The sequence below is a fragment of the Oryza brachyantha genome, chromosome 12, assembly GCF_000231095.2.
Source record: "Oryza brachyantha chromosome 12, ObraRS2, whole genome shotgun sequence".
Taxonomy (NCBI): Eukaryota; Viridiplantae; Streptophyta; class Magnoliopsida; order Poales; family Poaceae; genus Oryza; species Oryza brachyantha.
In genome coordinates, this window is record NC_023174.2 from 6,862,573 (window position 1) to 6,934,661 (window position 72,089).

Below are 72,089 nucleotides of genomic sequence, written 5' to 3' on the forward strand. Positions count from 1 at the left end.
ACCTCCGGGCTCTGGGAGTCCTTTAAGCCTGGCATTCTCCTTCTTCAAGCGGTCGACCTCATCTTGCAGACGAACGATCTGAGTGAGCTTGGCGTCGTTCAAGGCCTTGGACGCTTCGTGGAGGTCATGATGCATCTGGTCGAGACCCTGCAGCACCGTGCACATCCTACCGAAGGTAGGGTCTTGCTCACTTCGGGCAGACCGAAACCTACTGACCATGGAGTTGGGTCCACGACCAGGGTGATACCGGTAAGCCGAATGTCGAAACGTCAGGTCATGCCTGGCCCTGAGCGTTGTCATCAGACTGTAGGCAGCTTCCTGGCAGGCATGCTCATGCGAACCTCCAGCTCCTTCTGCTTCCAAGTTAGGGAGGAAACCGGGGATTCCATGTAGCTCCAATCTGACTCGGTGGGGGAACTCGCCTTCGAGAGGGTGGATCGTGGTGTACTCCGGCTCATAGGGGTATCCTGCTGTGAACGAGACTCTTGCCAACTCTGCCACGAATCCAGCCATCCCGTTTCCACGATGATACAAAGGGTGGTCAGCCATCTAAAGAACACAAGGATCTGGAATTAATAGATGCAAAATTTTATTTCAAGATAAATAAATCATAAAAGAAAGAAAATAAATAAAGTTTTACCCATAAATCGATTTACTCATGCTTTTCAATCAAAGGGGTTTTGTCTTTTTAAAACACTCACGCTTTTGAAAAGCACTAACCCATTTTTAAAACACTCCCACTTTCGCAAACTATGCACAAACATGAAAAGCAGAGGGCTCTTAGGGTTTTCATTGGGCTGATCCTACGGTCAAAGGTGGCTCTGATACCAACTTGTCACGCCCAGAAATTCCTCACACGAATTTCTGAACTTAATTGTATATTAAATCCCTGTCCAGGACCAGCCAGGGTACACAAAAAGACAATGTTGATTACATAACCATCGTTCTTAGAAACAACTGAAAATTACACTTATTCTAGCGGAAATGCAACGGAAAGAACGGCTCCAGTCCACAGGCAACACTTCGACGGCGGAACAGCTCACTCCTGAGAGACACCTCCATCGGACTCTGCTTCTAGCTCTGGGTTGGGAAAGTTAAGCAAGGCTGAGTACAAACCACCGTACTCAACAAGTAACACGGACAAGGGGAAAATAAATGATGCAACGGGATTTACAAGGACAGGCTAGGGTTAGTTGCAATAAAGCAGCAGTTTAAATAAATAACAGAGCTTAAAGAATAAAGGTAATTAAGAACAGTAGAGCATAAATAAAATAAGCAGTTGTAAAGTACCACAACACTGTCCAACGTTACACCACGTTGCAACAGGCCCAACCACTACTCAACGTTACACCACGTTGTAGTAGTCCCGAGAGATAACTAATTTACTCAAGTTATTAGGGTTCACTAATCACAGTGAAGCTGGGAGTTCGCCCGTAACCGTGGGCACGGCTATTCGAATAGTTTGTACTCTGATCAGAGGTGTACTACTGTACCCACAAGACACGACTCCACTACACTTGAACGTGCGCCGACATACCACCACGGCATACCGGAAAGGAGACTGTGATAGGACCCGTTACACAACCCTCCCTATTTAATCGTACCACACTTCAGGTTTCACCCCCTCCTTTACACCAAGTCGGGTAGTCCCCTCTTGTGCCTTGGTAGATCCGGAAGCAGGAGAAGCTTTCGTTACACCACGATTCCCCGTCCATACTCCATCACGCCTACCCTTGCCTGGGTACGTCAAATAGTTCGAAGTCATGCTCCAAATCCCACCTTACCCATTTCGGCATGTGGTTAGCACTTAATGACTTCCAGGGTTTCCCGTGAACCGGTCCTTAATCGTCATGGGTGCGACTCTCAAAACCATGCACCCACAGCCCACCATTATCAATATTTTAGTTGACATTAACCCGAACCGGGTAGTGAATCATTATCTCAGCTATTCAGAACTAAGCATAATTATATGTGATCCCATGAGCTATTTGTTCTAAGCATGGCTAAGCATTAACCTAGGCCTGACTCTAATCAAGTTACCCCTGGTCCAGCAATGAATAAAGTTGGATAAACAACGGCATAATAATAAGGTTTACCCGAAAATAGCATAAAGTAAGTACTTTAATTAAAACAATGCATATTTGAAATAAATAAGCGCGGAATTTGCAATAATGGGTTCAATATGTTCAAGGATGAGTGTCACTTGCCTTGCTCTGGCCCAAGGGGAACTTCGGCGACGATCTCGAAGTAAACCGGCTCTTCGGCGGGGTCTGAATCTAAGCGACAAAGCACAAAAATAACTAAAACAGGCACAAACTCTACTGAAACAGCAAAAGAAACTATTTTTAATGGATTCTTGACAATTTTATGAATTTAATGAAATTTGAATGGACCTAAACGGAGACTAGATGAATTACTTATGAATTTTAGAAGTTTTCTGGGTTTTTTAGCTAAACAGAAAAGTCCTAAATCAATTATTGCGCAATTAATGGGGCTGCTGATGTCAGCGAGGAGAGAGGAAGCTGACGGCTGACAGGTGGGGACCACCTGTCGGTGAGAGAAGGGGAGAGGGAGAGACTGACACGCGGGCCCGGGGAGGAGAGAGAGAGGAGGCGGGCGCGGGGACGACTGACGGGTGGGACCCACTCGTCAGCGAGAGAGGAACAGAGAGGAGGTGACAGAACGCGCGGTCGGGCGGACGGCGGCGACCGGCGGGAGCGGCGGGCGACGCGGCGGCGGCGGCGCACGGCGACGGTGGCGCGACGGCGACGGCGGCGCGACGGCGACGGCGCGACGGCGACGACCGGCGAGCGGCGACGGCGCGACGGCGACGATGGCCGGGGCGGCGACGCACGGGCGCAACCCGGCAGAACAGCGGCGACGGCGACTGGCGAGCGGCGACGGCACGGCACGCGCGGGCGCAAGCAACGGCGGCCAGACGTCGGCGACGCGGAGGCGACGACGACCACGGCGGCCGGCGGGAGCAGCGAGCTTCGGTCTCGTCCGGCGATGGCACGCCACTCGACGGCGGTGGCCGGAAAGGGGGAGAGAGAGGGGAGGAGGGTGCGGGTGCTCACCGGTGGCGGCGAGGGCGCAGACGGGTCGGCGAGACCGAGGCGGAGGTGACGACGCGGGCGGGAGCGGGAGATCGGTGGTGGCGACGGAGATCGACGGGTGACGGCGACGGGGCGAGACGCGGCGGCGGAGAGGTTGGTGGAGCTGCGGCGGGCGCGAGGCGACCACCGGCGACGACGAGAGCCCGGGAAAGGTTGGCGACACCGAGGCGGAGACGATGACGCGGCTAGGCAGCGACGACCAGCGTCCGGTGGCGAGATTGCGCGGCGGCGGCGAACGGTGGCAGCGCGGCGGCGACTCGAGCGACGGTGGAAAGTGAGCGACGGCGCGCGGCGACTCGGGATTTATAGGGTGGCGGCACCGGCTAGGGCGGGCGGAGGTTGGAGACCGAGTCGGCGACGACGCGGTTTCGGCGGCGGCGGTTGCGGCGCGGCGGCGGACTCGGACTCGGCCGGCGCGGCGCGGGCGCGGGCGGGCGAAACGGTCACTGACAGGTGGGCCCCACCTGTCAGTGGCGCGAGAGAGAGGAGGGAGGCGGCGCGGACTCGCGGGCGCGGGCGACGCGGCGAGCTGGGCCGAGCGGCGGCCCAGGCGGGGCGCGCGCGGGCGGAGGGGAGCGGCCGGCGCGGCTGGGCTGGCCGAGGAGGAGTGGGCCGGCTCGGCTGGGCCGGCCCGGGAAGAAAAAAAAGAAAAAGAAAAAGAAAAAGAAAAGGAAAAAGGGAGAGGGAGGAAAATTGGACTTCGGCCCAATTTGAGAAGGAAGGGAAAAAGAAAGGAAAAAGGAGAGAAAAAGGAAAACCCCACTTTTGCCGAGTTTTAAATTAATTTGTTTGGCCAAATTTTATACTTCTGCAATTTGAATTTAAATCCAGTTAGTCGATTTGCGAGCCTCGATTTAATTGAATTAATTCCTTTTAGAGGGATTTTTCCTGAGTTAATTAAGCCAATTGTTGCTTACGAATTTCTTTTTACGATTTAGGCTTAGGACGAAACTCCGGGTGTGACACCGCCTCACGGGGAGACAAGCACGATGAGAAAGGACAGCCATCTGGCAAAGGAAAGGAGAAGGAGCACAAGAAGGACTCGGACTCACGGAAACGCAGTGCCGAGGAGTTGGTCGCCTTCGCAGACCAACAGCCGATCCAGCGTCCCAAGATGTCTGATTATGACAAAGTCATGAATAGCAAGTGCCCTTACCACCTGAAGTCCTCCCACTTGGCCAAAGATTGCTTTGTCATGCGTCACTACGCAGAGTAGTTAGCAAAAGACCAGTCGGGGACCGCTGAGCCAAGCAAGACGAAGCCCATCGACAAGAAAGACGACGTCTTCCAGGATCTGCAAGCCGAGCTAAACCACATCTTTGGTGGCCCGCTCACGTACAAGTCTAAAGGGAAGCAAAAGCTCACATCAAGGGAGATAAACACCACAGCGGTGGACGTCCCTCAGTAGTTACGTTGGTTGGAAGTTCCGATCACGTTTGACCTCTTGGATCACCCTGACCAAGTGGCTCACCCAGAGCGGTACCCACTGGTGCTAGCCCCAGTCGTCAAAAGCGTCAAGTTGAAGCGTGTGCTCATCGATGAAGGAAGCTCTCTCAACATCCTCTTTAGCAAGACGCTCGACGACATGAAAATCCCGATGTCAGAGCTACGCCCAAGCAATGCGCCTATCCACGGGGTCATTCCTGGGCTATCGGCCACACCACTCGGACAGATTACTCTTCCGGTAACCTTCGGAACAAAGGATAACTACCGGATGGAGAATATTTGCTTTGAAGTCGCTGACTTCAAGACGGCGTACCATGCCATCATCAGCAGGCCCACGCTAGCGAAGTTCATGGCGGTCCCGCACTACACCTACCTCATGGTCAAGATGCCTGGACCACATGGCGTCATCACTCTCCGGAGCGACATCAAGCAGGCCTTCAACTGCGAGGCGGAGAGCTATGAAATCGCGCAGCAGGCTAAAGCGCAAGCCGACCAAGAGCAGATACGTGAAGCTTCGACTCCCGAGACGGGGGACAACGACCTACCATCCCAAAAGACGGCAAAGATCACCTCCAACGAGAAGAAGCAGATCTGATATGACGGCAAAGACCCTGCCGACTCATCTAAATTTACATTCATAGGATCTCAGTTAGACTCTAAATAGGAACTCGCGCTCATTATTTTTCTCCGAAATAATAAAGATATTTTTGCTTGAAAACCGTCTGATATGCCGGGAGTCCCTAGGAAAGTGATTGAGCACTCTTTGAATGTAAAAGATGACGCTAGGCCAGTTAAGCAGCGCCTTCGCCGCTTCGCACAAGATAGGAAAGACACGATTAAGGAGGAGTTGACCAAACTGCTCACGGCTAGCTTCATCAAAGAAGCCAAATACCCCAACTGGTTGGCCAACCCCGTCTTGGTCAAGAAGAAGAACAACAAATAGTGAATGTGTGTGGACCTTAACAAGGCAAGCCCTAAGGATCCGTTTGGTCTACCGTGCATCGACCAAGTCGTAGACTCGACGGCTTTCTGTGCACTACTTAGCTTCCTCGATTGCTACTCAGGCTATCATCAGATCAGCCTAAGCCAGGCCGATCAGATGAAGACCGCCTTCATCACACCATTCGGGGCGTACTGCTACATCACGATGTGGTTCGGTCTAAAAAACGTAGGGGCAACCTATCACCGAATGATCCAAGGTTGCCTCCACGACCAGATCGAGCAAAACGTGGAAGCATACGTCGACGACGTGGTTGTTAAGTCGAGGAAGAAGGATGACCTACTAGACGATCTAGAGGAAACCTTCAACAACCTTCGACGATACAGGATGAAACTCAATCATGAGGTGTGTTGGGCATCCCATCTGGCATGCTCCTTGGTTTCGTCGTATCCCGACGAGGCATCGAGCCAAACACAGAGAAAGTCCAGGCCATACTCAACATGAAGCGTCCCAGCGAACTCCGACACATCCAGAAGCTGGCCGGATGTATGGCGGCCCTTAGCCGATTCGTATCACGACTCAGCCTATGAGGGATGCCCTTCTTCAAGCTACTGAAGAAGAGCGACCACTCCACATGGACCCCGAAAGCGCAAGAAGACTTCGTGGATTTTAAGAAATACTTGACCTTTCCCCCCGTGCTGGCTTCGCCTAGCCCAAGCGAGCCGCTCCTACTCTATGTCTCGACCATAGAACAAGTCGTCAGCACGGTCCTCGTGGTCGAGCGGGAAGAAGATGGACATGCTCAATTGGTCCAGCGACCAGTCTACTTCATCAGCGAAGTACTCGGGGAGTCCAAGTTAAAGTATCCCCAAGTCCAGAAATTGCGCTACGGCGTCCTGATCACGGTAAGGAAACTCGTTCATTACTTCCAAGCCCACCAGGTTTCAGTCGTCACATCCTATCCACTCGGCGATATCATACACAACAAGAAAGTGCAAGGCTGCATCGCGAAGTGGGCACTGGATGTGATGCCGTACGACATCACCTTCAAGCCCCGCACAGCGATAAAGTCACAGGCACTCACTGACTTTGTGGCCAAGTGGACCGACGTACAACTGGAAACCACGCCAGAAGAGCTGCCCCACTGGACAATGTACTTCGATGGTTCCTTACGAATGTCGGTGGCTGGGGCTAGAGTGGTGCTTATATCGCCCAACGGCGAAAAATTCAAGTACGTACTCCAAATTCACTTCCCGGCCTTGCATAACGTAGCCGAGTACGACGCACTCCTCCATGGGCTGCGGTTGGCTATATCCCTTGGGATTAGGCGGCTGCTCGTTCATGGGGATTCTCAGCTAGTAGTCAACCAGGTCATGAACGACTGGACCTGCGCTGACGAAAACATGCAAGCCTACCGACAGGAGATGCGCAAGCTTGAAAATAAGTTCGAAGGACTCAAGCTGGTCCATGTTCTACGGCACAACAATGAAGCCACGAACAAATTAGCTAACCTCGGCTCGAAGCGACTGCAGGTGCCAACCAACATATTTGTCGAACACCTCACGAAGTCAACAGTCGAGAAGAAGGGCGAACCCAAGCCAACCCCGAGTGAAGCTGAAGACGAAGGAAACAATGGCGAACCGCCAAACTCCGACGACCGCACGGTCGCTGTCATCGATGACGACTGGAGAACCCCGTTCAACAAGTCCTCACAGAGGAAGTCCTCCCGACCGATAAAGCAGAAGCCGAACACGTCAGCCGACGAAGCTACTGCTACATCATGTCAGACAGAGAACTCCTTCGACGAAGCGCTTCGGGCATTCTTATGCGCTGCGTGCTCCCTGACGAGGGCGGACAAATCCTCCACCCGATCCACTCGGGCCTCTGCGGCAACTACGCCTCAGCCAAGACGCTAGTCGTAAAGGTATATAGGCAACGGTTCTTCTGGCCAACCACCGTAACAGACGTGCAAGAATTGGTTAGAAGGTGCGAAGGGTGTCAATTCTTCGCAAGGCAGGCACACGTGCTGGCACAGGAACTGCAGACTATCCCGATCTCCCTGCCGCTCACTGTCAGGGGACTCGATATTGTCGGGCCCTTTAAGCGGGCACCAGGAAGGTTCACCCACCTGTTCATGCCATCGACAAGTTCACCAAGTGGATAGAAGCGAAACTGGTTGTCACAATCGACTCGGTGCATGCGAGGGATTTCATACAGAACATTATCTACCGCTTCGGCATTCCGGACCGTATCATTACGGACAATGGTAGGCAGTTCATCTGTGGAGTCTTTCAGGATTTTTGCGAGGAGCATGGGATCAAGATTTGCTACGCCTCCGTGGCACACCCAAAGAGCAACGAGCAGGTTGAGAGAGCTAACGGCATGATCCTTCAAGGAATCAAAACCAGAGTCTTCGACCAACTACATCCCTACGCCAGACGATGGGTGCAAGAGCTGCCACCAGTACTCTAAGCGCTCCACACATCCGTCAGTCGCGCTACGAGACAGTCCCCCTTCTTCCTCGTGTACGGAGCAGAAGAAGTCCTACCCACCAAAATTGACAATGAATCCTTTCGCATACTCAACTACAACGAGTCCACGGCGGACATGGCTAGGGAAGACGACCTCAACAGGCTGGAAGAAGCCAGGGATATCGCGACCATCTAGTCGACATGTTACCTGTAGGGACTCCACCGATACCACAACAGGAATGTTCACGGGTGGGCATTCCTAGTCGGCGACCTGGTCTTATGCAAAGTAAAGACCACCAAGGATCGACACAAGCTCTCCCCGATCTGGGAAGGGTTATACGTCATAGCCGAGGTCACTCGACCCAGCTCATACCGGCTAAGGATGGAAGACGGAAGGCTGCTAGAGAATTCATGGAACATCGAACAGCTACGTCCCTTCCACACATAGTCGATTTTTTGTATTTTTTCTTGTTTACCTTCGACTGCCCTCGCCGAGTGGTCCCCACTCAGAAGATCAGTCGGGGACTACAATGTACTCTACCATCGGGTTCTTTTTAATAAAGTCTGCTGCGAACGAGTTCTTTAATTGTCGATGAAATCGAAGTCTGGATGCGGTTGTACATTCACTTGGCTACACCTCACTCTCCACCGAACCGGGTAATACTACGCTAATCTCCGTGCTGGCTAAGTCCGCTTGGGGGCTGTTGGGACAAGCACACACCGAGAGGATAACTTTTCACATGACGATGAGACAAACCACAACATAAGACTCGAAAGCAAATAGATTAAATAAAATCACATCACAACGGTTCGGCTAGAACATGTTAACTACTAAGTTTTCCTACTTCTTTACAAGCCAAGGTCTCGTGCGACCGACTTGGTAGTCTTTTACGCCTCGTTGACGTACTTTATTGCCGTCGCCTCGTCGCAGTCGGCAGCGAACCCGTCGCAGATGGCATTAACCTCCACTTGGGGGTACAGCGACTTTACGATGGCGAGAGCATGGCAAGACGCCAGCTTCATCGTCTCCTGCAATTCGGTGCCATGGGCTACGGGCATCTTCTCCAGCTGCTGGACCACACCGTCTATGCTGACCAACGAAGAGCCCTCCACCACCAGCGGCGTCGCCCAAAGCACATTAAGGGCTACCGTGACGAGCCAATCCCGAGCCAGCTCAACTTCCTGAGTCCTGGCCTCAACGGCCTCCACCATGGATTTTGCCCAGGATTGTGCCTCTGCTAGTAGCATACAGGTCAGGAAATGTCCAGAAGGGCGGAACGAAGGACAAGGTAAAAAAACTTACCCACGAGCTCAGGAACGGCAGCATCCTTGGCCTTCTTGAGCCGAGTGCATTCGGCTTCCAGCATAGCCCTCGAGGCTGTCACACCCGGAGTTTTGACCTAAGCCTTAAATCGTAAAAAGAAATCTGTAAATAACAATTGGCTTAATTAACTCAGGAAGAATCCCTCTAAAAGAACCTAATTTAATTAAATCGAGGCTCGCAAATCGACTAACTGGATTTAAATTCAAATTGCAGAAGTAAAATTTGGCCAAACAAATTAATTTAAAACTCGGCAAAAGTGGGGTTTTCCTTTTTCCCTCCTTTTTTCCTTTCTTTTTCCCTTCCTTCTCAAATTGGGCCGAAGTCCAATTTTCCTCCCTCCTTTTTCTTTTTCTTTTTCTCTTTTTTTTCTTCCTTCCCGGGCCGGCCCAGTCGAGCCGGCCCATTTTCCCTCGGCCGGCCCAGCTGACCGGCCTCCTCCGCCCGCGCGCGCTCCTCCCTCCGCCTGGGCCACCGCTCGGCCCAGCTCGCCGCGCCGCGCTTGCCCGCGAGTCCGCGCCGCCTCCCTCCCCCCTCGCGCCACAGACAGGTGGGGCCCACCTGTCAGCGACCGCCTCCCCGCCAGCACACGCGCCGCGCCGCGCCAAGTCCGAGTCCGTGCCGCCGCCGCAACCGCCGCCACCGCCGAGACCGCGTCGTACCCGACTCGGTCTCCAACCTCCGCCCGCCCTAGCCGGCGCCGCTGCCCTTTAAATCCCGAGCCGCCGCGCGTCGTCGCCCACTTTCCCTCTTCGCTCGAGTCGCCGCCGCGCTGTCGCCGTTCGCCGCCACCGTTCAATCTCGCCGCCAGCCGCTGGTCGTCGCCGTCCAGCTGCGTCACCGCCTCCGCGCCGCCGCCGCCGTCGGATTGCCGCCCCCGTCGTCGCCCGTGGACATCCCCAGCGCCGTGCGCTCCCTCTCCGCCCGGTCGCCGCAGCGCCTCGTCGCCTCGCCGTCGTTCGCCGATCTCCGTCGCCACCGCTGATCTCCCGCTCCTACCCGCGTCGCCACCTCCGCCTCGATCTCGCCGACCCGCCCGCGCGTTCGCCGCCGCCGGTGAGCGTCTCCATCCTCCTCCCCTCTCTCTCCCCCTTCCCGGCCGACCGCCGCCGAGCCGCACGCCGTCGCCGGACGGGTGCGAAGCTTGTCGCCACGCCGCTCGCTGCGGTCGTCGTCGCCTTCGCGACGCCGTCGTCAAGCCGCCGCCACCCGCGCTCGTGCGTGCCCGCGCCCGCCGCTCGCCCGCCGTCGTCGCGCCAGCTCGCTGCCACCGCCTTGCTCGGTTGCGACGAGTGCGCCGCAGTCTCGGTTGTCCGCCGCGCGTCGTCGCCGGTCGCCGGTCGTCGCCGTCGCGCCGTCGTCGCCGTGCCGTGCGCCACCGCCGTGCGCCGCCACCGCGCCGCCCGCAGCTCCCGTCACCGGCCGCGCTCTCTGCTCCCCTCTCTGTTCTCCTCTCGCCGACCGACGGGGCCCACCCGTCAGTCACCCCGCGCTCTCCCTTCCTCTCTCTCCTCCCCGGGCCCGCGTGTCAGTCTCTCCCTCCCCCTTTCTCTCACCGACAGGTGGTCCCCACCTGTCAGCCGTCAGCCTCCTCTCTCCTCGCTGACGTCAGCAGCCCCATTAATTGCGCAATAATTGATTTAGGACTTTTCTGTTTAGCTAAAAACCCAGAAAACTTCTAAAATTCATAAGTAATTCATCTAGTCTCCGTTTAGGTCCATTCAAATTTCATTAAATTCATAAAATTGTCAAGAATCCATTAAAAATAGTTTCTTTTGCTGTTTCAGTAGAGTTTGTGCCTGTTTTATTTATTTTTGTGCTTTGTCACTTAGATTTGGACCAAAGCAAGGCAAGTGATCGTCGCCGGTTTACTTCGAGATCGTCGCCGAAGTTCCCCACGGGCTAGAGCAAGGCAAGTGACACTCATCTTTGATCATATTGAACCCATTATTGCAAATTTCCCGCTTTATTAATTCAAATATGCATTGTTTTAATTAAGGTATTTACTGTATTTATTTTCTCCGGGTAAACCTTATTTTTATGCCGTTGTTTATCCAACTTGATTCATTGGTGGACCAGGGGTAACTTGATTAGAGTTAGGCTTAGGTTAATGCTTAGCCGTGCTTAGAACAAATAGCTCATGGGATCACATTTAATCATGCTTAGTTCTGAATAGCGGTTATAATGATTCATTACCCAGCTCGGGTTAATGTCAACTAAAATATTGATAATGGTGGGTTGTGGGTGCATGGTTTTGAGAGTCGCACCCATGGCAATTAAGGACCGGTTCACGGGAAACCCTGGAAGTACTTAAGTGCTAACCACATGCCGAAATGGGTAAGGTGGGATCTGAAGCATGACTTCGAACTATTTGACGTACCGTGGCAAGGGTAGGCGTGATGGAGTATGGACGGGCAATCGTGGTGTAATGAAAAACTCTGCTGCTTCCGGATCTGCCAAGGCACAAGAGGGGACTGCCCGACTTGGTGTAAAGGAGGGGGTGAAACCTGAAGTGTGGTACGATTAAATAGGGAGGGTTATGTGACGGGTCCTATCACGGTCTCCTTTCCGGTATGCTGTGGTGGTATGTCGGCGCACGTTCAAGTGTAGTGTAGTCGTGTCTTGTGGGTACAGTAGTACACCTCTGATCAGAGTATAAACTATTCGAATAGCCGTGCCCACGGTTACGGGCGAGCTCCCAGCCTCACTGTGATTAGTGAACCTTTAATAACTTGAGTAATTGGTTTTTCACTCGGGACTACTGCAACGTGGTGTAACGTTGAGTAGCGGTTGGGCCTGTTGCAACGTGGTGTAACGTTGGACAGTGTTGTGGTACTTTACAACTGTTATTTACTTATGCTTTATTGTATTCAATTACCTTTGTTCTTTTAACCTCTGTTATTTGTTTAACTGCTGCTTTATTGCAACTAACCCTAGCCTGTCCTTGTTAATCCCTATGCATCATTTATTTCCCCCTTGTTCGTGTTACTTGTTGAGTACGGTGGTTTGTACTCAGCCTTGCTTAACTTTCCCCACCAGAGCTAGAAGTTGAGTCCGATGGAGGGCCTCTCAGGAGTGAGCTGATTTGCCGTCGAAGCTTTGCCTGTGGATTGGAGCCGTACCCGCTGGAGCTAGCCTACCTTTTTCTTTCCGCTGCATTTCCGCTAGAATAAGTGTAATTTTCAGTTGTTTCTAAGAACGATGGTTATGTAATCAACATTGTCTTTTTGTGTACCCTGGCTGGTCCTGGACAGGGATTTAATACACAATTAAGTTCAGAAATTCGTGTGAGGAATTTCTGGGCGTGACAGAGGCCAACAGCTAAGAGCGCTCGGCTTCAAGCTTGGCCTTCACCGCCAGCAGCTTGGAACACTCGACCTACAGCCAAGTGTTCGCCTTCTTCAATTCCCTCAAGGCTGCATCTTGATCTGGCAAAAGAAGATAACCTTCAGCCACAAAAAAGAAACAATGACCAGACACAAATCGTTGCACCTTTGATCCGAGCGGTACTCGATACCAGCTCTACGTGGAGGTCGGCTACCTCACCTTGCAGGTGGCTCTCCAAAGCCTTCGCGCGCTCTAAGATTTCGTCACGATCCTGGCGCAGGGTATTCATGTTCCCCAGCTACGGGTCCAGCGATCGAAGAGCCTCCGACTTTGCCTTGGAGCGTGCCTCGATTTGCTAAACAGCTGACATGAGCTAATGGGATCGCACACTTAGGGCAACGGTTGAAGAGCATACCTTCATAAGCTTGACCGATTTCTTGATATACCGCTCGATCTTGGTGATGTCCCCCGAGTCGTCCGATAGGTCAACCTTAGCCTGCTCGGTGTGGCCCTCTCGGGCCCTTGGGGAAGGCACTACCGAGGTCGTCGCTACGACCGACAAAATAGACGCCCCAGCATTCGGTTCCGGGGTGTCTGCGGCCGGGGGAACTACGACGACGTCCGGCTCCGCAGTCGGCGTTGGGGTAGCGACCGGGACGATTGCCAGGGTCGCTTAAGCAGATGGCTCGGTAACATGGTCAGCTGGCAAAGCACGGACCAGACTCGGGATGACCAGGACAATAGCCTTTCGTGGGCCCAGGGGCTGAACGTCCCTAGAGCCGGCTGGCGCGGTGGGGTCAATGTCACTGGATTTCCTGAAGAGGCGAAGTGATATGATTTTAGCAAGCGTGAAAATCCCAATCGGATCATGGCGTAAAAGCTGAGTCGTGTTACCTTGACCCTATCTTGAAGGCAGGTCTCCTCAAGCGCCTCAAAGGAGGCGGCTTGCAGAGCGAGTATCACGCCCCAACCCTAGGAACCCCCCTAGGTCAGGCCTGTGCTCTAAGATATCAAGACTTCCCTGCGCACCCGAGAAATGACTTCCCGGTCGGTCACCCATCCCAAGATTACTCCAGGCCAAGCACACTTAACCTTGGAGTTCTCTCGAGATAAGCTTCTGGAAAAGAAGTTGCAACTTGTTGGTATGAGTATCTATCAAATCCTATTAAGGCTTGGGCTGGGATGTTACATACACCCACCCTCAAAGGACCCGACGTCCCCGTCGGTCCAACATACCCACACTTGGGGCAAACAACCAGGAACGTTCCCCTCTTGGCCACGTCCGTGTGTCCAGGTTCGACCCATGTGCCATGCCGTGTCCCCGCAGGGCCCACGCGCCATGCGCAACATGCCCGCGCCCCTGCGCCCACACGCGCCCGTGAAACCCCAACCCTAGGAACCCCCCTAGGTCAGGCCTGTGCTCTAGGATATCAAGACTTCCCTCACACAACCAACACACATGTCTTTTCTGCGCACTTTGTCCTCACTCATGCGCACCCGAGAAATGACTTCCCGGTCGGTCACCCATCCCAAGATTACTCCAGGCCAAGCACACTTAACCTTGGAGTTCTCTCGAGATAAGCTTCCGGAAAAGAAGTTGCAACTTGTTGGTATGAGTATCTATCAAATCCTATTAAGGCTTGGGCTGGGATGTTACAGCGAGTCAGGGCCAGGGCATTGATGTCCTCTGGCGCCCCAGCGGGCTCCGCGTCAGGGTCAAAGGCCATTCTCTTGGCGGCCGGCTCATCAGTCAAAGGTTTCGTTCCCCTCTTGAGCACAGGCGAGGCCCGGCTTGGGGGGTAGGACAGGAATTGATGGCGGTCCTGCAGGAGATGGTGTAAGTCAAGATATGACGAGTCGGGGTAGACACCCAAGAAGCAAAACGCCTAGAAGAGACGAAGGACTTACCGGAGGGGAGCATTCCCAGTGTGGAAAGGTGATGGGAAGCCAGCGGGGATAGCCGGGATGTTAGTGTTTGGGGCAAACATCCGCCGAGCCCTAGCCTGAATGGCTTCCCACCGTAGCACCTCCGCCGACTCTCGAGTCGGGTCATCGCTCCCGGTATAATCAAAGGCGAACCGGACCCGATCCTTCAGAGGCTAGATCCGGCGCCGAATGAAGTGTCGGGTCACCCAGACGCCGGTTAGACTAGCAAACTTCAAATTCTCAATCAGGTTGAGCAATGAGTTCACCTGTGGCATTTCCTCGGTCGTCGGGAGTGACGACCAGGCCTCCCGGGCTACTAGGGCGTGGCGGACGGAGGAAGGAAGGGAGTCGACAAGGTTGGAGCAATAGAACCACACCGCGTGCCAGCCCTTAAGGGAAGTCTTCGTGGGCAGCAAAAGCCAAGCTTTCTTGCTCCCCTCGTGAAGCTGAATGCCAGCGCTGCCCACCACCGGCGGATGATTCCGGTTGGGTTGGGGCTTAACGGCAAAGAGATGGCGGAAGAGGTTGAAGTGAGGGGGGATTCCGAGAAAGGTCTCGCAAGTGTATACAAACACTGCGATCTGAAGGATGGAATTGGGATTCAAGTGATAAAGTTCTATTCCATAAAAATCCAACAAACCCCGAAAAAGGGAAGGCACCAGCAGCCCGAAACCCCGCTCAAAGAAAGGCTCAAATACCTACTACTTCCTGCGAGTCGGGGGTAGGAAATTCCTCACCGCAAGCGCCGCGAAACCCGGCTACTTCCTTGCTCTAGATCAATCCGGCTCCGGACAGGTCGGAGAGGTTCTGGTCGGAGATAATGGAGGACTGCCAGGCGTGCAGCGGCAGCGTCTTCCCTGAATCCGCCGGGGAAGCCATCAGGGGCTTTCTTCGGCAGGCTAGAGGGAGGCATGGGGGCGGTGAGCAGAGGAGAGGCTAGAGCTCTAGGCGTGGAGGCTAGGTTCGGAGAGCGCGGGATCGCTGGAGCGAATTGGGACTACAGTGGTTAGCACGGTGGAGAAGGAGGTGAACGGACAGGGTAACGGGAGGCATTAATGGGCTGCTGCTAGGCCTAACGGCTAGAAAATTCTGTTACTGGGCTAAGTATTGTTATGTTCCCCTGTGGGCAGAGCGGGCTGAAATTTTCGGTGCTGGCATAACGGATACCATGTTGTTTTTAAGGAACGTTACGAGTTTCATAACAGTAATATGAAATTCGTAATTTCCTTCAAATCGGGAATCGACGATACGCCTATGTTATGGGCTCATGGCCGCACTCGGGCAGGCGTCAGTCGATATCGCCCATGGCACTTAATTGCGCCCCTTAGCCTATGTCTAAACTTTGAGTAAATCCGAATATACTCGGTACTAACTACTCGGCTGTATCGGTTGAGCCAGTCGGCGTAAGCTATCCTATAGGCAGAACATAGCCGAAGGCTGTATGTCTGGGGAAACACGACACAAAAACATTTCCAACCCACTCGGGTCCGGGAGCATTTGGAACAGTGCAACTTGAGTCGGAAAGACTTGCAAGGTAACAATCCATAGATGACTATGTTTAATTGTTACGCATTTAAGCATAGAGTCGGAGGCTACACCTATTAGGTGCATCGTCTTCTTCCATTCGGAGCCATCCATAGCCTCTAAAATCATCACAGAGTACTCGGGATCACTCGGGAAGCACTCGGGAAGCGCTTGAAAAGCACTTGGAAAGTGTCAAGCATATAGCGCCGGGATACACCTGATGATCTATGATCTGCATGGATGACTTGTGCTTCTATAGACGACTCCGGGGGCTAATGTGGGATACCTATACCGGGGGTATCCGAAGACTATACAAATACGTACGGTTAATGAGGTACCGAATAGAAAGGAGGATATATCTCTATGGCATCGGCTAGGAGTCTGGTACGTACCGGATTGCATGTCATGTACTTCGGACCCGAACCATAACCGAATTAGGATAGATCTTAGTCTTACTAGATTAGAACTTTATCATATATGTGACCCTTCCCCCACTATATAAGGGGTACGGGGTGCCCCCTTGGAGGGCAACAAAGATTCATCTACGCAATACGATCGCCAAGCAGGATTAAGATATTATCTCGCCGCGTCGAGAGCCCGAACTTGGATAAATCGCCTCCCTCTTCATCTTAACCGTCAAATTCCGAGCTCGGTAGCCACCCTATAAGTTTATCGCCGACACCAATCGTCAACAATACTCAATTTCAAAAGGTTAACCAAATATCTGCTCTAAATGTTGAGTATTTATCACCGGACAGAGTACTCCCCCTCCCAAAAAAAAAACTCACACCTAGCATCCCAAGAAAGAATTAAGGATATAACCAAATAACCAAAATACCTATCATTAATAGCAAAATAGTGCTGGTGGGTGGGCATGTGAGGGGTATTGCAGACATAATTTTTTTAGATGTGCAAACCATGGGTAGGTAAGAGGAGACAAGATGATTTATTTTGGAATAAACTTAAAACTCTAAGAGCTGATTTATTTTAGGAAAACTCTAAGGGCTGATTTATTTTAGTACGAACAGAGTATATGTTTATTTCACAGTGTACATAGTTTTCACTTCATTATTAATAACTTTTAGATGGAAAATGCACATGCTTGCACACTAGTATGTACCACTTTTAATACTACAAGTCTACGGTTATCACTGGGTTTATCATAAGTATGAAATGAAGAAAGTCAAACATATTTAAGTTCAACTAAGTTTGTAAAAAATAGTGATATTTTTAACCCAAAGTACTATAAATATCTATGGTTAATCAACTAAAAAAAGTGCAGCATGAACTTCTTGTACCAGCTAAGGTGTGGTTCATTTTTTTATTAGCCATAATTTAGGGAAATATGACATAAAAGTATGACAAGTAGTGATAATCTTAGTATAGAATCCACAGTCCCTTAGTATTTACTTATCAAAATTCATACTTTTTCCAGATAATCGCATTATGACTGGCGGCAGGGCATTTACCGTCCGCCAACGGTAACTACGAAAAACTGCAGCACATTTATATTTCAAAAATTGAATTCAAAATTTTAAACTCCACAAAGTAATATATGATTACTATGCGGTGAGCCATAATTACCGCAAGGTAAACTAAGCTAACTACTGGTTGAAATTGAAATGAAAAAGAAATTATGGAAAAATTGTACACGTAGTAAAAGAGATGCCAACAGAAACGAAACACATCAGTGGATCATGGACTCCAGTGGTTTAGTCGTTTAGAAATGCACGTGGACAGATGAATCCTCGCACACTGCCGATTTGTGCCACTCTTGCCTAAATTGGCCACCCATCACTCCATAAAAACTCATCCGATTGTACAATGTGCCAAGAAGCAATGAAGCCCTACATTGTGATGCGCAAATTTACGATGAAATCTGAAATCTCGCAACCCCACCAGTGCCATAACTATCATCACTCTTCAACCAGTACACCGCTAGATATTGCATTGCACTTGAGAGTCTAGGAAACAGCTAAGTACTCGTGAGATGCTTCCATATTTGGAGAACCAAACTTGAGCAAATTTAAATGCACATAATAGCCTCAAAATCAGAACAGATCTTCTGACCGACAATAAAATTATACTCAAGCTTTCTGATTAATAACCTACCTGGTGTCCGAATTCCTACAAACGTAATCTCGCTGTGTGTTTACCAGTACATCTCTGCTCTCTGAATCCAGTACACTGGCACACATATGAACATCGCTTCAATATGTATATATAGCCGGTAACATACTTTTTCTTTTTCTGTAAAGATATATGGAATTGTGGATACTACACTACACAGGGAAGAAGGGTAGCTATGACAACCTAGGTGATGCGCTGCGCTGACCGAAGATGTCTGGAATCCCATTCCAGTTCCCCTTCTCCCTTGCTTCCCAGTAACCACCGATGTAGCGGTAGCTGTCGTCATCATCCTTCCTAAACCACCTGGGTTGCCATCCTTTCTCTTGTAACTTTCGGGCCTGCAAATTTTAACAGTTTTCAGCTAACTGCCCAAAAACGAATGAACCCGAGAGAAGACATGAAACACTACTACATGTAATTATGTCTTAAATTGTACTTTGCGTTGCATGGGTAGATGCAGGGGTAGGACAGTCTCTGGTATGTGGTCTAGCTGGCCCACATTCTGACTGCAAAACCTTATGGTCCCATTACACCAGATGACCAGAACTGGGGCGATCCCCCTATGCTTCTAAAAATTGTAATACACTGGCAGGGTGGCATAATCAACAACTGAAGTACTCCATCCGTTTCGCAATGTAAGACTTTTTAGTATTGCCTAGATTCATATGGATGCTAATGAATCTAGGCATATATATAAATTATATACTTTCATCAATTAATAAATTTAAGCAAAGCTACAAAGTCTTACAATATGAAGCGGAGGTAGTAGATTGTATTACAAGAACTTCACAGTGACCTGAGCAAGTCAAACTAGATACATATGTAACTGAACTTGAAATGCCTATTGCTAAATTATGTTGGGCTCATAGAATAATTAATGAATTCAATTGTATTGCGAATGCATAGTTTCTCACAGCAGTAGCACATAAGGGATGCAAAACATTTTTGGATGGCATAATAAGAGTATGTCCAATTCAGAATGTCAAATGAGGAAACTTGGCAGCTTTTGATGGCAAATAAGAAATTTTATCATTAAAGAACCCTTGAGTAGGTTACGCTAGCACTACCATAATTCAGGAGAGCTTCATTCACAGTATGACAGTTTCAGTCCATATGGCATTTTCTTAACTGTCTATGACAAGAACAAATAAGTACTATGGAGGCATGTTTCATCATTACATAACGGATGAAACTTCATATGCCTAAGAAAATATGCCATGGCAAACAGAAGCAAAAAACATATAAAGACAAAAAGGAATCAAAACATAGGTTGGAATACCTGTCGCTGCAGTTGTTCAAGCCTAAGTTTCTCTGCATTAGCCATCTCATATTCACCATTTTCAAGATGCCTTTGATCAGGCCTCAGACGAGAATCAGTAGGAGGCAACTTCTTTGACAGGTGAGGTGTCAATTCATTTAGAGAAATTGCAAAAGGAGAAAGATTGTATCGTGTTTGGTTCAGAGATTTGTCCCTCTCCCACAAAAGAACTGCATCTGTCATTGGGTCATACCCCTTGGGTTTTGTACTTGGATCCCCAAGCACATAATACATAGCTTCATCCCACTTTCCGATAAACATAGCAACTTTCTGCCCTGTTCTATTATCTTGCACAAATCCATGTACCTGAATGAGCAATTCAAACATTTTATTGTGGGAGGTCGGGAACAGTCGATCTTATTAATATATTTATCAAACCACAAAAACAAACTACTAGATATGAGATAAGTTTGTTATGGACCAAAGTTCACAACAGTACCACTACAACTGAAGCAAGATGTGATAGCTTGAAGGAGTAAGGGCTAGATGAACGAGAATGCTTAATATAAGAGTAAGGTGGATAAATAACAGACCAGAGAACTTTGTTATTCAATGCAGTAAAACTGATAATACTACATAAGGGCACTCCCAATGCAAACCCAAGGATATTTTTTATCTGTATTTATTGCTATGCCATATAAGCAATGTGCTCATGTGACAGGTTATTTGTTGAAGAGAGACAAAAATAAAGAAACTGGGTCGAAGAAACTAGTTCTAGATTAAGATCCAGTATTTTCACGTAAAACAAGAGTGCTTGTGAGAGAAACAAGTGGGCCATATGATAGCAAGATATAAAAGTTGCATTGTAGAAGATGGTTTCTTGACACGATATCCTAGAATATAGAAACCAACGTAGTTTCTAGCACTGTGAGTGCCCTAAGTACTACATATAAACATTTATCCACCTAAATCAACCTACCCTTAAACCATGCAGCATACTATACACACTAATCTAATGCCATTAAATGATTAATTAAGTACATAATCTGAATAAAATATTTGACCCAACTAGTGTTAAGAAGCACATGTGGCCAACCAAATAGTGCTCCTGTCCACCTGTCATAGCTAAGCTCCTTGGACCCTGCAGCAGTTGTTACCCCCAGGGCATTGGCATGGGTGTCATAGCCCTATTTGGATTATGAGTGTCCGATTTGGCAAGTTTGGAGACTTCGAATTCACTGATTTATTCAATATATATATTCTTAAAAATATTATATTATCATTTATTAATACATAAAATAGATGGTTGAACATTTCAAATATACTATCCGCATTATTGTGCACAAAGTGTCCCATTGTTTTGTGTCTTGTGCCACTACATAGTGATGTACTCCATCCGTTCCAAAAAAATTCATTTTAGCTATTGTTTGACAAACTAGTGTTAAGGTTAAAAGACCAAAGTGCCCTCATTGAAAAGAAAGTACTATTGTAAAGTAGTGGTAAGGGGTATTGAAAGAATAAAACTTCTTGATTTCAGACTAAGGGTAGGTAAGAAGGTACAAATGAATTCTTTTTGGGAAAAAGTTGAAGGGCTAGAAATGAAGTCATTTTAGGACGGAGGGAATACAAGAAAACACACACACAAAAATAAAGCAATACAGTAATCAAAAGGTGCATGCTACAAGTACACTCTCAATAGCGTGCTGCTATCCTCTCCCTCAACAGCAAGCCTGAAAAAGCTACAACTATTCGACCTCTCTGTGGACTTCCTCATTCTCAATTTCTCTACCTTTCTTTACCTCCTATAGCAAGTCACCAATATCATTCATATACTTTGCACACACTGCAAGCCCCTGAAACTCCTCTCTACTTTGGACCCACCAAACCCGCGCCAAATGCTTCTCATCTCATGTCTTATGCGTGTCAACATGGCAAAATCTTTTGCATCTAACACTCGCCTGTCCTTCAGACATAACATTTTTCAGATGCAAATCCATTCAAATTAATTGCACCCCATTAACAAAATAAGCACACACCAGCCAGTCAGCCACAATTCTCTAACATGTATCCAAAAGCAATGTTACCGGAACTCTCAATAGCGTGCTGCTATCCTCTCCCTCAACAGCAAGCCTGAAAAAGCTACAACTATTCGACCTCTCTGTGGACTTCCTCATTCTCAATTTCTCTACCTTTCTTTACCTCCTATAGCAAGTCACCAATATCATTCATATACTTTGCACACGCTGCAAGCCCCTGCAACTCCTCTCTACTTTGGACCCACCAAACCCACGCCAAATGCTTCTCATCTCATGTCTTATGCGTGTCAACATGGCAAAATCTTTTGCAACTAACACTTGCCTGTCCTTCAGACATAACATTTTTCAGATGCAAATCCATTCAAATTAATTGCACCCCATTAACAAAATAAGCACACACCAGCCAGTCAGCCACAATTCTCTAACATGTATCCAAAAGCAATGTTACCGGAACTCAATGTCAGAAATGTTTCTTTACCATGTCAAAACACATCAGACGCAGGATAATACGCATGACACTGGTCTGCCAGGTCCAAGGGAGAGAGGGAGGAGTTGCAGCGGCTTACAGCCACTGCAGTGTACATAAACATTGTTGCTGACTTTCTATAAGAGGCAAAATGTAATAGACTGATAATGAGTCTAGATAAGAGAAAAAGTTATAGCCTTTTTAGGCTTACTGCACACGAGAGGATATCAGCAGACTGTAAAGAGAGATTACCTATAACATGCATTTTTTATTTATTTGTTGCTTTCTTTTCTCCTTTCCAATACATCACTGTGCAGTGGCACAACACAAAGCAATGGGGTCATTTATGCATAATGCTGCTAATATGACAAGTGTTTTAACTGCTTGACCAACTATTTCATGTGTTAGTATTTGACACCATTATATAATATGTTTCACACATTACATATATTATGTGAATCCTCGAATCTTAGTTTTCCAAACTTTGTTAGACCAGACACTCAAATTTGAGTCAGACTCGAGACATGGGCATGTCAGGTAAAGCACAACCTATAGATCTGGCTGCCTAAGTTTGTACCATGTATATAAAAGTATGGGCAATGCACTGATCAACTCCAATTAAAAATGAGAGGTGCACCCATCTTTTGACAAATAATTGCATAGACAAGATTTAAGCAGACCAGGCATGGCCCTAATATGTGACTTTTTGTGGGTTGAACTGACTTGAGTTAAAACCTCAACCAAAAAAAGGTTAGAAAAATGCATTAACATCCACAATACCAAATTAGTTTCAGTGAATCCACCATTGAATATATTTTCATAGGATATTTATTTTGTATTAGAAATATTGTTATGTTTTTCTATAGAGTTAGTTATACCTGAAGAGGTTTTAACTTAGGACAAATCTAAAGTGACTTATAATATGAAATGTAGTACAAAAAAATGGATTGGATTCAACAGATCATATATCTCCAGTGATCAAACATATATTTTAGAAACATACATTTTATTGCAAATCTATCTACATATTGCATTGAAATACAAAATACCTGGTGTGGGTTTCGATCAATTATTGACTGCTCTTTGAATTTAAGCTTGCAAGAGTAGTCACCACTTCCTTTGATGCGCATTGTGCCATAGTGGTCACAATAAATTTTGCCTATTATGATATTGTATATGGAAGTAGTCACTTTACTCCATTGAAAGGTTTCCCCATCATCAAACTGGAGGGTTAGAACACCAATAGGATCAAGCTGAATTGATCGACCCCAAAATTTCCCTTTCAGATTTGAATCTCCCCAAAACTTCCAGCCTCTTCCTTCACAGTGACATGCAACAACCATTGGGTGATGACTGACCTGAAAGATGCATTAACACACAATAGGAATATTATTTTAATGGGCAAAAGATTTTGTACTTCTCAAATTTTGCACAAGACTAAGAAAAGCAACGCTCAGAACTAGGAAATAATTTACCAAGGAATAGAACTCCATGCTCTTAAATAACTACACAACCTTTTCAGAGAAAAATCGAAGTCCTTTATCTGGATAATCAGCTTCATATGTTTCACCCAGTAAAGGATTGAAGGGTTTGCATTGCCGACCTTCAGTTGAAGCATAGCCTGATACTGCAAATGCCGCAACATGAAGTGTCCTCATCAAGCTATCGCCCTGCATTATATTTAACCAGAGTCATTTCATTACAAAATCACAAGGGGAAAGTACCCTTCAGGCACAAGGCAAAAAGAACATTGTACAAAAAAAATAGTAAAATGTTGATAATAACCGTAAACCTGACACAAATAGGCTAAATTCTTTAGACTTTGCTGACATTTTTTGTCAGATTAAAGAAACATATCAAACATTAATATGTTTCCATTAGGTACTTTACTGTGGGCATACAGTAAAAAAGGCAATGAGAACCACTCACATAGCACAAGTCTGACAAGGTAAAAGAAGGCCATTCATGTAAACAAAAGGAAGACACAAACATATGCAAAAGGTGATACAAAAGGATAGTACCATGCAAATACTTAAGAATTCAGGAAAAAAAACTAATGTTATAGCCTGAAAAACAGAATATTTCCTCCAAGACTTTTGTTTAAGGTTCTGGTCTACAGTGATGACAGATATTTGAAAACTTCATATGAATGGTGCAAACAATACACAAAAAAGAACAATAGAGTTCGATGTCTTTGGCCTTGCATACGAGTGACTGATATGAATACAACACCAAAAATGATTTCACTCAAGAATAAACTTTTCTCCCATATTGTATCCTGTTAAACATATCAACCGATTTTCTGAAAACCAACAAAACAAGCAATAGCTGACTACTCTGAGTAATCATGAATAAAATCTAAGCACAAAATGGAAAATGTTTCCATAATACACAGAGCACTTTCGATTGATAGGAAAATGCATGTATCAACACATGTATCTTGAAACACATTTCTCAGCCAAAGAGATTTCCATCTGGTTTTTTGGCATAAGATAGAATGGCCCAATTAACTTATTGACATGTGCAGCACAGTAACACCAGCCCAATTTAATAAACTTAGAATTTTATCACATGTTCAAGAATCAAATTTCAACAATAAATCTGCAAAAGTCTCATGTTGTCAATAGATAAAGAACATAGGTGGAAAGATTTTAGAATACTGAACAAGAGTTATTTCACACCAAACTTGACATAAATAGTTGGGATGGATTATCATTTATACCTGTTTTCCCCACTGCAGAGCATGATCAACCAAGTAAGAGTACTCAAGATCTTCGAAACATTTTTGCAAAGAGGACAGTGGCTCGTTAAAATAAACAGGTAAACAAACACCTGAGAGATCTTTTCCTATATTTTCTTTAATTATTGACCATAATCCTACAGGGCTTTCTTTTTCTTTTGGCTCTGGTAACTTATCTCGACGTTTAATAGAGGGATACTGAGTAGATTTGACAGCATTTGCAGCAGGGTCTAAATGTTCTAATCCATTGCAGCCATTTGCCAAAAGTTCTCTCCTTCGACATGAAACACTTCGTAGAGACTCCACAGACAAGAAGTCTCTTGTATCAAAGTACATCACTTCATCTTCATCAGTTTCAGCATCTGCAACTTGACTTGCAGTGTCTGGATCAGATTCGCTTGCACTCCCTCCTGATAAAACTGAATAAAAATCTGCCAATTAAGCAAGCAGGACAAACATCAGCTCAAAGTTTAGGAATCAACCAGGCAAATTTAGTGCATGGAAAGCAACGATGATGTCTTACTACTGCCAATGAACAGAAAAAAAAATCCTTATTTTACACGATCAGATGTACATATTGATCATAGTCTGCAAGCAGCTGACAGTACAAATGGATATCTATAAAACCATGTGAATGTACAGCATAACAGTACAAGTTGTTACAAGATGCAGATCAGACATCTGAATCTAACAAGGAAATACTAGCTGAACTAGGAAATACTAGCTGAACTATGTATCAATCCCAGCCATATTCATTCCGTCAGATACATTGGATACCATCAAATTACTGTGACAATGGTTGAACAGCAACATCTAGCCTACAGTGGCATATTTCCCATAAAACATATAGAAGCAAATAAGTCAATACCAGTCTATGCGCCAAAGTTCAACGAAACACAAAATGGGCATATGAAGGTTGCATTCGTTTCTATAGCTTATCCCCATATTATTCCTCAGCTTTTGCGCGCACGCTTCCCAACATGCTAAAACGGTATGTTTTTTTGCAAAAAGTTTCTATATAGAAGTTCACCTTTCTAAAGTAGATCTTCAACTTTATAGTAGTTAGTTTCATCATTTATATCATTAAGTAGCTATCAGAAAATCGGATAATCTTTCATCCATGAAAAGGACACCCTGATGTTATGAACATATCCATCACAAAAAAGCACATTATTATCCATTTAAAGGTGTATAAATCTGTCAGACATCTTTGAGTAGTTGCGTGACAAGGGTGGGCATGGTCCATGAGGGCACCCTGCTGGTAGGCTCCATGGTGGAGATGAAGAAAGACAACAGATTGATGGGAAAAGCAGCGGAACAAACAAGACACTTAGGCCAAAGGGACAGAAAAAAAGGGCACACAAAGAGAGGGTGACAGACATATGGGACGAAGATTTAAATGACCTGGTTATTCACTGCTTGTTGAATTCAGATAATAACTCTCAAGTCCCTACAAAGATAATTAGGCATATTGTATGCAGCCAGCATATAAATAGATACTTGAATGCAACTAAGTATTACCTCCATCCCAAAATAAGTATCCTTATAAACTTAATGTTGCTTCCTCAGAACTTTTAATCCAGCAACAATGTTTATGTCCGAACTATATTAACATGGTTATGTTGGTAATTCCCTTTTCTTTTGAAAAGAAATACTCACAATAAAAGGTGATTTGATTAGGAAAGAATTGTCACATCAAAACAGAGAGAGCAATCAAAATCAGAATAAAGATTTGGATGAATGAGATTACTAACCACTGTATCTGCCGTTAGCATATCCATATGTTTCCCTCTCCTTAGTTTCATGAACAACAGTTCTCTCCAGCTCAACTTTCTCTGTCTGCACCCAGAAATGGACCATTTTGGTCCTTAACATTATGGTCAAATTTTTTTCATCTAAAAATAAAACATTCATGAACTAAAAGTTAAATAAACGGCAGCCTGTAATAAGGTTACATAATTAGAGTGGGTTATGTCACTCTTTATTGTCAAACCAAGCAGATACTTCAGATTAAGCAAATGTTTTATTCTGCTGTAAATCAATGATTGCCGATACAAATATATAAATATGTTTAAACACAACTAACTGGTTCTCATATGAATGCAAAGGACTGCAGATGCAAACATCCCATTTTTATCGAAATGATTTTACATCCACGAATAGTCCGGACTGATGTTTACAAAATACTGATTGTATATAAAACATGTCCAGCACAAAAGCTCCAGGCCTGTGTTACTATCTAGCATTAAGAAACTAAGACAAACAGTTAGATAGCCCACTTAGTATTTTCACTAATTACAAATAATTTGTCATGTAAAATATAGAGTTCCAAATGATAGGCCAGGTTTTGTACTAAGGGAATAAGTTATATCATACCTACTACAGAAGTTTCGAGAACACATGAACACATTATAAGGAGTATGGTAAAAAGTCATCACCAGATAAAGAAAACTACAAACAGAAATCTACCTCCAGTTGTCGGAGCCGGTCTACCAAAATAGAATACTGCTGCCGCTGTGACATCATCTGGTTGTGCACTTCCAGAAGCTCAGTCATCATAATAGACTCACACTCCTTGACCACTGTTTCATTCAGCCCCTCCTGCAGCAGCCTCACCCTCAGTTTCTCCGTGGACAACAAAACATCCGAAATGGAACTAAAATCATTGCTCGTTAGTGTCCGTGGGAAGCGATCCTTTGCCGCTTGCAGAGCCTCTATCCAAGCATTCCTGTCCTCCTCAGTTTCACACCGTAAGTGTAATGTCTTGGTTCCACTGAATATATACAACCTCTTATCATCTGACTTGCTTGCGCGGATTGACGAAACCTGAACACCAGAGCAGGAAATTCCTTAGCAATGCTGGCCTTGTTCCTCTAGAATTCTGCCACATGATTCGAATAATTCCGCAGTAATGGTCAATTTCAGCATTAAACTATATTCTCTGCAACAACGCAAGCATATCTATGACCAAGCCTCTCTCACATCACATCTCATCAGTCGAAAAGGTGAAACAAAAACAGAAAAAAATAATAACATCATATTTTTTTAAACCTAAACACATCTACCCCACTGCGAATACAATACTCTCCGCCCAATCATTACCCGAGCAATGCCGCTCCAAAAATCTCACTTCCCCAAGCCGCAAACCCAATCCAATGGGAAGCCAAACTGGGCCATACCTTGAGGTGTATCTCCCCGAACGGCTTCCACTGCTTCCCCGCCGCCGCGGCCTCCTCCCGCGCCCGCCGCAGCGCGCCACCCTCCCCGATCACCCTCGCCGCCGCCAGCGACACCGACTCCCCACCCCCTCCGACGCGAAGCTTGTAGTAAGAGAGCACCCCGCCCTCGAGCACGAACCACCTCAGCCGCCACCCCTTCCCGTAGTTCACCCACTTGTGCAGCACCCCCGCAACCGCCTGCGCCGCATCCAGCGTCTCCTGCACAACCGCCGCCGGCGTCGGCGCCGTCGGCGCCGCCGCCGCCGCGGCGAGGATGCGCGGCGGCTGCTGCTGCTGCAGCTCGACGGCGCTGTCGAGCGAGACCGGCGCGATGCAGCAGAGCGGGTTCATGGAGCCTCCCCCGCCTCCCACCCTCCGTCCCGGATCGGAGCCGCTCAGAGGAACGCCGCGCCGCCACCGCCGCCGCCGGCTAGGGTTCGCGAGGCCATGGAGAGAGAGATCGCCGCGGCGGAGCACTAGCCCGTACCGTGGCTCGGGTGTGTAGGAGGCGGAGTAGTAATGAGGGCGAAGTGGCGTTTTGGTGGCGATTAATAATAGCGACGGCAGCAGCAGCGGAAGCCAGAAAGCTATTGAAGCGAAGCGGAGTAGGAGTAGCTAGCTACTAGTAGTAGGGGGATGGGTCTGGGTGGGGAATAATTCTGGTGCGGAGAGAGAGAGTGACCGGCGGGATGCCGACGTGTCCCTCACTGACACGCGGGCCCAGAGATAAGCCTGGCCCCACGTGTCGGCGTGGGTAGCGTGCGTCGCGGGTGGCGGTGAGGGGGGAGGAGGAGGTGGATGGCGACCGTTGGGTACTGGCGCGTGGGCCAGAGGAGTTAGGCAGAACCCACCTGTCGGTGAGTGGAAGCCGTTTTCGATTTTTGTACGCTTTTGGGCTTGTTAGTTCTCAAATTTTTTTTCAAAAAACATCACATTAAATTTTTTTACACTTAAATAAAGTATTAAACATAGATAAACTAAAAAGCTAATTACACAGTTATGAAAAAAACTTGAGACGAATCTTTTGAGCCTAATTAGCTCATAATTAGTCATAAGTGTTACAGTAACCAACATATGCTAATGACGGATTAATTAGGCACAAAAAATTTGTCTCGCGGTTTCTAGGCTATCCGTAAAATTTGTTTTTTTATTCGTGTCCGAAAACCCTTCTAACATCTCAACATTTAACGTGACACTTTCCTAAAAATTTTTAAAAATCTCAACACCACCTTTGTTTTGCAGGCGATCCATCAACGTCGCTGGGCGGCCTCCCTCGCTGCAGCGCTGCGCAGAGACGCAGACAGACAGCGGCGGCAGCAGCAGTGCGGGGGCGGTGGGGCCCACCAGGGGAAGCGCCCACCACGCTACGCTGTCTACCTCCTTCACTGACAGGTGGGGCTACGTAACGCCCGGACCCACCGGTCATCCAGGGTGGCTGCAGCGGCGTTCGGTGGGCGTACGCTTTTGGTGGCGGGGAGCGTCGAGAAGGGCGATCGGGATCGGATGTGGGCGGCGGGGAGGCCGCACGCCGTCGTCCGTCGTGTGGCCGGGACAACGGAGCTAGGAGGAGTTAGCATGTATGGACACGTGGCGGAAGGCGAGCGGTGGGGGAAGGATGGATCGGTGGTTGGGGCAGGCGCATGGCGGCCGCTGCTGCGGAGGCACGTGGACGGGAGGGCGTCGGTGGATGGCGGGACAGGGCAGGGAGGGGGAGGACTGGAGGAGGGATGGTGAGTGAGCGCCCGCTCGAGCTGTGGTGTGTGGGGGTGGGGAGAAGGGATGGGAAGGGTGGTGGGGATGGAAGGATGGACGGATTGGCCTGGATCGTTCGTGCCCCGGGTGAGCCCGCGTCCGTCAGGTGGCCAAGTGGTACTCGGCATGGAAGTAAAGTAACGTGGCGCTCAACCTGCACGGCTCAGGCGCGGTTTATTTCATGCATATTACCGTAATCTAGATTATTGATAGGATTATCATAAACTAGAAACTAAAAACTAAAGTATTATATCCGTTCCTAAATATTTAACACCGTTCACTTTTTTATATACGTTTAACTATTCGACTTATTCAATTTTTTTGCAAAATATGTAAAACTATATATATGCATAAAAGTATATTTAACAATAACTAAAATGATATAAAATAACTATAATTATGTAAATTGTTTGAATAAGATGAATAGTCAAATATGTATAAAAGAGTCATCGGCGTCAAACATTTACAATGGTAGTAGAAAGAAAAGATAAAGATAGACAATTATTTTAAAGTATTTAAAGATAATGATTATCTAAAGCTATCCAATAATCTAAAATATATAACTTTTATGAGCTTATTAGTTTATAGTAATCTAGTCTTTAGATTATAATAATCTGTTATAATAATCCATCGGTTTATTTCCGCTTAGTTCTAATAAGTTATATTATAATAATCATAAGTTGAATCAGATACGGCACCATCTCAACGTCTCGAGAAAAATAGCGGTAGGTTTGGAGGGGGTAGAAAATATGTACAACCTCCGATCCTAAATATACCTCATTTTAAAATATATTTATCTCTAAGATTTAAATTTTATATCATAATATAAATATTTTGAACTGATGTTTAAAAGGAAATCTAGAGGGTCATTGTTTAGCATTTTCAGAGAGAAAACTTAACAACATATTTACGATCAAAAAATAATTTATGAATGATATTTTTATATGTGTTCTAAATATCTAAAAAGTCAAAACTAAAAGGTAAACTATAATGAAAAAGTCAAAATCACCTCAAAATTTAAGATTAAAAATTCAAATTTTGGCTTTTAGGCATAAGCAAAAATAAAAAGATGAGGTTGATAATCAATTCAAAATTAACCATTGAAGTACTAAAAGAAAATCTTGGTTTATGCTAAGCGATATAAAAATGCTTATATTTTAGAATTGACGTATCATTGATTATGTTAACTTAGAAAATGATTGATATGACTTTTAAGTTAATTTTTCGATATATTTTTTTAAAATATGTGGTTTAACGGTTCAGCAAGAAATAGTATTTCTTTTCTCGATTTGTCTTCCTAGTCCAATGTGGTTTAATTCCATCCACCGAAAGATCCGGAAAGAAAAGAAAAACAAAAACTAGAAATAGAGAAAAACATGAAATTAAACAATTTGCTGCATCAGTGGCATGTTATGAAAGGGACGTGAGTTGAGTGGTAAAAACAAAAGACGTAAAAATTGAATGGCGTATTATTATCTAATTTCTTTGGATTGCAAAGCCCTATTTAAAGAATGAGAACTCTAATTGGCGCCCTAAAGTACAACGGTTAGTTTAGGTTCAAGCAAATCTCGGGCAAATGTCCTTTTCTCAATTTCAACGGTTGGATTAATGTATTTATATGTTGAACATAAAATAATAAAAAATTAGAAAACTAAAAGGCGTGTTCACGATAATCCGCACGTAGAAGTACTTTAGAACGGGGCGTACATTAGATTTCTGTTTTTGTCTATTATGATCATTTTTAATATTTGAAGTATATTCAGCGGCAATTCTATATTATGAAGTTTGGTAGTATCAATATTAAAATTTTGATAACAAAACACACTTAACGCCCCATTGCAGGGATATGTGTAGGATACGATACCGTAAAACAAAATTTCTACACGTAAACTAAGGACTATACGAGTAAAGAATCATGGATCGTTACCATACGGCATGTTGTACGATGAAAGAATCTGCTGAGAAACATAAGAAATGTCAGCGATCTGACGCATGTCGATACAGAGAAAGCAGTCGACCTTCTCCTCCACACGCATGTACCTCATACTGCAATTATGTCAATCAACACCATAATCTAATAGTGCCCTCTACCTGTATCTACACGTCTAGAGAAGAAAACGTTGTGTACAAACGTGCTAGCGTCCACGTGTCGCTAGCGTTTGGCTCGGGAAGAGGACGGCTAGATTTTTCACATAGGCAACTAGCCTCCTCGTCCGTGTATATATAGGATCCAAAACTGGGTCTACAAGGCCCACAGGAGTCCTTCCCGAATCCCTATCGAATTGAGTTTGTATTGGAGCAACATCTAATTCCTCCATTCCTGCCCATTAAGTATGTGTATGTGGTTTATCGATACTCGGTTGCAACCCAAAACTCTTTTTTGGTCCATGTGCTAACAACTGCTCCTAACAGACGTATGGACTCATCAAGCAAACATAAAGATCACATCAGCTGAACCTATAGTGCATCTTTATATTAATCATTTTGCCTCACGATATTGATTAAGCTGAAGGCAATATATTGAAAGAGTATATCAAGGCCTAAAGGGGGGTGAATAGGCGATTTAAAAATTTAAACCTAAAAACCAGAAGTTGAAACTTTTAGAAGTTCCAGTCAGGGCTTCGGAACTTCCGGCCTTCGAAAGTTTTGTTGATCTTCGGAACTTCCAACGGCACCGGATCTAGAACATGAAATGAGTAGATCTAGCCAACCAAAGCACAAATAAGCAAACTACCTCCAAGTTTTGTACAATCAGCAACTAGAGTACGCACGACAACCAAAAGCAAAGCTCGAATCACAAGTTAGAGAGATTTCACCACAAGTAGGCACGGAGACTTTTTTCGAAGTTCCAATCCTTGAGGGGATTGTACTCTCCGTTGAGAGGCTTGAACTTGAGCCGGGTTTCCACGACCCTTTCCTCGGGGTTACACTTGTGCACTCCCCCTCACTCGAAACCCAACCTTCACAAACATTTCCCAGCGCTCTACAAGACTTTGGCGGCTCAACGAACGACGCCTAGTCATCTAGGTGTCCTCAACCACCAAGAGTAACAAGCTTGCAACGAGTTCTTGGGGATGAATCTAGTGCTCAAGAAATTTCTCACAAAGGCAACACCAAGCACTCAAACCAACTAACTCTAACACTCACAAAATCCAAATCGCACAGATCCGTGGAGAGGAGGAAGTGAGAAAGCAAGACTCAAAGTGAATCTCAAGAAATACAAAGCCTAGGGCAAATGAATGAGCAATGTGAGCAGCAACCCTAGCTTGGGGGTGGGAGGGGTATTTATACCCCCACTCAATTAGGTCCGATCTAGTAGATTGCGTTTGTCAGATGGTTTGTATCAGATTGATGTATTTTACTCATTGTTTTATCGGAGTACCAGCCGATAAGTTACCAGCCATCGGCTCATTGGCTTGATAGCAATCTAGATCTGTTTAGTATCTATCCTAATATTGCTAGGTTTAATCTTAAACTGTCTCGGTTGGGTCCGATCTTCTATGATTATTCTTAGAAATCTAGGCTAGTTATTTTATAGATCTTGGTTGTTTGTCCGCCGTCTATAGCCGATGATTTTTGCCGATCTAATGCTTGTCATATTTACATCAATAAAGTAGCCGATTGCTTTACTGCATTATTTCTATACCAATCAGCTCGATTTAGTTAGATCGATAGTTATTTATGTGGCATCGGCTTATGAGGATTACATGCAAATTGGTTTTAGCCGATCGTAGCAAATGATTCATTGTTTATTCCAAGTAATTCGTTGGTTTATTTATTAGCCTTATCGATCTTCATGTTTCCTATAATCATATCGTGCTTGACTGCATACTGTCTTGGTTAAGTCCAATCTCTGTATGTCTAGTTCGACCTAGTTATAGGGGCTTGTCCGATCGACTAATATTATAAGTGAATTGGCGGGTTATGTTGGTCTAATATTTATTTTAAGTTTCTAGCCGATCCAAGTGTTTTATAGCCGATCGTTCGTCCTATCGTCTAACCGTTATAGCATCAACATCCGATCAGCTAGATTATTAGTTACCTATCGGCTCGATAGCCGATCGGCTTGTTTTACCGTTCATCTTGTCAGTTGCAGTATCAAACTGACTGCACGCCCGCGCATATTCTAAAAATTTAGGTGCTGCACTGGGGCTGTCTATGATTGACTCCCAGGCCTACATGTGTGACCGTTGATTGTCATTTTCAGCGTGAACAGGTTCTTACAGAACTGATTCTGACATCTTCGGAACTTCCGAAACTCTTCTTCGGAACTTCCGTGATTCTTACATAGCCGAATCTGACCTCTTCGGAAGTTCCGTAAACACCTTCGGAACTTTCGTAAATTCCAGCACAAGTTGAAAACGATAGCAAAAGATACACTTCAAATATATTTCCGAGCATCAGATTCATTCATAGAATTCATTTGTGCACCCCTCTTTATAGTACAGCATTACTAGTCGACTCAAACTCAAAATAAATACACACGCCAATACGAATATACCGATTTTATTCTCTTTTCACGTGGCCGGCGCAACAACTTTTCTCATGAGTACTAGATATACCTTCATATTCTCACACAAATCATTAGTCCTCATCATTTGATTGTCATTAATCACCAAAATAAATTAGGGGCCTAGATGCACTTTCATATATGCGTAATCCTTTCAATAGCTCAATCATTCACTCAATCATGTAATAGTTTTCTTAACTTGTGATTGACTCCGAGGGATGGCATCAAGTTGGGTAAGGGGCGGGTAAAGGGTTTACCTGCCTGCGTGAGTATACCCGCGGGTATAGTTTCGTACCCCACGCCCACGTCCACCGAGTACCCGTCGGGTGGCAGTTACCTATCGATCAGAGACAAAATATCACATCATAGTGATCATAGTAGTAAGAATAATTCAAATCTAGCACATATTTCCACCATACCAACAAGAAACGATATATATCAACTAATTAGAGCAAATAACAATGTTACATCTCACATGCATATTATTGTCCACTATGTTTTTTTGCTCCATGCACATGCATATTATTGGAAGTCTGAAATTCACAAGTCACAATAGTATTATTATTATTCATAGTAATATTTGCTTTATGGTTTTCTATGGACCAGGCTACTTTACATGTTGCATGAATGTAGGATATGTGTATTTTTGTAGGATTGCGGGTACCCAACCCATGTGTATCCACGGACGAGATATCTTACCCATGCTGTCGGAGCGTGAGCTCCTCAAGCGGGAGTCGGTGAGACCCCCTTTTTGAGTTTGACCCAGGGGTGCAAAGTCGGGGCCTGAAAGCCTTGATGGGAGCAAAAAAAGTAAATGCGCATTAGATCCCAGGGGGGTCGGGCTCTCCAACGGACATGGAAGAGTTAGATAGGTTTAGGCCACCGTGAGGTGTAATACCCTACCCCTGTTGCTTGAGTACCATGTGGGTAAATGTGTTACAAACTTATGTGGAAAAATCCTCCTCCTTGTCTGTTGGCTAGGGCCTCCTTTTCTACTTGCAAGGGGACACTACAACAGCCATGATTCCTAAAAATGGCTATTGTATAGGTCATCATTCAGCTATGACGTCCGGTCCCATCGGTCAGAGGGTAGGCGATGTGGGCGGTGCTGCTTGGAACTCGACGGTACGAACAAAGCCACCGCCATTGCCTACTAGCAACCGTCTGTCGCATTTTATGTGACGGTGATGGAGGGGGACAGGCCATACCCGCGGTGACAGAGATGTCACAGTGCTATCAGGACAGTCTGTCCTCTCCCACCTTTTCCATGAAGGAGAACAAACGGGGGGCGTGTGCCTATGCCGCATTTCATGTGGCTCGGGCGCATGGTCGCGCTCATCATGAGGGAAGCATGGTGCGTCAGGTGTCCTCCCATCGCATTAAATGTGGTGGTTGGGCCCCGAGGTCACCCCTGACGCGGGTGGACCCCGCCTGGCGCCCCGACCCCTCCGGCAGTCGTCCTGCTAGCTCTCTTTTGGGCTCGACCCCTGAGGGCGCGCGATCTCCTAGGCTCAACCCCTTTTCCCTCTTTTCCTTGGGGATTTGGGTCCATGGGCCCACAGTCATCGTGCACCGTCCGCGCATAGGGGATATCCCCGGGCCCATATCTCCAACACATGCGTATGCCCAGCGGGTACGAGACTCGTGGGTACACATACCTGCGGGTCCAACTACCATCTCTATTGACTCCTCAATCACCTTCGGCATGTTCATGCACTTTCATAATATATAATATCGAAGGGCCTAGTGATATCTCTTCAATGGAGGAGCAAATCTCATCTTGATTATTCACATCCCACTACATCTTTTATAGTATGTCCAAAAACTATTTTTATAACTACATAGTCACGAAGTTGTGTTTATTAGTCACTGAGCAATTGACTATCTTAAGTCTAAGAATTATACATAAACACTCAATGAGAACATTGATGTCGCATCACATATAGCTCTCACGGTGTCTCACGTTGATTCTACTCAACATCATGTTCTCCAACATGTTTCTACATTATCGATTTGGTATCTCCATACCATGATTCATGAGACATGATCATCAATCATTAGATATGTTGATCGTTTAATTACATTTGTTCCTTATGTGATATTTGATCAGGAATCTTTGAAGAAATAGTAGTATACAACATAAAGAGTCTCATGAACGAATCACATATTTATTAATCAATAATAAGTTATCTATCTCAACAATAATTCATGATAAATATGTATATATAGTACGTGATACAATCATTTATATGATTGCCTTTAGGACATATCAGTAACAACCATCTAGTGTGGTAGTGTGGTGTGCATGGAGGACCGAAGGAATGGCAAAGATTCCTAAACCCTATTCGTGATTCACATTCATAAACAATTATATGAAAAATCTAACATGGAGGTGTCTTTGATGACTTGGCAAACCTGCAATTTAAAAGCTTTAAAGCTGGCGGGCTGGGCGGATGCTCAGATGGGCCACGTCACACAGATTTTCTCAGCTGTTCGATTGGCAATAGGAGGCTGGATGGGTGGGGGCTGGCCGTCATGATGTGCGAATTGGTGCTTTCATGCTGGGCACTCCCACCGTGCGCCACGCAGCCGGTGATCGCAAGGTTCGCACCACTTGTGCTCCCCTCTCCCTCGTCATCCGCCGCTCTCAGCCGCCCATCGCTCTCCGGCTTCCGCTTGCTCGTCATTTCGCTCCCAACATGCTCGCATGCGTTGCGCCTCGTTCGGTTCACCTACAGACGGCTGGCGGTGGTGCCATATGCTGTCGCCCCGACGCAGATCTACATGGTGCTACGGCGGACCTCAGGTCGACGGAGGTCGAGACAGCGAACCTCGGCCAGCTGCCAGTGGAGCGGGTGGTGTGGCGATGTTGACGTCAAAATGTGATGACGTGTCACACACGAAGGCATGAGAGTCACTTCTCAGAACACTCCAATGCAAGACCTAAATTCTTAGAAACCATATGTGCTAGTCAGTTTGATCCTATAACTAACAAGATATAAAAAAAAAATAGGAAAAACTGTTAAACCTAAAGACTCTATCGGCCAGACAGCCAATATCGCTTTAGGACCCTAGCCGATATGTTAGACAATCGGCTTTATAGGAATTTCATGGTATAACGTGAAAACATACCTTATTGGCTGAATTATGACTATGATAACGACTAAATAGCTCAAGTGACTAACTTATCTTAAAAGATCGGACTTAATCGAGACAATTTTATGATTAATTAGTCGATCGGACCGATTTAAGCACTTATCGTACATGCAATCAGTAGCCGATACGATGTTGATTGAATTAAATATAATAAAACTAGATTACTAGACTAATCACCAGCATGAAACAATAACAAATAACTGCATGCATATTTATATTAAACCTAGAAAATCGGACTAACCATGCATGAAGTTAATGTAATATTGCTATATACAGGGAATTCACTATCAAACCAGCATAATCCCTCAACTCATCTATTAAACTTATTAGATCACACAAGTTTCTATTGGCAGATCGAGCCAAACTTACATAGATCGGACCAAACCAAGACAATATGCAATTCAATTGGATATGACTATAGAAAACATGAAGATCTACAAACTTAGTAGGCAAACCGATGAATTACTCAGGATAATGCTGGCTAGAACCCCAACAATAAGATTACACGAGTACCCGATCCAATCTGCTAATATGAACTTGGGTAACTAGATTGATCGGACTAAACCGAGGCAGAATCAAGTTTACTACGCTCATAGTGATAAACCGAACAAAGAACTTGTAGAACCTTGATCGAGAACCTATTACTCCTTCAAATCAAGAACAAATTAAAAGCATCAATAAGCCTCTGATAAATCATCGAACAACTAAATAGGAGATCGAACTAAATCGAGACAGTCCTATCTAGCCAGTCGATGAGATGACTATCACGAACTATATTGCGAAGCTAACAAACCTCGCCCGAGAGCTCGCTCCTGTCGAAAAGGTTGGCGATGCGCCGAATACGTGTTGATCATATGAGTGGTGATGTCTTTACAAACCGTGGGGTGCTATACTTATACCCCGAGAAACTAACTAACTGGATATGGATATGTATCTAATAACAAATTTGTTACACACACACTCTAATTAGAGATATTATCTAAAACAAACGCTAACTTACAAATAAAAGGTTTACACGGACTCTATCTTTGTTTCCGAATCTATATGCATGCTCTTTTTTGAGTCAATCGGACTCCTTTTCCAATCCGACTCATATTCTATCGACTGAATCCGAGTCGTTTTCCACCTCTTCATCAGTACGACTGCTCTTCGTTCTTGTCCGATTCGGTTAGTACTCCCTATAATTCCTCCAATGGTTATTTCCAAATCCCGGCGTTAACACATGCCTCCCAATTTTGGAATGATTTTATCGTTCCGAAATTGTGTATGTTATAACCGATTTTATCCATCGGGTCATTTTTTGTTTTAATTGCACAGTCTTAACGACCACCACTTTCCCCTCACAGTGTTTAACGGTCATATTTCCATTGGCTTGCTTTATAAGTTTCCGCATGTTTCCCGATTCCGCCATTCTCATCCTTGCTTGTGCCTTCTTCCCTGAGCTCCTGTGAATCCCTCGCGCTCTTCTTTTCCTTCATCTCACTTCCCATTGCACTAATCCACCTTCGCCCAAATCATCGCTGATGTTTGAGTTTGTCCCCGCCTGGCCTCTGCATTTCTGCCATTCAAAACCCAGACAACTTCCAAGCATCAATGGCTTCATCGATGTCACGTCCTGAGTTTTACCCTAGCCAAGAAATAATTAAATAATGCATTAAAAATAATTTGTTAATTAAAGTTCAGGAGAAACTCAGTGTAATAAATTAATTTAATTAATTGGAAGCTTTTCGGATGTTCTAAAATGTCCCGAAAGCATTTTAAATTATTAACAGGATTTATATTTGAATTGCAGTCAATAAAATTTGCTCAAATAAACTTAATAAAAATCGGCAAAATTGGAGGCAATTTCTTTTTTTCCCTCCTTCCTTTTTCTTTTCTTTTTCCCTTCTCCCTTTTTTTCCCTTTTTCCCTTCTCTTTTTCTCTTTTCCTTTTTTTCTCTCCCTTCAGCCTCCTCCTCCTCTCCCGCTGGGCCGGCCCAGTCCTTCTCCCGGCCCAGCTCGCCCCTACCTCTCTCCCTCCTGCACCGGGCCGAGCCAGGCCACGGCCCAAACCGCCGAGCCTCAAGTCCTCTTCGCGTCCCTCTCCCTCTCCCAGGACATCGACAGGTGGGCCCCACCTGTCGGGCCCGTCTAGCTCCTCCGGCCGACACCGACGCTTTCCCCGCCTTCGTCGGAGCGTCGTCGCGCCGCCGCGCCCATCGCGTCGTCGTCGCCTCCCCGAGCCGCCCGGCGTTCCCATCGTGTCACCGCCGCGTTCACCGTCGGGCGCTGCTCCCCGTCGTCGGCCATCGCCACCGGTCTCCACCTTCGCGCCTTCGCCCGCCGGTCTCGGCCATTGTCGGTCATCCGCCGCCCCACCGTCGTCGTTGTCCACCCGGTGAGCTCTCCCCTTCCCCCTCAATCTCTCCCTCGGCGCTCGCCGTCGCGTCGCTCCGCGTCGCCCGACGTCATGTCTTCGCGCCTAGCCGCCACGCCGTCCGCGTTGCGCCACTCCCCTGTCGCACGCCACCGCTCTCCGCCGCCTCGCCGTGGCTCCCGTCGCGTCCCACCTCGCCGTGTCGCCATGGCCGCGCGTGCCGCTCGCGCCGCCGCACCCACTTCGCTTTCCCCGGTCGCCGCCAAATCCGTCGCCCGGCGTAACCACCGCCCCTCTTCTCCCGGCGCCACCCCCTTTCCCGCGCCCGTCACCAACTACCTCCCCGCCCTACGCGCCGGCCACCAACATAAATCCCCTCCCTGGCCGCCACTCGCTCCCTTTCGTCGTCGCCTCTACGCTGCCGCCCTTCTCCGCCTCACCCGCGCCCGGCCGATCCCGCCGCTCGAGCAACGACGCCCCCGCCTCGGGATGTCGCCGATTGTCGCCACGGAGCGCCGCTCTCGTCGCCCGTGCGCCGTTGTCATTGCGCCGCCGGACACCGATCGCTGCCTGAGCGTCGTCATCCTCGCGCCCTCACCGCCGTCGTCCATCGGTGAGCCCGCTCTCCTCCCTTCCTCTGTTTCTTCGTGCCACCGCGAGTGCGCCCCGCCGCTCACCGTCGGCCGACGTCCTCCGCCGCCACCCGGCCACCTCTCTGCTCCTTCTCGATCGCGCGTGCCCGTCGTCCTCCTCCGCCCGCGACAAAGCTGCACGCCGCCGCGTCAGCGCCTATGCCCGCCTCGCTCTGTGCCGCAGCCGCGCTGCGCGTCGGCCTCGCCGTCACCCTGGCCGCGCTGCGCCGTGCCACCGCACCGCCGTCGCCAGCTGCTCGCCGGGCCGGCCGCACCCGTCGAGCCGCCCCGCCTCCCCTTCGTGCGTGCGCCGTTCACCGTCGCCGTCGGGCGCCGTTGCCGCCGTCGGCCATGCGCCTCCTCTCTTCCTTGGTCACCGCCTAACCGCCAATCCTTAGCACCGCCCCTCGCCGCGCCGTCGGTCGTCGCCGCCGTCCGCTGCCGTCGCGCCGACGTCGCCGACCACCGCTCGCCCGGCCGCCTGCCGCCTAACCGCGCCGCCGCCACGCCACCTCCTCCCACGTGCAACCATTGCTCCGCTTTCCCCCGGTCGCGCCGTCGCTCGCAACGGTCACCGCCGATCCCGCCGCTCCGCTCGCGCCGGCCCAACAGCCATGCCGCTTTTCCCGTTCGTGCCGCAGAACCACCTCCTCCGCGCCACGCGATGCAAAGCCGTCGTTGCGCCGACACCGCCGCCAGTCCCCGGCCGTCGTCGCCACAGTTTCCCCCTCCCTCCATCCTCCTCTGCCTCCCCGCGCACGCGCCACGCCGCCAAGCCGTCGTCACGCGCCGCTCCTCCTCCTCTCCCCGGCCATGCTCGGCGACGCCCCGGTCTCCCCTCTCCTCTTTCTCCCCGACCCTCGCCGCCGCGTCGCATGTCGTCACCGCCGTCCACCACCCTCCGCCATCACCGTCACCCTCGCGACGCCGTCGCTGAGCTCCCTCCGCCCACACCCGTGTGCACCCGCGCCGCCGGTTGACTCGCCGCTGCGCCGCCTCGATCCCTCCGCCCGCCACCACCTTCGTCTCCGCCTCCTCCATGCGTGTGTGTGCCCCAGACGTCACCGTCGCCCCTCCGCCCGTCGTTACCCTCGCCTCGACGTCACCTCCACGACGCTGCCCCGAGCCGCCGCCGGCCGCGCCTGGGGGCGTTCGCGTTGATGGTCGTCCTCGCCGCCACGGTTCGCCTTGGTTGCTCGACGTCGTGCCGCTCGGCCGATGTCGCCGCCACCCGATTCAGTCGCACGCCGCCGCTCCGAGCGGCACGCCACCTCTGCCTCGTCCACGTCGACCCGCTGCTGCCGTTCTCATCACCGGTGAGCCTCTCCCATTCTCTCTTCCTCCCTCTTTTTCACTTCGGCCGCCGTCGTCGACCAGTGTGTCGCCGTCGCGCGTGCGTGCCGTTTGCCGCTGCCGACGCACCCTCTTGGGACCGCCTCCATCGCCTCGCCGTCGCCGCCGTCCTCCGCCGCCCTCCGCGCCGGATGCCGCCGCCCTCCTCCGCCCGGCCGAAGCCATCCTCCCCCTCCTCTCTGTTCTGTGTGGCCGGCTAGTGGGGCCCACATGCCAGCCGGACACCCGGCCCTCTCTCCCTTCCCAACGGGGTCCACCCGTCAGCCACCCCTCCCTTCTCTCTCTCCTATCCTTCCCGGGCCCACGTGTCATCCCCTCAATCTCTCCTCTCTCCCACTGACAAATGGGCCCCAGCCGTCAGCCTCCTCTCACTCCTGTGCTGACGTCATGCCTCTGATTAATTGCGCAATAAATCAATAAGGTTTTCTGTTTAGTTTAAAAACACAGTTAATCTTCTAAAATTCATAAGTAATTCATCTAGTCTCCGTTTAGGTCCATTCAAGTTTCATTAAATTCATAAAATTGCCAAGAATCCATTAAAAATAGTTTCTTTCTCTGTTTTAGTAGTTTTATAGCCTGTTTTGTTTGTTTTGCCTTGTTTGTCGTAGGTTTTTCCCCCGTCGCAGCGCCGTTCGTTCCCGAAGTCGTCGCCGAAGTTCCTCGTGGGTCTAAGCAAGGCAAGTGGCACCCTTCTTTGATCATATTGAACCTACGTTTATAAAATTCCTCGCTTTACATTCAAACATGCATTGTTTTATGCAAATCTATTTACTTTACTTATCTATTGGGCAATTACCTATATATCCGTTGATTCCCATTTATTATTATTGTCATCCCAGGGTTAATTTGACTAGAATTAGGGTTAGTCAATGCTTAGCCATGCTTAGTTCAACTAGCTCACCAATTCTTATTTGATTATTGATTAAACTTTGATAGACCTTTAATGGTTGTAATCATTATTAATCTCCCGTTGAGGATTAATACAACTAAAATATTGCTTATGGTGAGCTGTGGGTGCATGGTTTTGAGAGTCGTGCCCATGGCAATTAAGGACCGGTTCTCGGGAAACCCTGAAGGTCTTACACGTACTAACCACAAGCTAGAATGGGCAACGGTGAGACTCGTAATCTAGCTTGTCCCTATTCGACGTACCAAGGCAAGGGTGAGCGTGATGGAGTATGGACGGGCAATCGTGGTGTAACGAAAGCCTCTGCTGCTTCCGGATTCACCAAGGCACAAGAGGGGACTGCCCGACTTGGTGTAAAGGAGGGGGTGAAACCTGAAGTGCGATGCGATTGTCTAGGGAGGGTTAGGTGAAAGGTCTTATCATGGTTTCCGTACTGAGGTATCGTGGTGATACGTTGGGGCATGGTAACATGCTTGGGAGCCATGTCTTGTGGGTAAAGTTGTACACCTCTGCAGAGTAAAACTATTCGAATAGCCGTACCCACGGTTATTGGTCGAACTGATAGACTCACTGGGATTAGTTGAACCTCTTTAATAATTTTATTAATCTTGGAACTGGTTTGACCCTGCGCAACGTGGTGTAACGTTGGCAGTGGTTTGGGTCTGTCGCAACGTGGTTTAATGTTGGACAGAGGGTTGACCCTGTTGCAGTGTGGTGTAACACTGGACAGTGGTTTGGGCCTGTTGCAACGTGGTGTAGCGTTGGACAGTGGATGATTATTTTAAATGCTACTTTACTTTTTATTCAGTCTATTTTATCTTCTGTTTTGCTAAATTACTGCAGCTTTGTGCAATTTAACCTTAGCCTATCCTTGTTACCCTATTACATTCATTATTCTCCTCTCTTGGGTGTTACTTGTTGAGTACGGTGGTTTGTACTCAGCCTTGCTTATTTTTTCCCCCACTAGAGAAGTGCCAGAGCCTGTGTCAGAAGAAGGTTGTTCCAAAGGTTGAAGTAAGGTTCAGTCCGCCGTCAAGAATGCCTGTGGTGTGGAGCCGTCATCGCCAGCTGAAGCTGAAGATTAGATGGTTTAGTTGGTTTTCTTTTTTTCCACTACATTTCGATAGATAATTGTTTTTATTTGTTTTTAAGTCGTGGAACTGTGTATTAATTTGTCATAGTGTGTACTCGGGCTGATGCCTGGACCGAGATTAATGCATGCTATTGTTCACAAATTTGGTGTAAATTTCTGGGCGTGACAAGTGAGCTCTTCCCCTTCGTCTGCGGCCACTCACTACGAGATTCCTGAGGTAAATCACTTCTTACCGCCGTCTCCCCGCTTCATTTTCACTTCCGCTCAATATGCTCTATTTTCTAGCATTATGCTTACCTAGGGTTTACCGTTCCTCCTCTTTTCTTTTTTAAGTGCCTGCAACCCTTAGCCGATTATTTCTTTTACTTAACTCATCGACATGCTATCAACCTACTTGCATTGTGTTTTAATTGTAGCACTTTCATTTTCTTTTCTTCTCCAGAATCAGAAAAACCAGATATTTATTCCCTGTCCTAGTAACTCTTTTTATTTCCTCGGGCCGGTAGGCAACCATGATCCCACAAAAGTCATATGTTCAAAGGCCAATAGGATTCCTTTTAAGAATGCCCAACTGAACACATCGGATTGGACATAATCTTTTCGATCTTTCCCTAGCTCCTTGACTGGATGGAGAGACTGGCACTCTAGGGCGTATCAAGCTAATGGCACTCAGTGGGAAGAACTGGACATAAGGCATTGCATCGGCCTATCCTTATCAGAGATGAAAAAAGATGAGGCTCTACTGGTCAGTGCATCTTACTTCTGGTCTAACGTCCTCAGCTCTTTTCTTTTTGGACATGGATTGATGACCCCTACTTTGATGGATGTGGTAATGCTTACCGGCCTCAACATCATTGCCACCACCAACCCCTACAAATTGAGGAACAATTTCCAGCATCGGCTGTAAATGAAGGGAGCTAGAGGCTAGGCTAAGTACATTGACAGCCATTGGAAGCCTTCTGGAGCAGTGGACCATAGAGAGCACAATGCTTTCTCAATCTGTGGCTCGAGAGATTCGTCTTCCGTGGGCAAACACTTGGTCCTACCACCAACATAGAATGCCTGGCAGAACAGCTAGCCGATGGCAACATGCTCCCCCTAGGCCGATTCTTATTGGGCACAATATATCAAATGATGCATGAAGTCGCTGGAAAGCTATCGGTCGGTCAACCAGTTGGCCACATAGCTGGCCCCTGGTGGTTCCTGCAACTGTGGTCGAGACTATATTTCTCCAAAGTGCTAGAGCTTTCTACCCTCAGCAACTGCAGCTTTCCATCAAACTATAGGAACCAAAAAACCTTCTACTCACCGATGCATGTCATTCGGTGAAGCCCTTTCCTCTTTCCCAGGACATTGGATGCCTGCCGTTAGACTGGCTAAAAATTTCAGCCTATGCTATTCTGGGCCTAACAAGAATGCTTGCACTTGGTTTGCATATAACGATTCAGCCGACTTTGAGATACCAAGTTCTTTGGTTCTTGGAGAAGTTTTTGCTGATAAATGCTCCTGGGAGACATTTGTTATTGCTCTCACTCCATGTCTGCTCCTAGTCAACTTGGCAGATCGGCCAAGCCCTCCTACGAGTTCTACCGTCCAGCCTTAGTTGTGAGGTAGTTTGGATGTGGACAGATAGTAGCCGATCTATTCTTTGTTGGAAAAATTGAGATAAGAGGATCGGCCACCTCGGGTCTAGAGTATGATCGGATCAACAAGCTGGTCGATACCATTCCCTTTGGCTCCATGGACTCTTTCAAATATGGGGTCACCACTCTGAAATCTTTTGATGATTGGTGGGATGAGATTCATCAACATCTCTTTGCTGTCCCGATCGGCTTTTTCTGCAATCGGATCGACTGTGATTATGACTAATCTGACTCCGAGGTATTCATTCTTGAATTGGTTGCTTTGACTTCATCTTTTGGTATAACCAACTAACGTCTTCCTTTCTTTGCAGGGCTCCATGGCTGCCCCCAACTATCAATTGTAGCGGCAAGCCGATCGAGTATTCCACCTTATAGTGTTGAACAACAAAATCAGCCATTACTTGCCATTTTATTGCCTTGGTCGATTCATACTTCAAATCATATTCTGTTAATGCCAAGATCCTGTTGCCCATCCTTACCTTTAGCACTAGAGCCGATAGCATATATCTGATCACATCGGCTTTGCATACTACTGTGCACTTTGCTGCTAGTAAATAATCATTACCAGACATCAAGAAGCTACCGTGTGCCAAAAACTCTCGGTATAATGCCAAAAACTCTGGGGAACAACGTTACCGAGAGCAAACTCCAGGGAACAGTCTCTCGGTAGCCTCACACCGTTGCTGTGCGATAGCTCCCGTGAGAAAACGCATGCAAACTCGGGATGATGGGAAACTTACCGAGTGAAAGCAGTATCTCGGGATGTAACGTTCCGCCTCCAGCAAACGGCACAAGCTAACAGAACGGAATGTTACCGAGAATAAGAGACACAGCAAGGGAGACAGATACCGAGAGGTTTTAGCACATCACACACGGGATGTTACCGAGTATTATTTGAGATGCACACTCGGCACCGTTGTGCACCTGGCTTTTATATAATATATACATATATATACAAGATGGTACGGTAATAATGAGGCAATTAAGAAATAATAGGTACACACATTATTTCGTCCCACCGTGACAGGCACACAAACAAATTGGCACCACAAAATAATCATGTAAAACATCAGCTGCAGATTCTCTTGGTATTACTAAGAACATGGTATGATAATACACAATACGAATGGATCTACAACATACTGGAGACACGTGATGCAGAAGCATCAGTTCTTACAATCTCTCCTAGGGAGGCAATAGAAGTCTGGTTCACTAACCAAATGTCCACTGACTGCACAAATGAGCTCCAGTGTCCTTTGCACAACATTATATACCTGAGATTGAAATTTACAAAAAGTAAATTAATTACCAAATAATATTACTTGAAAATGAATCTATACGCACAGAAAGTATGGTAACCACCAAAAATGATAATACAATACATGCTAGTTTATGAAAGGTCAATACTTGTGGGTATGTAATTTATAAAAGAAATATTCACTTGCAAAGGCATGTAATAACAAACTGGTAGTGTGGTATTCAAATAAAAAGTGATTGTCTATACCTTAGAAATATTAATCAAATAAGATATCCCTGGTGGTGGGACATTCCTCGTATTCATTAGATGAGTCAGTACTGTAAGATTCATCGTCATCGTCATTATCTTCAATAGATGATAGAGTGAGAACTCCAACTCTTTTTATTGCAAATGTCTTCGGTATACCTACTAGTTAGAGCCTTCTCAGAATCATTGTGTTCTTCTCCAAGATCAATTATAAAACTGCCATACAAGCCATCTTTCTAGAAAAAGTAGACAACATTATTTATTGTTGGGGACAAAATCAAAAATCTTGATCAGTGGGTACTTCTAATCTCCCAACTAGCTGCACCTTATAAACAACTTCAACAAGATCAACTAGCTGCTCAAATTTTGGAAGGACCGATGCATGAGCAGCTTCAACAAGACCAACTATTGGCATGTACCTCATTTGGCTTGGGTCAAACAAATGGCAATTGAAGAGTTTGCTGCCATTAAAGCTGATTTCTATTATTTCTTTTATGTAACCATAGTACTAAGTAGTGTTACTACCTTCTCCCTGTCCTATAGTCACCAAACCACGGTTTAGTTGCATTTGGCCTCTCCTGCTCATACTCATATATATGTTCAGAATTGATAACCATTCTCATCATACATATTATATAGCAAGACTCGAGTGTGGCATCCTCTAACCACTTGCTTCAAATCATCAGTCAAATAGACTCGCCCATCCTACTCTAGATGTGAAATAAAAGGAAATAATGTCTCAACAAATTGGTGGACAACGTTGAATACATAAATTGTGAAAAAGTTGAAGAATATATTTTTAGAAGAACATAATTATTATTAATAATACAAATGCAATTAAAAGATGTTATAATGCCAACAAATCAAAACTACTATTAATTTAGATCCATGGCAGATCAGTATAGAGTATTTGCAGTACGACTTTATTCTTTTGATGGGGATGATTACTTAGATTGGTGGCAGAATATTCATGAAATCCCTTACATATTGTTCAACCGGCAGTACAATATATGTACACATGCATGGTCTTATAGCAAGCTAAGATAGGTAGACTTCCTAATCTGATGTAAAAGATATGCATGGCTAAAGATATCTTGATTTGCTTAATCGATCTAGCAATTAACTTCGTAGTCACTATTTACTTGAGTTAAACTAAAGTACAGGTAAAGAAATTACTTGCTCATAGAACCAAGATACAACGGAGGAATTAACTACAATTTTGCATGTCTACAAAATTTGGCATTCCTGGTCAACTTACATAGTTAGATGATAAGGGATATAAAATTGTTATACGTATGCATCCGTACACAGAATTTTCAAGTCCGTCAACTAATTACACAATTATAACAACATGCTTCGCAATATTCCCAAATATTTATTGCTAGATATTCATGTATGAGTGTTTTGACAACCATTATTCAAAACATATAGTCATGAGATAAAAAAGAATTAACTGATTTGGGAGTAAATAATATTCAACACTTACAAGCTTTTCAGCTACATGAGTGTCCCAGCTAAATTGCCCATCAGCTTGATCTTCCTTCCTTCTGCATAGGCCTCTAGTACAGCCACCGGTTTCTTTTTCTTCATCTCCTACAATCTATATGACATGGGCACAATATATATTTTGTCAAATTCTGTTGGGATATGGGCACAATATATATTATATCAAATTCTGTTGGAACATGGGCACAATATATATTATGTTAGATTCTGCTAGGCCATGATCTGCTACATGTTTCAACATATGTACAGACCAAATTCTGGTGGAAAGGGCTCAAGTTAGCACTGCCTTGGCGGTGAGATGGCCCTCTCTTTTTTTCCCCATGCGTATCCTATGAGCATTTGAGATAGCATGCCATTCTAGATTACACCACCGCAATTGAATCAATTCTCTCATGCAATTTTTGACCAATAACCACCGTGGTTCTACCAATAGGAGAAGCACATACATTTATTAATTACTAATTTGTTTAGTAGATGACAATAAATTATCAATGATCACTAATATCACCTTTAGGTACTCCTCCGTCAGATAAGTCCTGCAAGCAATTGACCGAGAAGTTTTCATCTTTACGAATTTCCTTTTGGTAATTCAGCACGGTCAGGATGTGGCTTTCATAACAGGTCCTGAAAGAGCCCCCTGAAACAATTGTGGACAACCTTTCTAGCTTGTTGTTCTGTTCCCTTTGCCCACCTGAAGTAAACCTGCAGCTATGGAAAGTTAAAGGGCATGCTTGACACTACAAACTATAGTATTCATATACTTTAGCTTATTAATATTTTAATGTCCAAGCGTGCCAAACTAGAAACACATGGAAGGTAAAATAAAATGTGTGATGTTCTTCAAATTGGAGAAAGTAGTGTTCTGTCACGCCCAGAAATTCCTCACACGAATTTCTGAACTTAATTGTGTATTAAATCCCTGTCCAGGATCAGCCAGGGTACACAAAAAGACAATGTTGATTACATAACCATCGTTCTTAGAAACAACTGAAAATTACACTTATTCTAGCGGAAAAAAAAAGGGTAGACTAGCTCCAGCGGGTACGGCTCCAGTCCACAGGCAACGCTTCGACGGCGGAACAGTTCACTCCTGAGAGGCACCTCCATCGGACTCGACTTCTAGCTCTCGGGTGGGAAAGTTAAGCAAGGCTGAGTACAAACCACCGTACTCAACAAGTAACACGGACAAGGGGAAAATAAATGATGCATAGGGATTAACAAGGACAGGCTAGGGTTAGTTGCAAAGAAAAGCAGCAGTTAAACAAGTAACAGAGATTAAAAAGAATAAAGGTAATTAAGAACAGTAAAGCATAAATAAGTAAGCAGTTGCAAAAACCTCAACACTGTCCAACGTTACACCACGTTGCAACAGGCCCAACCACTACTCAACGTTACACCACGTTGCAGTAGTCCCGAGTGATAACCAATTACTCAAGTTATTACAGGTTCACTAATCACAGTGAAGCTGGGAGCTCGCCCATAACCGCGGGCACGGCTATTCGAATAGTTTGGAATAGCGGGAGCGGGAGCGGCGGGTGACGCGGCGGCGGTGGCGCACGGCGACGGCGACGCGACGGCGACGGCGCCACAACTACGACCGGCGTCCGGCGACGGCGCGACGGCGACGACGGCCGAGGCGGCGACGCACGGGCGCACCCGGCAGAACAGCGGCGACGACAACTGGCGAGCGGTGAGCGCGGCACGCGCGGGCGCAAGCGACGGTGGCTAGACGATGGCGACGCGAAGGCGACGACGACCGCAGCGGCCGGCGGCGAGGACGAGCTTCGCACTCGTCCAGCGACGGCGCGCGACTCGGCGGCGGTCGGCCGGGAAGGGGGAGAGAGAGGGGAGGAGGGTGGGGACGCTCACCGGCGGCGGCGAACGCGCGGGCGGGTCGGCGAGGTCGAGGCGGAGGTGGCGACGCGGGTGGGAGCGGGAGATCGGCAACGGCGGCGGAGATCGACGGGTGACGGCGACGGGGCGAGACGCGGTGGCGGAGAGGTTGGAGGAGCTGCGGCGGGCGCGAGGCGTCCACCGGCGGCGACGAGAGCCCGGGAAAGGTTGGCGACACCGAGGCAGAGACGATGACGTGGCTAGGCGGCGACGACCGGCGTCCGGTGGCGAGATTGCGCGGCGGCGGCGAACGGTGGCAGCGCGGCGGCGACTCGAGCGACGGCGAAAAGTGAGCGACGGCGCGCGGCGGCTCGGGATTTATAGGGTGGCGGCACCGGCTAGGGCGGGCGGAGGTTGGAGACCGAGTCGGGGACGACGCGGTCTCGGCGGCGGCGGTTGCGGCGGCGGCGCGGAGTCGGACTCGGCCGGCGCGGGGAAACGGTCACTGACAGGTGGGCCCCACCTGTCAGTGGCGCGAGGGGAGGAGGGAGGCGGCGCGGACTCGCGGGCGCGGGCGACGCGGCGAGCTGGGCTGAGCGGCGGCCCAGGCGGGGCGCGCGCGGGCGGAGGGGCGCGGCCGGCGCGGCTGGGCTGGCCAAGGAGGAGTGGGCCGGCTCGGCTGGGCCGGCCCGAGAAGAAAAAGAAAAAGAAAAAGAAAAGGAAAAAGAGAGAGGGAGGAAAATTGGACTTCGGCCCAATTTGAGAGGGAAGGGAAAAAGAAAGGAAAAAGGAGGGAAAAAGGGAAAACCCCACTTTTGCCGAGTTTTAAATTAATTTGTTTGGCCAAATTTTATACTTCTGCAATTTAAATTTAAATCCAGTTAGTCGATTGCGAGCCTCGATTTAATTGAATTAATTCCTTTTAGAGGGATTCTTCCTGAGTTAATTAAGCCAATCTTTGCTTACGAATTTCTTTTTACGATTTAAGGCTTAGGACAAAAACTCCGGGTGTGACATGTTCAAAAACAAACCCAAAAATCTTCCTCAACCCGATGGAGATGGCTTGGTAAGCATATTTGACTGGCTTCTAGATTGTCTGGTGCTACTCTGTAATGTTTCTAGGTCCATGCCGGCTCATCTTTACCTTTAAATTTGGCAATGCCAGGGAACCTTGTTTAAGAACTATTATTAGGATGCTATTGGGTACCCTAATCTTGGTACTACTTGTCTTCCATTGATTGTGCATATAAACAAACATGTAAATCAACAGTTCTTATTCAACGTGATGGAAAATAACAAAATTTTACCTTTCTTGTACTGTAGTCAACACAGGTTTGTCATCCTCTTAGATAGCACCCATGTGGGATCATGAAACCAACATTCCTCATCTATTTCTTCCTCTGCCAAAATATCCTCATTCAAATCAAAAGAATAATTAAGTTGGTGTGAACCTGAGGATCCTGTTCTACATCTCGGCAAGGTAGCAGCACTCATGGCCTGATCTGAACAATTGTAATCCTCCCCACATCCTAAGCTCAACCGCCACATATTCCTACGTAATTAATAAGAAACAGGTTAAATGATATTACATTCTATATACATAGAAGGGATACGGCATACTAAAATGTAGAAACAGGGGTGGGAACAACATACCATTGTAGATCCTCACACAATATGACACTGACATTACATCCCCATTCAACTAGTGAACAACAATCTAAACAAGTAGGGATGTGGCAAACACTCAACCTAATCAATAAATACCTATCACCATGCACAAAAATACGAACACACTATTCTAACACTACAAAAAATTTCACCCACATCATTTTGTAGTTACCAGGTTATTTTTCTTTTTAGAAAGGAATGCAACGTATTTCATATAGTACTTGATGTCAACACATACCTAGAATTTCAACATTCATATAGTTCCTTCAAACTATTTCAGGATTTAGAAAAAAAATGGGTGTATTTTTCAAAATCAGCAGTCATATTTACGCAGGATTGCAACGACCATAGCCAAATCACATACACGTACCAAGATTTGTAGTTGCATGCTGCAGTGTGTTCAGCCTGACAACAATTGTGACTCTTGCAGCACAACTAGAAGACGACGATGTGCGTAGTTGACGGATCTGAACGCTCTGAAGTGGGGTGCGAGGGACACGCCGGCAGCCGCGTCAGCCATGCGGGGGATGAGGCCTGGACGCTGCACCTGCCGGCACCGGCCGCGTTGCGCGACGAGATCTAGACGCTCGTGTGAATGCCTTGGAGAGGGCGAGAGGGGAGGAGTCAGTGGCGGCGGGGATGAGGACTAGTGAAGGAAATGATACTATAGGAATATCAATAGATAATAACCAGTAATATTTTATACCCTGGGCCACCGTGGGCTGTTCCCGATAGCAAAAGCAAATAAAACACTCAAGAACCTCCTGGTACAACCGCACGAATCGAAATCACCGCGCCCCGTCTACGCGCGGAGGCAAAAATCACCGTGCGCCATCTGCGCGTGCGCGCGGAGGTAGAAATCACCGCGCGCTAAGCCAAAAATTTCCCGCCAACGGAGATGTCCATAACGCCAACCAAAAAAATATCCATCTCTGTCACGGTAGAAATGGTGGGTCCCATGATTACCTAGTGCTTTGGCTTAGAACACGGTATTTTATTTGCATCCGAGTTTTTTTAGGTTAACACTCGGTACGTTCTAAATGTTACCGTGTAGAACATGAGCCTCTCGGTACGTTGCTGTATGTTGCCGTTTGTCATCAAAAACTCTGGGTAATAGGTTGAGGCACTAGGTAGCTTAACGATCTCTGGTAGTGAATGTTTCAACTTGGTGCACGAAAAATATAGACAGACACACAACCTTTCAACCTCTGAGTATCTCGTCTCAACATCCAACAACTTCTTGCTTAAATAGAATACCACTCTTTTTTTATTATCAACTTCCTGAATCAACACTCAACCGATTGTTTTTTCATCAGCTGATAAATATAACTTGAATGGTACCCCTTCTTCGATGGCATAATGATCTTTGTCGGATTGTGGTGAGGTCAGTCAAGCTTATTTCGTGCACTCCAGCAAAGAAGTATTTATAAAACTGTTTCTCTAAATCGGCCTAGCTTCTAACTAAATTTGGTGGCAAAGACGAGAACTAAATGAAAGCCCATCTAGACAGTGAAAGTGGAAAGAACTGGCTCTCAAGAAATACTTGGGCTTGTAACTTCAAACTCTTTCTTTCCACTGGCTCACATGTAATATGACTTGGTCTTTTACTTTTACCCTTTATAACATATCTTTCTTTGTTTCTGTTTTATTTGCAATGAATTTGTCTAAGGTCGATATATCAATATCGGCCATCTTAAGGCGATACTTAGCTGTACCGGCTATTATATCTAATCAGCTATTCGAACTGATTAAGAATTGATCCAAACACTGGGGTAGTACTTCTTTAAATATTTGTCATTCAAGGCTCTCTCGAATACTTCTCCATCTAAACCTTTAAGCATATAGGTATTTCCTGGTGCACACTTATAAATCCAAAAAGGCCCTTCCTAGATGGGTGACCACTTGCCAAAAACATTGTCTCTCGACCCTATCGGCGGTATTAACTTTCATACCAATTCACCTTCTTCAAAAGTTTTAGATATAACCTTCTTATTGTAATGTCTCGATACTCTTGCTTTATTTTATTTTATCTTTTCAAGTGCTCTTGACCGAGACTAGGCAACATCTTCCAACTCATCAACCATTAGGTTATCAACCATTAGGTCATATTCTATTAATGCAAAGTTCCACTTGCCCATCCTTCCCTTTACCATGGGAGCCGATTCCTAGCTCAATGCGGGGAGGCATCGGCTGAAGACGCACTCAAAGTCTGGTTATTTCCACTTTCACTGTCTGGATCGGCCTTCACTTGGTTGTCATCTTTGCCACCAAATTTAGTTAGAAGCTAGGTCGATTTAGAGAAGCAGTTTCATAAATGGTTCTTTACTGGAGTGCACGAAATGAGCTTGACTGACCTCACCACAGTCCAACAAAGGACAAATGAATCGGTCCACGAATATGTACAGAGGTTCATGGATATCCGAAGCAAATGCTATAGTCTGAATGTCAGTTACACACAGCTAGCCGAGTTAGCTTTTCAAGGGTAGCTTGGGCCGATAAGGGAAAAGTTCTCGTCTCAGGAGTTTGAAAGCTTGTCTCATCTAGTGCGAAAGGTATCGCCTCATGAAATCCGATACCATGAGGATAGAAAGGAGAAGTTCTAGAGGAAGATCGCTTATGTAGCCGAGACTTCATCGGACTCGGATCAACACGAAGTAGAAATCGGCTTGGCTTAGTGGACCAGGAACAGGAAGCCGATCACGTGCCCCTAGGTAAAGGGAGCAAAGAAGGAATAGAAATTCGACTTTGACATAAACAAGGCCGACAAGACATTCGATCTACTGCTCCAAGAGAAACATATACAGTTACCCGTGGGATATGTTATCCCATCGGCTAAAGAGTTGAAGAAGAAAAGGTACTGAAAGTGGCATAACTCCGTGTCACACCATACAAATGAATGCCATATCATCAGGAAGCAGGTCCAGTCGGCTGTATAACAAGGCCGAATCAAGTTTGAGGACGCAAAGAAGCCGATGAGATCGATGGGCACCCCTTTCCAGTGAACATGGTGCATGCCATGATTGGCTACAAGGAGCCAGCTCAACCAAGGAGGTGTGAAGGTAATCTTCGCATAACTTCGACCTCTATGATAAACAAGTACCAATTTCGGTAGGAAACAGCCCATGAGTACGAGGAATGCCCATGGTACGACGAACACTGGGATTGTCCGTTTTCCCAATACTATTGGGAGCAAGGGATTCGACTTCAGCTTCCATCCATAAAAGACTACCCTGAATGCAACCCTGATGATTGGGGGAGAGTTGGTCGTCAACCTAGCTACAGACAGCCGATAAGAACTAGACATGGTTATCGGCAGAGGGTATCAGTGAATGATAGTGCATGATAGACATAACTTAAGCAGAACTAGAAGAGGAGATTGCAAAGAGACGGAGAGAACGACTTGATTCTTCCTAACAGATTTGAAATAAATCTTATAATAAAATTTATCTTGCTGATCAGTGATTGCAGTTATGTCTTATCGACTGGTGGTTCGGTCTCATTTATGGCTTTTATGCTTCTTTGAGGCACCTCTATTCCTCTTTCATGCGCCATAAAACCGAGAAACTCCCCAGCCGATATAGCAAACGCACATTTAGTTGGATTCATCTTTAGCCTATACTTTACTTAAGTGTTCATCCACCGCTTCATACTTTACTACGACATCATCGACGTGAATTTCCACCAAAGAGTCGATTAAAAAATGAAATATGTAATACATGGCTCTTTGGTAAGTTGCTCTAGCACTCTCTAGCCCGAACGTCATAAGCACTCACTCGAACAAGTCGATTGCTCCCAGGCACCTAAGTGCAGTCTTGTGGATATCTTCTTCAGCCATAAAAATTTGATTATATCCAACATTACCATTCATGAAGCTGATCATCTTGTGTCCTGAAGCATCATCTACCAGGAGATCGGCTACTAGCATCGGGTACTCATCTTTAGGTGTTGCCTTGTTCAAATCCTGAAAATCCACACAAACTCTAAGCTTGCCGTTTTTCTTGAGTATTGGAACTATGTTCGACACCTACTCTGCATACCGACAAGGCCTGATGAAGTTGGCATCATACAACCTAGTTATCTCAGCCTTGATCAGTTCATACATCTCAGGTTTGAATCTTCTCGATGGTTGCTTATATGGCCGAAAACCTGATTTAATCAACAGCTGATGTTCAACTATTGGTCGGCTCAATCCTGGCATCTTATGATACTCCAAAGCAAAGCAATCGATATACTCTTTTAATAACTTTATTAAATTTTCTCTAAACTCGGGAGATAAGTTAGCACTGATATATGTTAGCCTCAGCCTATCCCCTAGCCCTATGTCTACTTTTTCTAGCTTATCGGCTGACATAAAACCTTGACCTAGTTTATCATCTAGGTCATCTACTGCATCTATCAAGGTGTTTACTAGGAATCTTGGTCGCATATCGATTGAATCCCATAAGCTAATACACGTAGGAATTCCCCCGCTGTTGACGCCAAAATGTGAACGCTGACGTGTCACACACGTAGGCCTGGGAGTCACTTCTCAGAACGCTCCAGTACAATACCTAAATATTAGAAACTATGCGTGCTAGGTAGTTTGATCTTGTAACGGACAATATATGAAAAATACAAGTAAAATTGATAAACCTAAAGCCTCTATCGGTCAGATAGCCGATATCGCTTCTATACCCTAGCCAATACGTTAAACAATCGGCTTTATAGGAATTTCATGATATCATCTGAACATATGCCTTATCGGTTGAATTATGAGTATGATAACTACTAAATAGTTCAACCGACTAATTTATCTTAAAAGATCGGACTTAACCGAGAGAGTCTTAAGATTAACCAGCCGATCGGACCGATTTAGCACTAATCGCGCATTCAGTAAGCAACTGATAGGACGTGAAACATGTAAACCAAAGTAAAACTAGATTGCTGGACTAATTACCAGTATAAAACAATAATAAACGATCGCATACATACCCATGTTAAACCTAGAAGATTGGACTAAACCAAGACAGTTCAGATCTAAATATAATCATGCATGCAATCAATGTAACATTGCAATGTGCAGGAAATTAACTATCAAACCAGCGTAATTCACTGACTCACCTGTTAAATCTAATAGATAGGAGAAGCTTCTATAGGCAGATCGAACCAAACTTATATAGATCGGACCAACCTGAGATAGTATGCAGACTAATTCGATATAACTATAGAAAACATGAAGATCTATAAACTTAGCAAGCACACCAATGAATTACTTAAAATAATGCTGGCTAGAACTCCAATAATAAGATCGCACGAGTACTCAATCTGATTTGCTAATATTAGCTCAACCGACTAGATTGATCGAACTAAACTGAGCCAGAATCAAGTCGGCCAAATTCATATTGACAAGCTGAATAAAGAACTCACGAGACCTTGATCGAGAACCTATTACCACTTCAAACCAGGAATAGATCAAAGCAATAACAAGTCTTAGATAAACTCGTTGAACCACTAGATAGTAGATCGAACTAAATTAAGGCAGTCCTATCTAGCCGATCGATAAGACGACTATCACGAACTACATTGCGAAGCTGACAAACCTCGCGCCGAGAGCTCGCTCCTGACGAAAAGATTGGTGATGTGCTAAATACATGTTGATCATATGAGTGTTGATGATTTTACAAAGCTACGGGGTGTTATATTTATACCCCGAGAAATAACTAATCTAACCGAGTATGGATCCATATCTAATAACTAATCTATTACACACGGACTCTAATTAGAGATAAATCCTAAACAAAATCTAACTCGTAGATAAAACAAGTTACACGGACTCTCTTCATGCCCGAATCTATTTGCATGGTTTCCAGGCCCAATCTAACTGTATCTCCCGTCCGAGTCAAACTCCATCGGCCGTATCCGAGTCATATTCCAATTAATCCCTATCCAATTGTAGTGTTTCCTGTCTGATTCGGTCATTAATCATGGTTTAATCCCCAACAGTAATTTTCCAAATTCTGGCATTAACACCCGCCCAGGGTTTTCCCGACAGGCATTTGTAACCATTCAGTTCCCATGCTGCACGCATGTATGTTGTAGCCACGCTAACCGATATATCTGTCGACACAACTTCTAGTTGGTCTCCTTGCCACTGTATGAGGCTTTGATGCATTGTAGAAGGTATGCAAAAGTTGACATGTATCCAATCTCTTCCCAGCAACAGACTGTATGAGCCTTTTCCATCAATCACGAAGAATGTAGTCAGCAATGTCTTGCTTCCAACTATGAGCTCCACATTGAAGCATCCCTTAGCTTCTGATGAGTTGTCTCTGAAGTCTTTTAGCACCATGTTTGTCTTGATCAAGTCTTCAGGGGTCTTGCTGAGCTTTCTGTATGTAGAGTATGACATCAAGTTGGCTGTAGCTCCTCCATCGACCAAGATTTTGGTCATCGGCTTGCCATCTATGTGGCCTTGGATGTACAGCGGTTTCAGATGCTGATGGTTTTTCTCTTCCGGCTTCTCAAACACTACTTGTTGTGATGGCAGTACTAGTTGAGCTGTAGCCTGTTGTATCTCATCATCGGACCAATTGGCTCGATACTCCACCGGTAGCATTATGACCGTATTCACATCTGATGTGACTTTGTGTACCTATGATTTCACCCTCCATTCTTAGTGTACTTTCTTCAAGGCTGACTCCTTCTGTTCTTCGATCTTTCGTTCTCGAAGTTCATGGTTTCGCAACCTTTGCAATCTTCTCTTCTAGTTCTTAGTGGAATAATTGTCACAACCCAAGTTTCTTTTCCCAAACCTAATCCAATAAAGAAATTGTTAATTAATAAATGGCCCAATTAAAGCTCAGGAAAATACCCTCCAAAGAATTAATTTAAATAAACCAAAGTCCGCAAAATCATTAACTGGATTTAAAGTTGAAATTCAAATTATAAAAGTTGCCCCAAAATTAAATTAAAAATTGGCAAAGTGAGGTTCCCCCTCTTTCTCTCTTTTTCCTTTTTTTTTCCAGATTTGAGCCGCAGCGCAAATCTTTCCTCCTTTCTTTTTTCCCTCCCCCTTCTTTTCCCCTCAGGCCGGCCCAAGCCGTCGCGGCCCAGCTCGGCCTCTCCCTCCTCCCTCCCACGAGCGTGTTCCCCACCCCTCCACCGGGCCAACTGTCACGCCCGGAGTTTTATCCCAAGCCTAAAATCGTAAAAGAAAACCGTAAATAACAATTGGCTTAATTAACTCAGGAAGAATCACTCTAAAAGGAATTAATTTAACTAAATCAGGGTTCCAAATCAATTAACTGGATTTAAATTCAAATTGTAGAAGTATAAAATTTGGCCAAACAAATTAATTTAAAACTCGGCAAAAGTGGGATTTTCCTTTTTTTTTCCTCCTTTTTCCTTTCTTTTTCCCTTCCTTCTCAAATTTGGCCGAAGTCCAATTTTCCTCCCTCCCTTTTCTTTTTCCTTTTTCTTTCTCTTTCTCCCCTTCCCGGGCCGGCCCAGCCGAGCCGGCCCACTTCCTCTCGGCCGACCCAGCCGACCGGCTCCGGCCTCCTCCGCCCGCGCGCGCCTCCGCCTGGGCCGCCGCCCGGCCCAGCTCGCCAGCTCGCCCGCTCGCTCGCCCGCGCTCGCGGCGAAGTCCGTCTCGCCTCCCTCCTCCCTTGCGCCACTGACAGGTGGGTCCCACCTATCATCGACCAAGCTTCGCCAGCGCCCGCGCCCTCGCCGCGCCGCGCCGGCCGAGTCCGCCTCCGCCCGACTCCTCCCGACGCCGCGCCGCCGCTGCAACCACCGCCACAACCGCCGCCGCCGAGTCCACCGCGTCGTCGACTCGGTCTCCACCGGCCGCTCCACCCTAGCCGGCGCCGCCACCTATAAAATCCTCGCGCTGCCGCCCCGCCGCCACTTTCCCCCTCTCCGCCGAAGCTTCCCTCCGTCGCCGTCAGCCGCCGATCTCCCCGTCGGCCGTCGGACGTCGCCGCCCACCCGCGTCATCACCTCCGCCTCGGCTTCGCCGACCTTCCGCCGGCCTTCCTCGCCGCCTCCTCGTCCTCTTCGCTGTTGTGCCGACTTCGTCGTCCGCGCGTCGCCGTCCGCGCTCGCGACGTCGCCGCCCCCGCTCCGTTCGCCACCGTCCGTTCCTCCTTCTCGCCGAGGTGTTGTCGTCACCGCTGGTGAGCTATCCTCTTCCCCCCTCCCTCCTTTTTCTTCCCCTTCGGTAGCCGCCGCCGGCCCGTGTGCCACCGCCAGGCGCGTGCGCCACTGTTCGCCGCCGACGTGCCACCCTGGCGTCCTCCCTTGCCGTCACCACCGGTCCTCTCTCCTCGCCGACTTGCCGCCGTCGTCCTCGTCGCCGGTAAGCCGTTGCTGTCCTCTCTATCCCTCTCTTATCCTCTCCGCCCGTGGCCGCCAGAGCCGCCGCCGCCGCATTCTTGCGCGCTTCGGCCGTCTCCGTCGCCCGTCCGCCGGCCGCCACCCTCGCCTTGCTGTCGCCGACGCGACCCCGCCACCGTCAAAGCACCGCCGTGCTCGTCGCGTCACTACCGTCGTCCTCCCCGAGCCGCCACCGCCCTGTTGCCGAGCCGTCGCCGGCCGTCGCTGCCCCCGCGCCGCCGTCGAGGCCGTCTCTCCTCTCCTCTGTCGCTGCCACTTGGCCGCTCCGCTCGACTCCGCCGCCGCTCAGCCGCCCTCTCCCTCCTCCGCTCTGCTCCGCCGCCACCCGATCCCGCGCGCCGTCGCTAGGTGTCGTGCGCTACCGGCGCTCGTCATCGCACCTCCGCCCTTCGTCACTATCGTCGCACGGTCGCCAAGCCCCGCTGCCGGCGTCCGTCACCGTCTTTCCCTCCCGCCGCTCGTCGCCGCTCCGAGCCGCGCCACCCCGTCGCTGCCTCCGCCTCCTCCGCGCCGACTCGTCGTCGCCGTTCTCGTCACCACCTTCGCCATCGCCACCTTCTCAGTCGCCGCCACCCCTCCGCTCGCCGTGACCCCTGCCTCGCCGTGCGCCGCCGCCCGTCGCCTCGCGCCAGTACTCGCCGACGCCGTCGTCGCCCTTCGGTCGCCGGTCGATGTCGCCGACGTCGACGCTCTCGCACCGCCGGTCATCGCCATCGCCACCTCCCCTCTCTCCTCGGCCCTCGCCGTCTCCGCCGCTCCCACCGCCGTTGCTCGCACCGCCGACGTTCCCGCTTCCCGGCTGCCGTCGCCATCCGCCGTCGCCCGCCGGTTCGCGCCGCTCGTCGCCGGGCGCCGTCCTCCGCCGGTCGCCGTCCACCGCCGCCCGGGCATTGCCGCCCCTCTCCCTCTCCCGGCCGGACCCCGCTCCCCTCCTCTCTGTTCCAGCCTCGCTGACGAGCGGGTCCCACCCGTCAGCCGCCGCCGCGCCCTTCCTTCCTCTCTCTCCTCCCCGGGCCCGCGTGTCAGCCGCCCACTTCCCCTCTCTCCCACTGACAGGTGGTCCCCACCTGTCAGCCGTCAGCCTCCTCTCTCCTCGCTGACGTCAGCAGCCCCATTAATTGCGCAATAATTGATTTAGGACTTTTCTGTTTAGCTAAAAAAACCCAGAAAACTTCTAAAATTCATAAGTAATTCATCTAGTCTCCGTTTAGGTCCATTCAAGTTTCATTAAATCCAGAAAAATACCAAGAATCCATTAAAAATAGTTTCTTTCTCTGTTTCAGTAGTTTATAGCCTGTTTTTCTTGTTTTGCCTTGTTTGTCGTAGGTTTTGACCCCGTCGTAGCGCCGTTCGTTCTCGAAGTCGTCGCCGAAGTTCCTCGTGGGTCTAAGCAAGGCAAGTGGCACCCTTCTTTGATCATATTGAACCTATGATTATAAAATCCCCCGCTTTTACATTCAAACATGCATTGTATTCAAATGTATTTACTTTATTTATCTATTGGGCATTTACCTTTATACCCGTTGATCCCCTTTTATTATTATTGTCATCCCAGGGTTAATTTGACTAGAATTAGGGTTAGTCAATGCTTAGCCATGCTTAGTTCAACTAGCTCACCAATTCTTATTTAATTATTTGATTAAACTTTGATAGACCTTTAATGGTTGTAATCATTATTAATATCCCGTTGAGGATTAATACAACTAAAATATTGCTTATGGTGGGCTGTGGGTGCATGGTTTTGAGAGTCGTGCCCATGGCAGTTAAGGACCGGTTCTCAGGAAACCCTGAAGGTCTTACACGTACTAACCACAAGCCAGAATGGGCTACGGTGAGACTCGTAATCTAGCTTGTCCCTATTCGACGTACCGAGGCAAGGGTAGGCGTGATGGAGTATGGACGGGCAATCGTGGTGTAACGAAAGCGTCTGCTGCTTCCGGATCTACCAAGGCACAAGAGGGGACTGCACGACTTGGTGTAAAGGAGGGGGTGAAACCTGAAGTGTGGTGCGATTGTCTAGGGATGGTTAGGTGAAAGGCCTTGTCATGGTTTCCGTACTGAGGTATCGTGGTGATACGTTGGGGCATGGTAACATGCTTGGTAGCCATGTCTTGTGGGTAAAGTTGTACACCTCTGCAGAGTAAAACTATTCGAATAGCCGTGCCCGCGGTTTTTGGGCGAACTGACAGACTCACTGGGATTAGTTGAACCCCTTTAATAATTTTATTAATCTTGGAACTGGTTTGACCCTGCGCAATGTGGTGTAACGTTGGCAGTGGTTTGGGTCTGTCGCAACGTGGTTTAACGTTGGGCAGAGGGTTGACCCTGTCGCTACGTGGTGTAACGTTCGACAGTGGTTTGGGCCTGTTGCAACGTGGTGTAACGTTGAACAGTGGATGATTATTTTAAATGTTACTTTACTTTTATTTTAGGTTATTTTATCTACTGTTTCGCTAAATTACTGCAGCTTTGTGCAATTTAACCTTAGCCTATCCTTGTTACCCTATTGCATTCATTATTCTCCCTCTCTTTGGTGTTACTTGTTGAGTACGGTGGTTTGTACTCAGCCTTGCTTAATTTTCCCCCACCAGAGCAAGTGCCAGAGCCTGTGTCAGAAGAAGGTTGTTCCGAAGGTTGAAGTGAGCTTCAGTCCGCCGTCGAGAATGCCTGTGGTGTGGAGCCGTCTTCGCCAGCTGAAGCTGAAGATTAGATGGTCTAGTCTTGTTTTCTTTTTCCGCTGCATTTCGATAGATAATTGTTTTTATTTGTTTTTAAGTCGTGGAACTGTGTATTGATTTGTCATAGTGTGTACTCGGGCTGATACCTGGACCGAGATTTAATACATGCTATTGTTCAGAAATTTGGTGTAAATTTCTGGGCGTGACACTAACGGCCCAGCTCGCCCCGCCCGCGCCGCGAGGTCCGCCCATCCTCCCTACCACCCGTGCCCGCTGACAGGCGGGGCCCACCTGTCAGCCATCTCCCTCCCCCGCTCGAGTCGGCCTCAGTCACCACCGCCTTCCTTGCTGGCGACCGCCGCTAATTGCGTCGCCTTCCATATTTTCGCCCTCCTTTTCTTTCCTCTCCCTCCCTTCCATACCGGCGAACACGGCCCCCCTCTATTTAAATTGCACCACCGCCGTCAGGCCAGCTTTTCCTCTCCATCGCCCGAACATCGCAGCCCGATCTCACGCCGAATCCGTCGTTCGATGAAAGTTGCTGCTGGACCCCATCGTCTCGCGTCCCGCATCCTCGCCGATGTGTCGTCGCCCTCGTTGCCGTCGGTAAGCCCGTGACGCCTCCCTTCCCCTCTTCCTCCCCGCCGGACGCTGCCGCCGAGCCAGGCACCATCGTCGCACACGTGCAGCGCCTGCTGGCGCCGTCACCCTCGCCCCAGCGACACCGCCGCCGCCCATGCCTGTCATGTGTCGTCGTCGTCGCATCGGTCCGCCGCCGCTCTCCCCTCTCGGCCACGCCCTCATGCCAACAGACCCGTGTTGCCGGTCACCGCCATCGCCGCGTCACCGTCGTCATCGTGGTGCCGTCGTCGCCGTGTCGCCGGCCATCTCCTTCGCCCAAGCGCCACCGGCCTCCCTCCTCTCCTCTCCCCTCCCCTGTTCGCTGCGACTGGCCGGCGGGGCCCACCCGCCAGCCAGCCTCCCTCCCCCTCGACCGGGCCTGCTAGCCAACCACCCTGTCGCCTCTCCTCTCTCTCTCCTCGTCAAGCCCACGGCTCAGCCACCCGTGCTCCTCCCCCTCTCTCTTCGGGTCCCACCCGTAGGCCCCTCCTCCCCTTCCCCTCTCATCGACAGGTGAGGTCCACCTGTCGACGTAACCTCCCTCCCCCGGGCTGACGTCAAGAGCCTCACTTATTGCGCATTAAATCATCGTGGAGATCCCTCCTAAAGCTGAGCAAGGCAAGTGTCACTCCTTTTGACCATATTGATTCTATTTTTTTTTGTAAATTAAACATGCATTATTTACTTCCAATATTTTTATGTGCTTTACTTTATGTTATTTCCGGGGTTCAACCTATTGTATTATGTCGTTGTTTATCCATTCTTTATTCCTGTTGCACCTAGGGTAACTGAAGTACGTAGTATTAGGTCTAGGCCATGCTTAGCCCTGCTCAGAACAAGTAGCACATGAGAAACTATAATCACTTGTAGACTGATTCAGTTTAAATGGTTCATTACCCGTCATGGTTAACTCCAACTAAAATATTGATAATGGTGGGCCGTGGGTGCATGGTTTTGAGAGTCGCACCCATGACAATTAAGGACCGGTTCACGGGAAACCTTGGATGTAATCTAGTGCTAACCACATGCCGAAATGGGTAAGGTGGGATTTGAAGCATGGCTTCGAACTATTTGACGTACCAAGGCAAGGGTGGGCGTGATGGAGTATGTATGGGAGTAGTGGTGGACTGCTTGACTTGGTGTAAAGGAGGGGGTCAAACCTGAAGTGTGGTGCAATTAAATAGGGAGGGTTATCTGATGGGTCCTATCATAGTCTCTTATCCGGTGTGTCGTGGTGACATGTTAGTGCATGTTCAAGTGCAATGGAGTCGTGTCTTGTGGGTACAGTAGTATACCTCTGATCAGAGTATAATCTATTCGAATAGTCATGCCCATAGTCACGGGCGGACCCGTAGATTCACTGTGATTAGTTGAACCTTTAATAACTTAGGTAAACTGGCTTTCACTTGGGCCTACTACAACGTGGTGTAACGTTAAGTAGTGAGTTGGGCCTGTTGCAACGTGGTGTAACGTTGAACAGTGTGTAGAAGCTTCATTTAAATGCTTTATCCTTTTATCTAAATACTGCCTTTCTACTTTAAATCTCAGTTTTACTCAACTGTTGCTTTTGTGCAACTAACCCTAGCATATCCTTGTGTTTACCTGCATTCATTTATTACTCTCTTCCTGTGCTGCTTGTTGAGTACATGGTTCTACTCAGCCTTGCGTATTTCCCCTTCAGAGGTAGAATATTGTTCAGATGGAGGCGATTATGAGGTTTGATGCTTTTCCACCATCAAGTTGCTGCCTGTGGTTTGGAGCCAAGCCGCGCTGGAGCCAAAACCCCATATTTTATTTTCGATTGCATGTCTCTAGACTTTGATTGACTTTTATTGTTGTTTTTAAGAACGATGGCGATGTAATAAACTGTCTATTAGTGTACCTCCGGCTGTTCCTGGACGGAGATTTTAATACATAATAGAGTTTGGATATCCGTGTGAAAAATTTCTGGGTGTGACAATAATCCACTACGACACCATTGCTGTTGCTTTGTGTCAGAATGATACTGTTCCGTCTCTTCGTCGTATTCGTCCTCCATGTCTTCTTTGGGATTCATCGGCCTAGTCTATCATGCACTGATACCCTCTGCCGATAACCACGTTCGGTTCTTATCGACTATCTGTAGCCGGGTTGACGACCGGCTCCCCCCAATCATCAGGGTTGCATTCAGGGCAGTCTTCTATGGATGGAAGCTGAATGCCTTGCTCCTAACACTTTTGAAAAACAGACAATCCTAGTGTTCGTCATACCATGGGCGTTCCGTGTACTCATGGGTTGTTTCCTACCGACGCTGGTACTTGTTTATCATAGAGGTCGAAGTTAAGTGAAGATTACCTTCCCACCTCCTTGGTTGAGCTGGCTCCTCGTAGCCAATCCTGGCATGCACCATGTTCACTGTGAAGGGGTGCCCATCGATCTTCATCAACTTCTTTGTGTTCTCAAACTTGATTCGGCCTTGTTCAGCAGCCGACTGGACCCGCTGCCTAAAGATATGGCATTCATTTGTATGGTGTGACATGGAGTTATGCCATTTGCAGTATCTTTTCTTCTTCAACTCTTCAGCCGATGGGATAACGTGCCCCGCGGGTAACTGGATATGTTTCTCTTGGAGTAGTAGATCGAATATCTTGTCGGCCTTGTTTATGTCGAAGTCAAATTTCTCTTCCTTCTTTGCTCCCTTTACCCAGGGGCACGTGATCAACTTCTTGTTCCTAGTCCACTCTGCCAAGCCGATTTCTACCTCGTCTTGATCCGAGTCCAATGAAGTCTCGGCTACATAAGTGATCTTCTTCTGGAACTTCTCCTTTCTAGCCTCATGGTATCAGATTTCATGAGGCGATACCATTTGCACCATATAAGACAAGTTTTTGAACTCCTAAGACGAGAACTTTTCCCTTATCGACCCAAGCTACCCTTGAACTATAGCATCTACTTCGGATATCTCTAAACCTCTGTACATATTCATGGACCGATTCATCTGTCCTTTATCGATTGTGGTGAGGTTAGTCAAGCTCATTTTGTGCACTCCAGTAAAGAAGTATTTAAGAAACTGCTTCTCTATCAGCCTAGCTTCTAACCGAATTTTGTGGCAAAGACGAGAACCAAGTGAAAGCCGATCCAGATAGTGAAAGTGGAAAGAACCATACTTTGAGTGTGTCTTCAGCCGATGTCTCCCCGTATTGAGCTAGGAATCACCTCAAGTGCTCTATATTGGAGACTCCATCTTGACTAGAGAACTTGGAGAAGTCCGGCACCCGATAGCGATGTGGCAGTGGTACTCTTCAAACCATTTTGCATATGGGTGACGATACATAGTTTGTTCTTTCGGTCGTAGCCCGAACTGATCCCTGATCACCTTGGCTATCCGATCGGTCAAGTCCTCATCCCTAAACTGCCCCCCATGCATTTGGGGTGGCTGGTTGTGGTGTATCGGCTATGTTGGTTCCCCTCTAGCATGCGACCATCCTTGAGGAGCCTAATACGGTCTGTTGTCTTGATATTGGGGTGGCTGCCGATACTGGTGAGCAGGTGAGGTGTAGCTTCTCGATAATGCAGGATAGGTGGCTGTTCTGGAGGCACCTCATAACTACCAACTAGGATCCTGGGTATCAGCCCCTCTTCTCTAACTATCCTTCTTGGTTCTTCATTTCTCTTTGGCCGATAATTCATAAGAGTAGATTCTTCAGGTAGGTAGACCGGTCCCCTAGGCGGCTCCTGGTTTGCTGTACCATCGGCCACCTTCTTGATCAACCCTTGTAGCGTGTTAACTGTCATGCCAGGAAATGTACCACTTTCCAGAACGCTTAGTGCATTAATCCTCGTCCCAGGAAAGGCGAGGTACACATGGACAAAGTTGATTATTATAAGCCAAACTTTGCGGAAGCGTAAATAGAGTACTTAAAATAGGCGACCTTAGGCCCTTACAACCAAAGATAAACAAATAAAACCGCGGAAGATTAAACAACGGCAGCCACAGGCACCTAACGGCAGAGCGAACTAGAAACCAAGGCCTTCACCTTCTTCTGGTCCAACTTCTGGGGATTTTTTGAGCAAGAGTAAGTACAAACCACCGTACTCAACAAGTCAATTGGAAAATGTCATAAATGCATAGGGGAACAAAGAAAAGGCATAGTATGGATTACATTTTTGCATAAAGCTAAGTTTGCAAAAACTTAATATTTTAAAGCCATTTATAAAACCAGACTTCTGTCTAAGCAATTTTACCACGGTTGTGCTAAACCACGCATTGCCGACCTTAAACCTCAGGTTAAACCACCTGTCCTAGGTTAAACCACCTAATTACCACACCAAGAATTCCATCCGTTCATTTTATTTAGATAAAGAAATCTAACTTGGGTGCATTGCTAGGCTTGCCCATGACCACGGGCGCGGCTATTCGAATAGTTTTTAACTCTGATCAGAGGTGTACATCTTTACCCACAAGACACAACATTTAACACGTGTTACCACGCGCCAAACACCACCACGGTGCCTGGATAGAAGTTGTACAAGACCTTACAAGCATATCATCCCAAAACAAAAACCCGTTGAGGTTTCGCAGCCCACCGGTTCCCAACAATTAAACCGCCGAGTCAGAATCAGCCGACCCTGGCCCCAGACTTATCGTACCAGTGGCCTATGTTTTGAGATGATCTACCCTTCCGGTCAGGCCTTACCCATTAGACATGTGGTCATACTGATATGCTTCGCACAAGGTGCTTCTAACACAACCATGCGCCTCATGCCCCACCCAAAAATAGTTTTCAGAATTTTGAATAGGGATCCATCAAGCTATGGCTATACCAGTCATAATCTTATTATCTAAACCGCATTTAAGTTGTTACTATATTTTCAATATAAAAGAGTGATTCTATGTTGAATCTAAGCATGGATAAGCCCAACCCAAAGCAACTAGTGAGTCCATCGTATAGGGAGTCAAACTAGTTATTTTACAATTTTACTAAGGTTCACAAGGTATGGATAAACAATACCAAACTGGCCATAAAGCAAAGATCATAGGAATAATAACTAAATAAAACAATGAACGTTATATAATTTTAGAAAGCAATGCATAAGGATTAAAACAACATAGATTTTCACAATACTAGGATCAATATGTTCAAGGGATGATTGACTTGCCTTGATCGCTCCAAAATTCTTCTGCTTCCATAGCTATGAAGAGAGGGTCTTCCGGAATAGCGGAATCTACACGACCAACGACAAAAGGAAGCGAAAATGGCTAAGATAACAATAAAATTAAGAACCAAACAATACAAAATTGGGTTCTTTAATTTGTTGCAGGGGATTAGTGATTTGAACAGATCGTATTTGAAGTTCAAATAGCCAAGCAAATACTATTTGCATTTTATATGTTGTCAAAGTGAACAATTTGCGAATTCGTTATTTAGACTTTTTCTTTTGGACAAGAAATAATTGATAATGAGAGAAAAGAATGGTCGCTGCAGTTAGAAATCTAGAGATTGAGACAAAAGAGAGAGAGAGAGCTGAATAGTGAGAGTTATCTCTTTCATTGATCAAAATCTCTCCTTTTATAGGGAGAATTTCAGCCTACTAAAGGTGGCTGTTACAAATATATAAAACATCATCAAACCATATGAATAGGGGTGGTTAGTGTCTTGTTGATGGCTGGTTAATTCCTTTGCATGAAAGCACATCATGGGCTGCTATTAGGATGATTTAATCCCTTGCATGAATACAATTCATGGGGCTGCAAAGAGGAGAATTAAACATTGCCATTGGATGCCTTGACTTGATCAAATATGTTGTGTAACACTCCCCCTTTTGATTGAGTCCTTGTTGAGATCGACACGTTCTTTAAAAAATATACCTGCAGGCTTTGAAAATTAATTTATGCCTTGTTCTATCTCTAGAAAAAACCTTGTGGGAAAAAAATGAGATAGGGCATATGCTTACATCAACCATTACCTCATTAAAAACTTTGTATGAGAAAAAGCTGATGGTTAAAAACTCATAAAAGAAAAGAGTACAATGTGACGCGTTTAACAAGTTCCATTGTTCAGACGGTCTCCCCCCGAAGCTTGCAAGTCTTTGAGCCATCTCATACCAATGCCCTTAACACATTTTTCGAATAAGGAAGTTGGTACGGACTTGGTAAAAAGATCTGCCAGATTATCGCAAGACTTTGTTTGCAAGATATTTATTTCTCCACTTTGCTGAAGCTCATGGGGATAGAATAACTTGGGGGCAATATGTTTGGTGATATTGCTCTTGATGTAACCTGTTTGCATCTGTGTGATACAAGCGGCATTATCTTCATAGATAACGGTAGGTGATTCTAAGGAACCAATACCACAAGATTGCTCAATGTGGTGTATCATTCTGCGAAGCGCATTCGCGTGATGCCTCATATAATGCGACGATTTCAGAATGATTTGTGGATGTAGCCACCAATGTTTGTTTAGATGACTTCCACGATATTGCAGTTCCTCCATGAAGGAACACAAAGCCTGTCTGTGATCTGGCATTGTGGGGATCAAACATATAGCTAGCATCAATGTACCTAATTAAGCTAGGATCATCAGTGTTCTGGAAGAATAAACCAAGATCCTTAGTGCCATTTAGGTACCTAAGAATTTGTTTTCCTCCGGTCAAATGACGCTTTGTTGGAGCAGCGCTATGTCTTGCTAATAGATTCACTGCAAATGCAATGTCAGGTCTGGAACTATTTGCAAGGTACATTAGTGCTCCAATGAGACTGAGATAAGGATATTTCTGTTCTAATATCTCTTCTCCTTCCTCCCGTGGTCGGAAAATATCCTTTTCTTTATCGAGAGATCGAACGACCATGGGGGTTTTGTTTGGATATGCTTTGTCCATATTGAATTTCTCCAATAATTTCTAGACATAGACAGATTGATGCACCAAAATTCATGAGTGAAGGTGCTCGATTTGCAAACCTAAGCAAAATTTGGTTTTACCCAAATTCTTCATCTCAAACTCCATCTTTAGATGGTTGCGGGCTTCATCAATATCGTGTGTGTGTCCAATGATATTTAAATCATCAACATACATTGATATAATGCAAAATCCTGTAGAGGATCTTTTTATGAAGACGCATGGGCAATCATCATTATTTGAGTAACCCTGTTGCAGAAGATATTCACTTAGTCGGTTGTACCACATTCTACCCGACCGTTTAAGACCATAGAGTAATCTCTTGAGTTTTACGCAATACATATTGCGATTTGCGCTTTTATTCAGTATAGAGATCCCATCAGGGACCTTCATATATATGTCCGAATCCAGTGACCCATATAAATATGCCATCACGACATCCATCAACTGCATAGATAGACGTTTTTGAATTGCCAGTGATATTAAATATCGGAACGTAATTCCACTCATGACCGGAGAATATGTTTCATTAAAATCAATGCCGGCTCTCTGCGTGAACCCTTGTGCTACAAGCCTCGCCTTATATCTCACCACCTCATTGTTCTCATTCCGCTTCCGGACGAAAACCCATTTAAATCCTACAGGGAAGATTTTTGGAGGTGTAGGAATTACTGATGAGAATACCTCTCTTTTATTGAGGGAGGCCAACTTTGCTTCAATTGGTTCCTTCCATTTGTTCCAGTCCGAGCGCTTTCTGCACTCTACCATGGATTTTGGATCTGGATCATTTTGGATGGTATGTGCAACTGATGAGGCAAAGTATATGTCAACAATTGTAGTCTTACGATCGAATGATTCTCCAAACTCAACATAGTTTATGGAAATTTCATGTACCCTAGTTGACGGCTCAATATTTCCCAATATGATCGCGTCGGGGCGTTCCAATGTCCCATCATCAGAATTTGAGTACACTGTTGATGTGGGAGGTGGATTAGTTGAATCCACTTGGTGTCTCTCAACTTGAGGTTGAGTTTCATTTACTGTGTCAAAGGATTGTTTCTATTGTTTCCTCGTACGTTTACGAGGGTTTGCCGTACTTCTCCCATCCTCTTTTGAAGAAGGGAGTTGAATAATTTTATTTGGTACCTCTATTCTTTTGGGCACATTCCTTGCAGGAATGTATGATTTTGTGACACCTTTACTCACAGTAAATGAGTCTAGCAAATTATCTGCAGCAATTTGCAATTTAATAATCCTTTGAACTTGAAGTTCGGATTCTGTGGTACGAGGATCCTCCTTTAGGGTGTCTAAGGCATCCCAATTGATTTCCTGGCATTTAGTGCGATACTTGAATTCTCCCCCTAATGTCGGGAAATGTTCTTCGTTGAAGATACAATTTGCGTACCGGGCTGTGAGTAAATCCCCTGTAAGGGGCTCTAAGTATTTAATGATCGATGGAGATAAATACCCCCACTAGATCCCTATTTTCCTATGAGGGCCCATTGATGTACACTTTGGTGGTGAGATGGATACGTATATAGCGCAACCGAATGTCCGTAGATGGGAAATATTAGGAGGATCACGACGAACCAGTTGAAGTAGGGAGGTTGTATGGTATGCAGTTGGGCGCAATTGTATTAAGTCACCAGCATGAAGTACTGTGTGACTGTCACGCCCAGAAATTCCTCACACGAATTTCTGAA

General features: G+C 46.8%; 2 protein-coding genes and 1 long non-coding RNA gene across 3 annotated transcripts; all 3 read right to left on the minus strand.

The window, feature by feature from the left end:
• Positions 1 to 8,684: 8,684 nt before the first annotated feature.
• On the minus strand, positions 8,685 to 9,373 carry LOC102714144. The gene is made up of 2 exons (XM_006664437.3): positions 9,277 to 9,373; positions 8,685 to 9,208 (listed from the first exon to the last, which is right to left on the minus strand). The coding sequence occupies exons 1-2, from the start codon at positions 9,338 to 9,340 to the stop codon at positions 8,862 to 8,864; spliced, it is 411 nt and encodes a 136-aa protein (XP_006664500.1). The 5' UTR covers positions 9,341 to 9,373; the 3' UTR covers positions 8,685 to 8,861.
• An 8,769-nt stretch (positions 9,374 to 18,142) lies between these two features.
• On the minus strand, positions 18,143 to 28,450 carry LOC102714425 (oxysterol-binding protein-related protein 1D). Its single transcript, XM_015842783.2, has 9 exons — positions 27,881 to 28,450; positions 27,171 to 27,527; positions 26,456 to 26,540; positions 24,684 to 25,132; positions 23,476 to 23,631; positions 23,011 to 23,319; positions 19,481 to 19,825; positions 18,385 to 18,539; positions 18,143 to 18,258 (listed from the first exon to the last, which is right to left on the minus strand). The coding sequence occupies exons 1-9, from the start codon at positions 28,268 to 28,270 to the stop codon at positions 18,180 to 18,182; spliced, it is 2,325 nt and encodes a 774-aa protein (XP_015698269.2). The 5' UTR covers positions 28,271 to 28,450; the 3' UTR covers positions 18,143 to 18,179.
• A 17,784-nt stretch (positions 28,451 to 46,234) lies between these two features.
• Positions 46,235 to 52,631, minus strand: LOC102720475. Its single transcript, XR_423976.3, has 6 exons — positions 52,203 to 52,631; positions 51,472 to 51,716; positions 48,840 to 49,033; positions 48,312 to 48,425; positions 46,826 to 47,061; positions 46,235 to 46,595 (listed from the first exon to the last, which is right to left on the minus strand). It is a non-coding gene; the product is annotated as an uncharacterized LOC102720475 (long non-coding RNA).
• Between the last annotated feature and the right edge of the window lie 19,458 nt (positions 52,632 to 72,089).

Coding starts and splice junctions, on each gene's coding strand:
- LOC102714425 (XM_015842783.2), bottom strand. CDS start 28,270: ATGAACCCGCTCTGCTGCATCGCGCCGGTCTCGCTCGACAGCGCCGTC. Junction 25,133..26,455: donor TGCTAACGGCAGATACAGTG/GTTAGTAATCTC, acceptor CTTAATTGGCAG/ATTTTTATTCAGTTTTATCA. Junction 19,826..23,010: donor TTGATCGAAACCCACACCAG/GTATTTTGTATT, acceptor TTGCTCATTCAG/GTACATGGATTTGTGCAAGA.
- LOC102714144 (XM_006664437.3), bottom strand. CDS start 9,340: ATGCTGGAAGCCGAATGCACTCGGCTCAAGAAGGCCAAGGATGCTGCC. Junction 9,209..9,276: donor TGCCGTTCCTGAGCTCGTGG/GTAAGTTTTTTT, acceptor TGCTACTAGCAG/AGGCACAATCCTGGGCAAAA.